A 53,795-nucleotide genomic window follows, 5' to 3' on the forward strand; every position below is an offset into this window, starting at 1 on the left:
TAATAGCATAGCTAAAAAGATAAATTCTTATCCCCTAGGATAGCATGCATGCGGAGCAGTGTTTTCACTCCACTTGTTACAATTCATTAGCAAAATATAATTCAGAATTAAACCACTGATACGACATATATAGTAATAATAATCAATTTGGCTTATCTCAAAACTAACCATTAGGTCGGCATGTCCCTACCATTTTGTCGCACATTAAGAACCACGACTCGGTATTATGTTGAGGTTCGGAAACTTAATCGGATATTATGCGCACATTTTTATCAATCAAGATAGGTGTCTAGATGCGTTAAGTTGTTTTAAAATTGCCTTTGTCTTTTTCTTCTTTTCCACACTCTTACTTTTTATCTTCAACTAGGTTTATGTTTTGTACTGAAGTGGCTTTTGATTTGATTCTTCAATTAACGAGTTATTATACATAAAGTTGTAAGTTTCTAACGAAATTCTTTTTCAATTTATATTTGTGTTGGTTTTTAACCTCCACGACATTTATGATGATTTAAAATCATGACAAATGTGTATTCAGAAGAGTGTTGATAAGCAAAAATGATATGTCCGCCCAACATTTTTGTGAATTAATGCATAAAGTTGGTTGATGGATGATGTTGGATAAGAGATAACAAACCCTTTCTTTTCGTTTCCTTTTCCCTTTATATTGGCTTCGGCTTTGGTTTATTATTGTCAACAACTATTTTATAACCGAAACAGTTGGAGATGTGACAAAATGGGCCCTCTCCTACTAAGGTCCAGGTCGGAATGATGGACTTCCACATTATAAAAATACCCATCACTTCAGCTTTGTCTTCAACTGATCACTGTGCCGTGGACCCAAAATAACAGTATCACTGTGCATAATGCCCAAAAAAAAAGTGATTAATGTGGAGAAGCTACTCCTAATAACTTTTGTGGAAATACTTAAATAGAATTTTGATTCAGCTGGAAGATTTGATATGATAATTCAAACATGCTCTAATATCTATTATGGTAGATTCGAAAAATTACCTTATTTTCACTTTTTGCTCAGCTGTGAATAAAATTAAAATAAAATGTAGGGATAAAAACTAAATATTACTTGATAAAACATATTTAAGCTTATTTACATTTTACAAACATACATTGCTTTTTGCTCCAGGTATCTCATAGAGTTAGAAAGATCACTAGTACTCACTAGTACAATACTGACAAAGCTTGGAGTTATGAGTAGTATATGTAGAAAAAATGAAAAATCTGTGTTTAGGTAAATAAGTTTCCCTTTCGTTAGTGGGAGAATTATGTGAAGAGTGATACAACCTTTTTTTTTTGGATAAAAGTGGTACAAATTTTTATCTCAGCATTCCCAAATTATAATTAACTGTTTTTTACAAGAGGGTTTATTTTTCCTGCTTTTATTTTGGGGAAGGGTTTTTTTTGGCGAGGGGAAGGGTATTTTTTGTATCTTTTCCTTTTGCGTGGGCCTCCGTGAGATGAACAAAGATGGGCTTCAAACCATGGTTATTGGGCTGGTCTAACTAATCTGTCGTGTTTGGACCATAACATGATTGCAAACCTTCAACCAAAAATAAGAGAGACTGCGAACCCCTTACACCCAATAATCCTCTTTTCTTAGGGTGTTACTGTTACCATTCCCACCACTTCTACTACCCACTCACTACTTATGTAAGTGATTTTTTTTTCAGTTGCTTAATGTGTGAGCAAGCTTGAATTTGAAGTGTGTTTTTCTTGTGCTCAATTGGAATACCTTTGTTTGTAAATGTCGTTTGGTTTGGACTCAACCCTTAAGTCATTAAATATTAGGAATGAGACAGCCTATTAAAGGTTCAGCACTCCCACACCTGCATGCCTCAAGTCATTATAAATACAGGCTCGATCACTATATTAGTCAAGCAATATTCAATTATCATCCATTATTGCTCACATTTAATTCTCCACTCTTAAATAATTTGTTTTAAGTGTTTTTACTAACTTGAGCAGCGAAGTGACATTCGCAAAAGATACCTCTACCATCGTTGTAAATACTCACTGTTTCACCTCTTTCGCCATTGTATATTGCTATACATTGGCATGAGTTACAACTGTTGTACTTTATGAAAGAACAATTTGTTCAATTTGTTTTGTTAGCTATGAACGTAAGTGTTGATTTGATTTTTAATCTCATCCACACCACCATATAGCTTAGTAGCTAGCTAGTCTTAGTTGATTTGATCTAGTGGTAGTTTGCAACCGTTGGTGTTAGTTGCTGAAGTTGTTTTAGTTAGTTTACTGTTAATTAGTTAAGACCCTCTGTAGCTAACTATTCCCATGTGCTACCCATCACATGTAGCCCATACAAGATTGCAATATTGCATCGCTTTTGTTTATTGAAGTATACAAATAATGATCATCTTTTTCTTAATTTACCATAGAATAATGTTAACATTAGAATCTTTTATACATTCCTTTTACTGTATTCTTTTATTATGAAGAATTTTTCACGCGTTTCCGACTAAATAACAAGAATTCAGTCTTTATTCGATGAGACTTTTCAAATAAGAAGAAAAAGAGAAAGGCTCGCTCGAAAATTGAAACCAGAAATGTTCATGGCTAATTTGCTAGCATGAGACTGAGGAAAAAGTAAGATTCTTAACTTCAGTTAATTATATATGTCAGCATTGCAAGGACGCATGCAGTGATGCAGAGCCACATCGTTAAAGGCTGTAAAGACTAATAAAGAGTGAACAAGCTACTAGGACTATAAGCTAACTTTATCCCCCTCTTCATGGAAGGAATCCTTTAAAAATTTCAATTGATTACCAAGTTGAAGAATGAAGATGCAATGCAAACTTGTGATCTCGTTCACATTCCTTTTGGCTAGGACACCATTCAAAAGACGGAATTTGTGGTAAAGTGATCAAGGAATTAAAAAATAAAGGAACCAATTTGAGGACAAGATAACGGTGCAGCTCAATTAGGCTCAGGATTCCTGATGCTTGTTTATATTTGTGGTCATATATATGGCCCATATTGAATTTGAGGGATATTATACTTTTGATTTTGTGGGCCTTTGTTTTCAGAAAACAACCGTTTTGGCAGTGTTAACTTTGTCTTCGCGTGGTGAGTGTGAAGAATCAGAATATGATTTGGTCATACATAGATTGATCATCTTTTGATTAATTCTTCGATCTTGTTATTCTTTTTTATTCGTTTATTGTTTGCAATTGCACCTTTTGCTTGCTTGGACAAGAGATGGCTTTCCAAATTCCTTATCTCCACCCCACGCGATGCTTGCATTGAATTCTGTTTTACTTTTTTAGCTAGGCATTTGGTTTTCCCACTTGTCATAACTAGCTGCGGACATGAATCAATTTTGATATAGAGAAGTGATATAATAAGCTGTGAACGTGGAAATTAGGTGTTCATTAAACATTAGTGCATGAAAAATTATCATGCTACTTACAAAAATATAATTTTTTTTTATTTTTGATATGAGCTCTTACCCAAACTCACTACCTAGCAGCAACCGTTTGAGAGCGTGTTAGAGTGAAAGGTATGAAGCGCTGAGAATCCGCCAAAGGGACGTTTCATTCCAACCTTTCCAAAACGAATTAGGACTATATGAAAGCCTAATCCTAACACCCCTGCCAAGGGCGAGTTAAGAGTGGTTATTCTCTACTCATTTATCCCTCAATTTCGTAAATTAACATCCCCATCAGGAGTATGCTATCCACTATTGGTATACTACGGTTGATTAGGTCGCAATATGGAATAAGCACACAGAGAAAACATCAATCACTAATGGAGATTAAATATGCAAATTAAATAAACTAGGGTTCACATCATCTATTGCACCGCAACCTCAAGGGAAGATGCTTAACTACTAATCGTAAACATTAAGTACAAGAACATCTTGATTGTAGCTAGCAACATGAAAATAAGGGAGAGGATAAACCAAATTAGCCTCATGTTGTCTTAGCTTAGGCACCTTTATGATCTTCGGTCACATAACTTCTAAGTAGAGAACTCATTTTTGTCCAGGACCTTCTCTCTTTGATCCGTATAAACTCCTTTTATTTCTTTTTAGTCTTCCTTTAAATAGAATCCCTTTAGGCTTCAAAATGAGTGGGGGTACGTAAGCCAACACACTCATGGATATTAAGTACCACAGTCGTGCTATGTGACATCCTTTAGGTTGTGATCTATCCATGTGATGGGCGTGGTTTGCATGAACTTATCAACCTCTTCACCATGCTTGGCAGTCCCCATTTCTGCGTTTTCCTCGATCGCTGCAACATTGCTACTTCGTCATCTCTTCCATCGAAAGCTTCCTTCGAAAGTCGTCAATGACCAAGTCAAGCATTGCGAGATCTAAAGTGACTTCCCCTCACGAGATATAATTGTGCTCTCTAGCGCTTACACCATTGGGTTCTCCCATGACTCCGATCATCTTTGAGACTTACAATACCTTTGTGAACATTTGAAGGGATTTGCTTCAAGGTAGTGAGAGCATGTCATGGCTAAGGTAGGGTTTCTGCTAGTTTTAATATTTTTTTTTATCTAGTTGTTGAAAAATTAATAGCACCTCTTCGAGTTATTGAATTTTTTGTTTCGGCCCATTGAGTTATTTGAACCAACACTCGTCTTAACCTTGCTAGTCCAACTCGGACTCTTTTAATCTGAAGGTTCTTCCGGACGAGAATTCTTGAAGTATGTTTAATTCAGTTTTCATCGGTTTAGTTTTTTCAAGTCCGAACTCGACCGACTCCAACCAATGTTGGTGAGCCCTACCTCTTAGGGGAGAAATAAAACTTGACAAAACATTAGACAAAAACTTTATAATTACAAATAAAGGAGAAAAACTTAGGACCAACTTTATACAAAAACTTACAAAATGCCCATATATTGTAAAGACACTTGAATTAAGGTTGAACAAGAGGTAGCCAAGAAGCTCTCATGATCATGCAAAGGATAAAAAAACACCAGCAGACCAAGAAGACCATCAAACCATAACACCTAAGACTCCGATTTAAGACCCTAAAATTTGCAAGCCGTCTCAGCAAACCATCTGCAAATGCCTAAAACTTCATTGCAGAAGCTGCTGAGGACTCCAGAACCAGAACTGAGACTAAATTACAAGAAACAGAGACATTCCAAATCCAAAACACAGAGTAAATTTAAACTCAATTCATGAATCATAAAGCTGCCCAATCAATTTCCAAAGAAGGGTACTTCTCCAACCCAAAATTCTCCACTTCATCCCACTGGTTTGAATCCGAGAAATCAAAGAAAGTGACACCGGATTCAGGGGAAGAAGAACAGGGTGAGGATTCATCAGACAGGGGAGACAACACTGGATTCTCGTTCTCCACCTTAATATCCTCAAACCCTGGATAAATTACTTCACCATTGAAGTGTTCCATATCAGATTCCATTCCTGCAAGCTCCACAGGGACACGCAACACAGGCTTCACATCTTCAACAGAGTTGAATTGCATTTTCGGGTTCCCCTGTTTTCCATCTAAGCTCTCACAAATGGCTTTCAGCTTCGAATCGACGGAGGAAGGTAGAGGCTTGTAATCACCGAACTCCCCGGAAACGTGCGCTTTCTTCAGATGAGGGAAATTGAGGCGTGCGAACTCGCCTCTCAGCTTATACGCTGCGCTATCATACGCCAATGCAGCCTCCTCTGCTTTTTCGAATGTTCCAAGCCAGAGACGGGTTCGGTTCTTGGGGAGTCTGATCTCAGCGACCCACTTGCCCCAATGCCGCTGTCTCACCCCGCGGTAGAGCTTCGTGGGCTTCGCCGCGGGTGTGCCACCAACGTGCTTCATCGGAACGGGCTTCGGGGTAAGATAGGCTGGAACTTGCAAATGGGTTTGTTTGTGGCGGTTGAGGGAAGCTACAGCGGCGGTTTTGTGGTGCTGCTGCTGTTGCTGGATGTGGAATTGGGCTTGAATTTGAAGAATTTGTGATGGGGTGAGTTGGTTGAGCCCGATGAAGCTTGTTTGGGATTTGCTAGATTGTTGTGAGTGTAGGGAATTGGAGATGGAAGGGTAGTATGATTGTGATTGTGATTGTTCTGGTGAGAGATAGGTGGAAGAAGAATCAGTTTTCATGAAAGGTTCTAGTGCTTTCATGAGCTCTTCACTGTATGGATCTGAGAAATGATCCATTGTAATATTGCTGCTGTTGTAACTATCTATATATGTAGCCATGTTTTACAAGACTAGAAGAAGAAGAACTTAATTTTTTTTTCTGATTGGCTTCAGAGTTGGTAAGATGAGAGAAATTGGAGTGGGGTATTGAAGAAAGAAAGTGGAGGAGGGTATCAAAACGAGGAAGATCAGAAAGGAAAGAAGATTGAGGAAGCTTTGTTTTTTGTTTTTTTGAGTGGCTTCACTTTCTTTCACTCTTGCATTCTCTAGGTGACCAATTTCTGTTTATATATACATGCTCATGTTGTGGTCGAAGTTGCTTGCTATGGTGACGTTGTTCCTTCTTTTGATGAATCACTTGCCGCGTCAAAGTCTACAATATACATTATACATTTATTCCATGGTGGCTAACCTATTAAGAAATGCCATTTATGCAGGGCTAGGGCCAGATTGGTTTTTCCCCTTGAATATGTTGAAGTCACACAGCGGAATACTAGATTCTTCACAATTTTACGGGGATGGTAAACTCTCAACCCCTCATGACCAGTAAAACTGTGAAGAGTCTAATGTTTCACTGCGTCACTCCAACAGAATATTGTGACTTTGACACCTTCCTGCTCCCCACTTCTATTTGGTTGAGAGGGTAAAGAAATGAAGAAATAGAATCGAAAGATGTGATAAGTGATGCGATAGTAAAAAAAATTGAGAAAGGAAATAAGTGAAAATGAGCTAAGAGATAAAATTGAGTTTGAATAAATGATACATTTTTACCCCTAAATGGAAACTAAATGATAAGTAGAGATACACATTTTATCAAACACTACAAATTTTGGAAATGATAAGTGAATATATGAATTTTACATAACCACCGCTAACGTTGTGAAAAACTGCAACTAAAGTGTATGATTGTCCGATGTTGAGCGAAAATCAAATCTCTATACATCATTTGTGAAACGGAAATTAAAAACACATATTTACATTTATCGCACTTGATTACACTGAACTCAAATGTAGCCTGCTTAATTAAGACTAGATGATCATGTTTTTAGCATGTATTTATATCATAATCACCTAGATTAAATATTAACTATTCGATATAAACTGATCAATGGCTCAATTTACCTCTAATATCTAAACAAATCGGGTGGTTTTCAAACATTTTCCTTTACATCTCATGATCATGATAAGGCTTCAGTTCGATGTTATCAGTTGCACGTTGCATGACGAATGACTTTTGGAAAGGGAGATGTTATTCTCCCTTGGGGTTCGCGAAAGGTCACTCTGGACTCATCCACAGCCCATAAAAGCCAAGTGCAAGTTTCTTTGGATTTGGACCTTAAACAAACACTATGTTTTTTTAGGATGGAATTAGGAGAGAGGGAAAGAGGGAGGAAAGAGTTAGAAGAGAGATCCATCCTACAACCCCTTACTTTTAATGGGATTAAAGGAATAAAAAAGGAAAAGTGAAGCTCAAGGCTGTCGTTATACGTGTTCTGATGGGAAGAAATGGATTAGCTCCATTGTATGAAAAGAAAAGAAAAACTTGTTTATATAAACCAATCAGCTCAAACCATATTGTTAAAGAAGTTCAAAAAAAACCATATTGTTAAAGAAAAAAACATATATTTGAAGCACTAATTAATAAAACTAAATTTTAACATAAGAGTAACATTGGTTTAACCCAATGAGTTCTTATCACAATAGTTAAAAGTGGTTTCTTAAATTCTTGAAATATTTTGACAGAAAAAAAAAATCATGAAATCCAAAGTTTGATCCTTAAAAAACTCACTCTTTGAGAGACATTTGACATTTATTACACTTAGTTAAATAAGATTTGTCTCAATATGATACCTATGATTAAATAAATAAATAAACACTGGTTTATATTTTGTATTTATTAAAAAATTTGTCCATTGAATGTGGGACCTTATTTGATGCACTCACACGTCGATTCCTACGTGGATATCACTTGGAAGGAACGCAAACCAACTCTCTCCCACCACCAACTATCTTAAAATTATTTCTGTTGGGTTGTTCGTTCTTTCTTCATCTCCCATTTTTCAGTAGTTCATAGAACCTTTTTCATCATCATCATGTGCGTCCTCTACCACAACTTCACAGTGCTGACCATCATATATTCTTTTTTTAAGCCACTTTGACATGAGTGCCAGATATATATATATAATATAATATCCCAGCCCAATGAATTGTATAATTGTATTAGCAAGTTCATAACCACACAACTTGAAAGAAGTACTAGTGACCTAAATCATTTATCTAAAAAATAAAAATTGAGTTTAATTTCTTAAACTATACATGTCGCTTTCCTAAAGGGAATAAAGTAGAAAAACTATACATGTCAACATGAATCACCTTTGTGAATTCGTAGTTGTTGATCTTCTAAATTGTCAACCACTTAATTGATCAATGTTACGCAGTATGAGTAATCAATCTCCATTAAGGACTAATAATGAGCATTTTTTACAAATATATTTCCAGGTCCACGCAAATAATCCTAAGCTCTACTTGGAGCAAACGTAAGGTATGAAAAAGAGTGACTCGTAGAAAAGTCAACTGATAAAATAAATAGATGTCAATATATGATTTTTTTTTTTTGACAAACAATATATGATTTGGGTATTTAACAAGTTTGAGTAAAATTAAGCCCTTTTCTTCCTTAACTAGTTAACCCTCCCATATGCGAAATAAAAGTTTTATATCAAACATTTCTTGCAATTCAATTCAACTTTTAATTATAAATGTCCCCAATAAGACAAAGTCTTCTCTACCTAAACAAGTCAGAAATAAACTAACATTGCCATTTGTTAATATGTTCATTTTTTTTTCTATATTTTCTTGACGTTGGTTAGTTCAATTATGAGGCATAATTCTAATGCATGTGAGGGCATGCGGGGTTTTAAAAAATATTTGAATATAGTCATTTGGATTTTGGATAGTGTTCTTATTAATTTACTATTCCCATTAAACACTAGTAGGCTAGTAGCAAAAGTTTTAGATAAGTTATATATAAATAATTATAAATGAATGAATACACTTCACAAATGATCTTCTTTCATCAAAGGAACTTGCATTGAAAAGACCCCACAGCAGCCTAACACTTACATCTAAGGGCAATTCAAAGGACATAAAAACAATACAATTAAGCAAGTAACAGATAAAATGTTTCTTCTATGCTTGCTCTGATCTAATCTATATTTATCATAATTAATTCCTATATCACCACAGGCCAATCCCTAAACAATGTTTCTTCATATGGCAGCAAGTTTCTTTTTCCAGACGAAAGTTGAAGAGTACTACCTGAAAACCAATGCTAAAGGCCTGAAAGCACAAATGGAGAAGCGTCTTTGAGCTGGTATTTTTGTGTGGTATCAAGTTAACAAAAATCCTTGTTTTTGAACCGGGTCCGAATCAACAGAAAAAAATGAAATTATGCCAAGAAAAAAAGAGTAATCGTGACAACTTTCTTCAGGGGCCTTATAGCTTATGGCCACATTTTCAACCAAGGGGACTGAGTTCATTTATTTATACAACCAGATTGCTCGTGATTTCTAACTATAATAAACCATATATTTATATAAGGTTCTCTGAAATGAACAACAAGTATTTAGGACATGAACTTAACTAGACTGATTATTAGTTAACAAATAATTGTATCTTCAGACCTAATTTATCAATTAACAGACACCTACAGAGAATGGTAGAATCAGGATCAGAGAGAAGGTAAAGATGTATGAAACAGTGAATTTACTCCCATTATTGATGAACACTGTACTGATTACAAACTCTACAAACTCTACAAACTCCCTAACATTCGAGAGGCTGGGATTCTCCCACTCAACTGATTCTATTTTCCAGAATGACCCTTCTTTTACAATTCTCCCTACTTATAGGAAAGTCACTAAACTGCTACAAACTAATCCAGTTGTAACAAATTGACAGATGGCTCTCTAACTAATAACAAACTAGCCTAAGGAATAGAAACTAACCTAAAGGGATGCAAGTAGTCAAGTACCTATCAGAGTATCACAGACTTTCGTTTAAAAAAATTACAATCAACACACTCCAAATTGGATTAGGATTCTCTCATGTCACATGATAATCTCAAATGAGACATTGTGTCTCTCTCTCTCTTCGAAAGATTCCACCTAATTAATACTTGTAAAGAGAGAGATAGACATAAAATCTCAACATAAGAGGATCCTGATCCATCTAAATTTGAGTAGTTGAGCTAGTTAAAAAGTGCAGCACACCTGAATTTAGTAAGTCACTTATAAAATTGTAGTACTCACCAATTATAGCCAACCATGTTCCTATTCCTCAACTGTAACCGGTGATCATTCTCTATCAAGTTGGAACGACGCATACACGTCCAATGAAGTAATTTAACCTGTATTGTTCAGTTCAACATAAAACGTATAAAATGGAAAATACAAATGAACCGTATGAAAAGAAATAAAGAAAAAATGCAATAGCTTGGTGAGTTGGACAGCAGCAACCTTGGAATCTAATGGGTCACACTAGAAATTTCACTCGTCATTCTATCATTACGGCCTACAAACTATCATTTCGGTCTACAAACATAGGTATCACATGATTACATAAGTCTCAACAAATGAAGGATACAATACAATCAAGTGCAGGTCATACATTTAGGATCCACTCCCAAAAAAATTTCCCGGGGTAACCGATCTTTAGGTCATAAAATGGGAAGTCTACTTATCTTCAACGGATGAGTGCTCCATATGTGCTAACATAATATCTTCTGGTAGAAATTTAGAAATTGTTCAACAATCAATGAATTCCATGCACTTTAAAGCTTAAGAAGATGATGTTCAAGACAGTTTAACATACTCAACGAAGTTCCTGTTGAAGCTATTGAATCATTTAAGGAAGTGCTAGAATTGTTGTTGCTTCAATTCATCGAAACCAATCTTGGGAGTGAACCAAGTAGAATCATAAAAGGCATTTGAACTAATGATTGTCAAAATGAGTGTTGTCAGTTGAGTCCAGATCATTCTTGCAGTTGTCTCTCAAATCTTTTAGAGTTTCAAAGCTTGATTCCTAAAAGCAGAATGAAATTATTCAAAACATTAGGGTACCAGCCACAGGTAACTAAAAGTATATTCAAGGCTTTCTAGTAGCGAAGTCAAAGTGAACTCCAGAGGAGCATGCACTCGCCAGAACGGTAAATGGAAATGGATGTCAACACATGCAACACAATAGAAATTTGAAATATCAAGCACAGATGATAGATAGCATTTGAAACTCACAAGCTGTCTACTTTCTTCAGCAAATGTATTTTCCATAAAATCAAAGAGAGATTTCCACTGATGCATAAGGGCCAATTCCAACTTGGATGACTCGGAGCTACTTTGTTGGTCAGGCATTACAGAATCCTTAATTTCAGAAAGTTTCTGGACCGCGTTGCTTGCATCTTTCTGACTCTTCTTCAAAGCTAGCAAAAAGAAAAGGCGATAAACTTCAATCAAAAATTGAGGCTGAATTAAATTGACAGTAGAAAATGATTAAGGTAATGCAAAGTGCACCCAATTACAAAGATTTCAAGAGCAACTTACCACTTAATCTACCCTTGACATCTTGGTAATGAAGATCCGACCAGATATGAGCAGCTAAAGATCATCATAAGTAACAACCATTTTATTAAGACAAAGAACGAAACAAATCTCCATAAAAAAACACTTCAACACTTAAAAGAACACAAAAGCATGCATAGAAATTGTAACCACCTTTGGAGCAAAAGGAACAAGTACAGCTTTTCAGAAGGTCAGCAGCAGCAGCAGCCGAAGTTGGACCGGCATTGCCCTGGAGAACCGAACACCGCTCCAGTCCCGGAAATCTCGAATCACAGGAATCAGACATCGTCGGAAGTTCCACCGCCCTACCTCCGCATTTGGGTGACCCCAAATTGTCAACAGCACGAACGTCCCTCTGACCACTTTCAATTCCTCGATCAATGAACCCTTCATTCAAGGGTCTTCCCTGACCAATCTCTCCCAACACAGCAACAGGAACTTCAGTTGGCCCAGAAACAACAGCTCCCCCCAACAGATTCTTCTCCTCTAGACCACCACTCGGCAACTGCAAGTTCGATTCCTGAGACGAGACGTTTCCCAGAGAATCATCGCCGCAAAATGGCAACTCCAAACAAGGGTTTTGCCCCTTTTGTTGTGACACCACCACTTTGTCCTTGTTGCTGCGGCCTTGCTGCGCCTGGACGCCGAGCTTTGACTGGACTTTCTTCTTGGTGAACCGCGAGTCCCCGTCGTCGGCGGAAATCGAAGAAAATGGCCTCTTCGCCCGGAGATTGGTGACGTCTGACAGAACGGGACGGGGTTGTGGTTTCACAACCCCGTCACTGAAATTATCCTCGCTGCTCATGAATCGGTGAAGTGATGAAAATTGAAATTGAAACGAAACCCTAATGCAACCACAGGAAGAAACCCTATAAGAAATTGAAAATGAGAATGAGAATGAACCGATTGATTATTAAAGAAGAGTAAGAGAAAATTGGAAGTGAGAAAAAACCAAATAGAAACAAACAAACAAACAAACACGAACCACAATCAGATGAAGATGAAGAAGAGAGAGTAACTGACCTGGGAAAATGGAGGGGATTGAAAATTTGGTGTGGGTTTGAGGGTGGTTAGAGGAAGATGAGCACGGTGTTTGGTGTGGTGAGAAGAGAATGGTGGCGGTGGAAGGAGAGTGTGAGAGCGAGTGAATGAAAATGTAGATCCACCGGTGGAAGCAGAGGCGGGTAAAAGCGGGTCTCAGCCGCGTTTTCAACTTTGAATTCGAGCGTTTCGAAATGTGCGGCGCGGTATTTTCAATTTAGAGCTAAAACCGTCGCCCCAATGGACCCGGCCCGCTAACAAATCTGAACAGGAAGACGGCCCAATATTATTGTGGAGCCCATGAGGGATGCTATAAACTTTTTTTTTACCAAAATTCTTAACAGGAAGACGGCCCAAACTGTTTTTTTTTTACACTAAAAAAACGAAAGACAAATAAAACAATTAGGCTAACAAATCTAAACATAGGACAAATAACAAAGGACGACGGAAACTTTCAGATACACATATGAGACTTCTTCCACGAAGCTTGTCAATGACTCACGTGAAAGCGTAGGAAAGTGACATTTCAATTCGAGCTCAGCATATCCTTGATCATCGCAAAATCATTCTTCAACAAATGATTACTAAGATAAACATTGTTGTTAAAAAATCCACAACATGATTAGTCGCATGTGACATATTTGTGCAGTAATTTGAAAACATGGAGAAGATTTCTCTTTACCGCTAGAAACTACTTTGATAAATGTCGTTTGGAAAACTTTTTTTTTTTGTTTTTAATGTATCTCGCGACAAACAACTATGAGACTAATCATCCGAGGTTATTATATCAAATTAAGTGGGTAGGCTTCTACCAACAAATATTTTTTCATGCGCATTGTCTAGATTTTTTTTTGCTCCGTGTTTTTACACTGACTTAGGGATCCTATATCTAGCGTTTTGTGTCGTTGTAAAGTATATAAAGAGAAAACATGTGTTATTGAATGAAGGATTAGCCTTATATAGTGGGATTAAACCCTAACTCAAAGTCTACTACAAAATGGGTCTTATTATAGCCTAATGGGCCACGCGTCGAGTCTGTCACATACTGTGACACCTCACTCTGAGTCCTGGGGGTGCCTTGAGACCTATAAACGGGCTTCATTATGGCTCATACTGTGTCGTCTCAACCTAAGTCTTAGGACCGGGGTGCCTTGAGACCTAGAAACCCTTTTTTCGAGGGTAGGGGTGCTAGCTTCGAAACATGGCGCCCCGGTCAGTCCACATGCTCGCAGACGCCATGTCCGAGGCTCGATGATGAAGTGTGTCTTTGAACCAACCCACCATGCCTTCCTTTCGCTGCATCTGTACCGAGAGCATGACCCTCGGTTAGTCCATTAAGACATAGGCACAATCAGTGGCGGAGCCACCGCCCGGCGACCCTGGGCTCTTGCCCGGGCTCGTTGGCTGGCTCCGTCTTTTTCAAGACCTTTTTACAGAGAGAAGAAACCAAAAAATTGAAGAATTCTTGGGCAATTTTGAGAAGCTGAGTGAATGAAAAGGTCAAAAGTTCAAGTTTTTATAAATGGACACTTGCAGAATGTGAGTGATAGTGGAGAGAAAGCTGGTGGGAGGGAAGAAATGGAACCATGAAGGAAAACCGATGAGGCGATGAACATTGTTTATGTCTCTGTGCATGTTGTTTTCTTTTTTGGGTCAAAGTGTGAAATGATTTGTTTATGTCAGTGATCAGTCTTTGCTATTGGGCCACCTCACTAGAAATCCCAGTTAGATAGACTTATAGATAAATTCGAGTAAAATTCATAAACTATTTTACTATTCTAGCTTCTTCTAGTTTTTTCCGATTGTTTTTTATCTCTAGTTTACATTTGTGGATTATTTCTAGCGAACTGATGAGTTTGGGCCTGTTAGCTCACTTCTTTGCTACTAGGACAACATAATTGTGATTTTGCCCCTCGTGGGCCTTAGTAATGTCATCTGACTCTCTTCAACAAAAAACAAACCATGCATTAAAGGAAACAATGCATTAATTAGATTAAAAGCTTTAGTGTTTAAATCTTAATGTTTGGGTAAGGTGTTTAATTGAGTATGAAACATATTTTTCATTGCAACAAGCTATTTTCGCTGCAATAGCCGTAATGTTCGCAGCCGCAGTACTTGCAACCGTGACCACAATTATAATTTAAAACCCTGGATCAGACCTCAGGTATGAACAATTAGGCTTAGGCTTAACTTTGCCCGGGCTCTAGAAAAATTCTGGCTCCGCCACTGGGCACAATCGAGAACCATGAGTTTGACACCGTCGAGAATCAAAGATCACTATAAGTAGTTGACTTTTATTTGAAGAAATAATTCTCTTTATGAACCGCTCGAAATTATCATCTTTTGATTTTTTTAAATACTATCTCACAATCAACAATTAATAGATTAATCTCATCCAGACTCGAAGCTCTCCAAACAAACCCTCCTTCATACGCACCGCTGAGTGATCGGGCCTAAACTAAATCTTTAAGGAACGTAGTTATTTACTAATTGTGCTAAACATGGCTGGCGGAAAGATGTTTTAATAAAAAAAAATGCTTTGCTAATTTTTGGTATGATTATTCATAAATATAATTGATGTATAGATGATTCCTTTTTGTTTCTCTGACGTGGCGTGGTGTAGATTGATTGTGCAAACTAGGAACATATGACCTCAAATTATAACTAGTTGGTAGATAGAAGATGCCGTATGGGACTATGGATAGAATGAAATCATCAGTATTTTATCTCGAAAAAGATACATATAATAAAAAATGAAATCTGTCCAGTCTAGAAGAAGAACACATAAAATGCAACTCTACTGAACAAACCATTATACTTATCAATATTAATTAATATCTTGTTTTATTCTACAGAATCACGGTTGTAATGAGTAATGAATAGTCAAATAAAAACTCGTTGAAAAGCGCGCTGAGACAGTTAAGTTAAATAGCAATCGCTTATCCTATCGCTTCACCGCCACGTTATCATTGTAAATCATCATCAATGCCGTAACCGAAATTCATCAACACCAAACTTGATATCATATACCCACCACCATTTCAACATTCAATTTCAATCGCAAAACCTCAAACCAGAACGATGATGATGAATCCAAAATCCAAATCCAAATCCGATTTGTGGGAAGCAGAGAATCGAATCCAGAGGCTATCCCATCACCTAAACCCCATCATCCCTCGCGGTCGCGTTTACGACGACGAATCGAACCACTTGGAGATGGTAGCGTGCGCTCGTGTGAAGAAACTGAGCGTGGATGCGGATTCTCTGTCAAATTACATGAGGGGGAAACACAGAGACATTCAGGAGAAGGTTTTTGATTACTTCAATGCCAATCCGAACCTCCAAACCCCCATTGAAATCTCCAAGGATCAACATCGCCAACTCTGCATGAAACAGCTCGTGGGGCTTGTTAGAGAAGCTGGGGTGAGACCCCTCCGTTACGTTACCGATGATCCGGAGAAGTACTTCGCCATTGTGGAAGCTGTTGGTAGCGTCGACATGTCACTCGGGATCAAGATGGGTGTGCAATACAGGTAGGTTTGGCAATTTTTTTTTTTTTTTATTTTTTTTTTCATTTATTCTGATTTTAATGATTGTTTTACTCTCTTTTGTTTTGTGTGTAGTCTGTGGGGTGGTTCTGTTCTCAATTTGGGAACCCAGAAGCATAGAGATAAGTACTTTGATGGTATTGATAACTTGGACTACCCGGGTTGTTTTGCTATGACAGAGCTTCACCATGGTAATTGCATTTATCTACCTCTTTCTTTTTCCACTGCTATATTTGTTGATTATTGTGAACTTTGTTTTATAGTGTTTAGTTTAATTGATAGGATAAATATACCAATAGGAGTTATATTATTGTTCATAAAAATCTTTTTACACTATGTTTTCTCTCTATTTAAATCTCTTTATCATATCAACCATCTTGTTCTGTGCTTCAATCTCATTGTTATACAGACAATTGTACAAAAATATTGTAATATACCAATATTATTTGGACACTTATAGAGTAAAATATGCTATATTCATTTGTAGTGTTAAAGTTGTAAGGTGGTAAATATAAGAATGATGCAAAGGTAATCATTATTCCTTGTGTTAAAGTTCCTTCAGGTTGAGGGTGAGGGGTATTTTTCGTTTATAGTTGTTTTTTTATCTTGATCATGCTACCACTTAGCACTTCCCCAAGTACACATTTCTAAACTGCTTTTTTTTTTTTTTGTGCTTAAAAGGTTCAAATGTGCAGGGCCTTCAAACGGTTGCCACTTTTGATCCAATCACAGATGAATTTGTCATTGATACACCAAATGATGGTGCCATCAAATGGTGGATTGGCAATGCCGCGGTGCATGGCAAGTTTGCCACTGTTTTCGCTAGGTTGAGGTTACCCAATTATGATGCAAAAGGAGTTTCTGATATGGGTGTCCATGCTTTCATAGTTCCAATCAGGGATATGAAGACCCATAAACCACTTCCTGGAATTGAGATACATGATTGTGGACATAAAGTTGGCCTCAATGGCGTGGATAATGGAGCTTTGAGATTCCGCTCTGTGAGAATTCCTCGAGACAATCTTCTGAACCGTTTTGGAGATGTCTCTCGTGATGGAAAGTACACAAGTAGTCTTCCTACGGTGAATAAGCGGTTTGCTGCAACTCTAGGGGAACTTGTTGGTGGTAGGGTAGGCCTTGCATATTCTTCAGTTAGTGTCCTAAAGGTTGCTTCTACAATTGCCATCCGATATTCTCTACTACGTCAGCAATTTGGACCTCCAAACCAACCTGAAGTCAGTATCCTTGACTACCAGTCTCAACAGCATAAGCTTATGCCAATGCTGGCTTCAACTTATGCATTTCATTTTGCCACTTCAAGTTTAGTGGAGAAATACTCTCAATCGAAGAAGTCTCATGAGGAAGAGTTAGTTGCAGATGTCCATGCTCTCTCGGCAGGTCTGAAGGCTTATGTAACATCGTATACTGCAAAGTCACTCAGCATCTGTAGGGAAGCCTGTGGAGGACATGGTTATGCTGCTGTAAATCGGTTTGGTACCTTGAGGAATGATCATGACATCTTTCAGACATTTGAAGGAGACAACACGGTTCTTCTTCAACAGGTTATTGACTAAATACCACTATATCCTTGGTCTATCGGCTATCATTTGCATTCTTCTAACATTAATTATTACTAAAGCTTCTGTGGAGCTTTTGTTAGTCTCCGAATGAATTTCCACTATTCTAATAAAATATTTCATTAAATGATTTCATTGCTGGTGCACAGAACATTTGCATCATCACCTTGATATTTAACCATGTGCGTTCATAGGAAACCATACCTTTCCTTTGTTTGATGGCATCTGTAATCTTACAGCTTTTGCTGGGCATGATTTTTTTTTGGTTCTTGTATTCTTGTATTGGAAGCTGGGTAAGTAATAAGTTTGGATTTGTCCTTTGTAAATGAAGGTTGCAGGTGATCTTTTGAAACAATACACGAGAAAGTTCAAAGGAGGGACTTTTACAGTGACATGGAACTACTTGAGTGAATCCATGAATACTTATCTGTCACAGCCAAATCCAGTTACTGCTAGGTGGGAAGGCGAAAACCACTTACGAGATCCTAAATTTCAATTGGATGCTTTCAGAGTGAGTTTTATCTTGACTTGATTCAACGGCTAGGGACTAAATATAGTATATGCTTACAAATAAATCAACTATTTATATCGATTTTCGCTTTTGCAGTACCGAACATCTAAGTTACTTCAAAGTGTTGCTGTACGACTGCAAAAGCACTCAAAATCGCTTGGGCAATTTGGTGCATGGAATAGATGCTTAAATCACCTATTAACGCTTGCAGAGTCACATATTGAGTCGGTCATCCTTGCTAAATTCATTGAAGCTGTGCAAAAGTGCTTTCTAATTCCTACTATTTTATGAAATGTGTATCTTTTAACTCCTTTATTTGCATAATTTTGACTTGGCCCCTACCTGCATCAGTTGTCCTGATCCAAGCGCTCAAGCTGCTCTGAAGCTCGTATGTGATCTTTATGCTCTGGATCGAATATGGAATGACATTGGAACCTACCGTAATGTTGACTATGTGGCTCCCAACAAAGCCAAGGTATTGAAGACATTCTTCTTTCAAATAAAATTGATATAATCTTAAAGAAAAAGGTAATGCACGAGTGATTACTAAAAATTAATGAGCTGTTCTTTAGTTTTCCTGACAGCTCATAAAAACCCTTAAATTACTAATGAGCTACTATGAGGGACCATTCTAAAGACTAGGAACACTGGAATAACAAGTAAAAGTGGACTGACAATGGGTCTGCCGGGGATAATTATGATGGCTTTCTGGAAAAAAAAATTAATATACTCAATGTATGTTTGAACATTCTCTTACAATTAATTTTAAAGCTGAAGTTAATTATATGGAAAAGCTTCTGTGACTAACTTTTGAATGGCAGAATTGATTATGAGTAAAGAGAAGTTGATTCGAACATGCTGTTAGATTCTGCTACGAATGTCACTTTCACACCCCTTATTTATCTATGTACCTTCCAGCCTCCCACTAGAAGAAATATAGTAAAAATCACTTCTTTTTTAACTTCTTTCTTACCATAAAGAAGGAAACATGATTTATGATCATTTCACATTCATACACTATTTTTTCTCTCAAAAATGCATATTGATTATGAGCTTGAGTTGGGTTGTGAAAGTCCTGGTTTTGACAATCACTTTTTAACCTTAAGAAAACGGCAACAGAAGTACGGGTTAATCTGAGATGAGGTTGTAGACCATGCTCTTTTTATCATTTTAATCCTAATATTGTTGAAAATTGAAGTTTTTCTTGTTTTTTCTATTTCACAGGCAATACACAAGCTCACAGATTATCTGAGTTTCCAAGTGAGAAATATTGCAAGGGAACTTGTTGATGCATTCGATCTTCCCGATCATGTTACTCGGGCTCCTATTGCCATGCAGACAGAAGCTTACACGCAGTACACACAACATGTGGGATTCTAATAAAAGAAAACCTAATAGAAGATTGATATTCATTTGGCCTATGGAGGAATTAACACCGAAATTGTTTTAGCTTTATTGTTGAAGTTGGACTATGCCTGTGGTTGCAGCTGACAGAAGAACTCAGAGCTCTGAATGACACAATTCACTGCCAAAGCTGCTTCTTTAACCACAAATGAATCATGATGCTTCAGTCGTTTAGTCAAAGATTATTGGTTGCAAATGTAAAATAGAAAATTTCAGGATACGTACTAAGTTTGTCTATTACGGCTTTCTTTAAGAAGCCATGAAGAAGCATCCATATTGCAATAATGATTTTAATTTTCATGGTGATGACAATTATTTTTCTTATTATGTGAAAACTGGCAGGCAGAGCTTTTTAAGTTCCTATTAAGTGATATCTTAATAATATATAAAGCCCATCCACCAAAGTGGGCCGTACTGTTATTTAATTTCCACATGTCACAGCTCCATTGGTTGGTTTCACCTATTTTCCACATGTCGTTAGCTGATTGGTCCAAATCCTTGCATTTTGATTGGTCGAAATCATTGAATCATTAATTAGAAATGTCAATAGCACACGGTTTTGTCTTTATTCATACATGGTTTTGTCAATATTAATGGAAAATAAGTTTGAAATTATTGTTATATTCCTTAATTTCATTAAGAAACCAGCTGTTTTTACTTTTTTATTTTTCCACACGGTTAATTTTCATTCCAAATCTGTGGCCATATTGCTCCTTAATTAACCCCAAATCTGATTCATATTTTCGAAATCACTTAATTCGTGATGAATCAACTTTAAATCGTGATTTCATCCCTAAGCTCTCAATCTCTTTTAATTCGTGTTTCTTACGGCCTCTTCAGATGTTGGTCCTGTCAACCCCCCCTTTCTTCCTGTTTCATCTTCTCCAATTTGTTTACGAGCAGTTCGTGATTCGGTTTCTCGCGGCCTCATCGACTCAGGTAAATTCATCTCTGATGCAAATTATACACGTAATTTTGTGAGAGAAATCAGATCTGGCCTAAACCCCAATCTGTCGACGCTGACGATGGCCAATTTCAGACTCAGAACGATGCTCCACCAATAAGATCGTGAGATCGCAGTGCAGAACGGAGGAGGTTGAATCTGGAAAGTTCATAAGGAAATATGAGAAAACCGTAGAGCTTATCCGCAACTGCGTCGGAAGGTTAGGATTTGTAATACCCTTCTTCTATTTCATTCATTTTCACCCTGCAAACTCTCAATTTGTATGTCCTTTGATTGATTTAGGGTTTACCATACCAATTAGTGTTACCCTTCAAGAATTACGGCAGAGACTTGAGGTATAGATTTTGAATGAAAAGTTTGTTCAAACACTAATTTTTCTTTTTCTTTCTATAATTACTGTGAATTTGGAAAAACATAGAGCTACGTATGAAAATGGATGGCATATCCTTTTCTTAGGCATAACCTTATAACTGCAACAATCAAGCATTTCACTTTCAGGCTAACGTTTTAGCCACTGTTTATGCCTTTTATTAACTTTTAGAAGAATCGGTTAAATTTATGTTTAAGATGAAATCAAATCACTAAATTATATATTTGATCCCAATATAATATATAGATGATTTAAACTGATTGATTATTTCTATTGTCTTAGGACTTAGGAGCAAAGCTCCAACTGTGGAAGTGATGCTCAAGAATTTGACTATTGAGGTTGATTCCTATGTTGTCAGCACTCAGCAGAGCTTTGCCAAACCTACCAAGCTCTGCATTGAACATTGTAGAAATACTTCTTGGTGCCTGTGGGATTAGTACTGCTACGAGAACAAAGCTCATACTTCCAAGTACGAGCATCTCTTGCTCTTTCATTTTTTTCAGTAATCTTTACACACTAGATTCAGCTAATTACTGATGCTCCTTCTCTCTTGAGTTCATTTGCTCGCTGAGATAAGAAGGAAATGCTTTAGTGATGAAATCCAAACCCTTTGTCAACTAGATTTCAGTTTCATTGACATGTTGAACTTACATGACATTGTTTATGCTTATTTTCTAATTAGTTTTTCTTTTCGTTTGTGGTTCAGATTTTTCTTCATTGTTACGAGATATATAGGCTTCATTGCACAGGTACTTTATCTTTTCTCTGCTCTCTATGTGGTTACATGATTGGAATTTTTTATTTTATTCTGTTCATATTTTTCCTCTTTTCTCTCTTATGTGGTTATGGGTACTGCGATGGTTATCCGTAGCGACTTGATGCTCACTCACCTAGCAACAACTGATTCATGTTTCAGGTACTCTTCACTCCTAAGTTGTTGGTTTATATTTTTAGTGATCTGATTTATTTACTTTCATGTGGTTTTTGGACTTAACTGAATTTGTTCTTTTTTCTTTGACCAATATCACCGTTTTCTCTATTTAACTCATGCTTTGGATATTGGTTCTTTTGTTTGTATTTAGTTTGAAACCAGTAAATTGTGGTTTTTCATAAAGAAATTGATTACTTTATATTTCTTTAAATAAGCTTTTGTTTGTCTTGCTCAAATTTGGGTTGGGATTTGTGTGTTCCCTTAAACTTTTTTTAAGGTTTCTATCACCGATTTGTCTGCAGTAGAAAACTTAGAATTCATGGTTATGAGATATGAAAGCTTATCAATTCAAAGAGTCAAGCAAACTTAGAGTGATTATATTCTAACAACTATTATTGAAGTTGAGGTTTTCTCCCTGGAAAGATAAGGTTGGAAAGAGTGGAAATGTTGAATCAGCTCCAATCCTCAAAACTCAAGTTTCAGCTTTTTTAATTATTATTACTATGTCCCTTTTACCATTCCATGATTTCCAACCTTGAAAAATTTCAATCTTTGCAGTTTACTGAATTTCTTATGTTCATTATTGAGTGCTACTCGATCGGTGATTCATCCTCCCGAGAAATTGAGTATCATAGTGCCACTGTAAGGGACTGTTTTATCTCTTTCTCCCTTTTGCACATGTTGTAAACTATTGCTTATTTGCTATTTGTTTCTCCTAAGGCTTTTACGAAAGGGATGATTGAAATATCGTATGTTTGTGAGTGAGTGGAATGGTGAAAATTTAATTAATTAGAGTGTCTTTTGTTTATGAACAACACACCTATTAGCAAACTTTGCAATACTACAAGTCTTATTAATTATCATATCTTCAGTTTCTCTTTAAATGCTTTTGTGAATCTGTTTTATTATTTATAAATTTAAATTCTCCTTAATCCAAAAGGATTGAGATCATCAACAGTTCTGACACACAATAGCACCATTTTCCACCTTAGATTCCATTGCATTCTTACCTTCAGCCTTCATATAAGATGCCAGCTAGCAGCATCCTTTTCCTTGAACTGATAACACTAGCTCTCATCAAATTACATGGTATAATAAACCTCAATGGAAATTGGGTATTTGTGATCTTTATCTATGGATTGCGATTTTAGGCAGAATAAGAAATTAAACCCAGGGGCAGAATTTAAGAACATTTCAGACATGATTGGAGCTAAATGGAAGATGATTATATCGTAAGAGAAAAATTCTTAACATAATATGAAACCTTCTTTTCTTGCATGTTACAAGTGACTGAAAATATCATTATTGTGTTTGGGTGAATGAATTTGTAAATGGAGTGATGATTTTGTAGTTTTGAGGATTTTTCATTGTAGAATCCAAAGAAGACATCGTGGGTTGGAAATGGAGAGAAGAGTAAAGGCAGAATGAGAAAGGAGTAAAGGTAAAGCCCGCAACATAAGCCAAGTTTATTATAATTTATTTTTCACTTTGGTAAGTTAGTTAAACTTATTAAACCGAGTTGGAAGGCTTAGACAAACTTCTTCCATTCAGATGTTTCTTAACATGTTTTGTTGTATCTCCATATGGATTCATTGGAATGGATCCTAAATCTCACTCTCCCAAAGAGATGAATCTAATAATGAAACTATAGGATTATTAATTTCACTCTGAAGAAATGTTTCTTTTTCACATTTAACCATCAGCTGACAAATGTAGGATTCCATTTCCATATATTATATGGAGTCACTTCACAAATTAAAGAGTTAATGTGTTATCAGTTCTGTAGAGTTTTATTAACAAAATTAGCTTATAGACTCCCTGTTGAAATACCTTTTTTGCGTTATAGTTCCATTAAACAATACTGATTTTGTTGTTTTTTATTCGACCAGGATTGCCTTCCACCAAGGGTAATAACCAACCAACAAGGTGCCTGAACATATTGCAAGATTTTGAAAAGTGACAACTCGGATAAAATGGCAGTGTCTAAGCTCATGTCTATGTTTTAATATATTCATTAAGTTAGTCTTATTGATGGTTGTATGTTGTGCCATCCTTACTAAGGTCTTTTTGCTTAGTGAAGTTCAAGCTTTTTATTCATATTTGTTTTCTTTAGATCTTTTAGTTGTCTCTGGTATTAGAACAAGATCTTTTCATGGAACTATCGAGTAATGATTGTGAGAGATTTCTAGGTTCTAACAATTTTTTTTTATATCTATTAGCATTAATATTCCCTCATAATTAAGTTTTTGAAAGAGCGCAATAACGTAATGTGATTCATATAACTGCCCTCCTTCCTCATTTAGTGGGATAAAGCTTTTATTGTTATTGTTGTCTTAGTTATTAACATGAAATTGACTTATAACAAGGTTGTAGTATTAGATAGTGCTTCATCTGCAATTACAGTTGTGATTCTTTAGTCTCCCAATATTCTTCAACTTTATGATTAAGAATTTCCATATTAGTCAATATATGTCAAACAGACACACTGAAGTTGACAATTTATATCATATCATGGATTCTCAAGGTATTGTCTCTCATCCTTGCTAAGAGTAAAAATGAAGGGTCTTGTGATAAAAAAGGACAAAACATAATTAGAAGAGCAATTGGGCAAGAAGTGCCTCACACAAGTAATAGTTGCCAATCAGTTTTTTGTTACCTATTTACCATGCATTGATACCTCGTGCCTCTTGGTAAAGATTTTAAATTTTAATTATTTTGAAATTAAGCATTAAAATACTTCACTTTAGAGTAATAAATATTTGGCTAAAATTTATTTTTCTTATTTATAAAAAAAATGAGTAATAATCATTTCTTTACCAAAAAACAGTAATACATATTTTGCTTATTTTTTATATTTTTTTTAGGTAACATGGAGGGGCAAGCCCTACATATTTTGCTTATTATTTAAGAGTTTAATGGATATATACAATCAGTATAAATAGTTTATACTAAATTATTAACATCCAATCAATATATGTTGTAGTTAATTTTTTAAAATGTTTCTATTCTAAATAAATGTTATCAAATATAACTTTTGTTTTAAAAATATATATATAACTTTCTCACAAAACTTTATTATTATATTATTTCTATATTGATCAGCTATTTTACTCTTTCATCTGTTATATCATTTAGGTTTTCATTTTAGAAAATATATTTATCTTAGGAATATTTTTGCCTATAAAAAAAACTTAGTTTTAACATAAATATTATTAAAAAATCAAATATATATTTTACTCAAAAACCTCGTGTATTGCACGGGCTACTGAATCTATTTCTTCTCTAAACCTACCTTTTGTTACAATGTTTAAGCAATTTACTCTTTTATCTGAAATGAAGCCTGTGAAGGTGGACTGGAGAGTCAGAGCCAGAGTCATCAGGAAGTGGAACGATTTAGATATCAATGACCACACCAAATTTACAACCATTGTGATGATACTACTTGATGAGAAGGTATCTTTCGTTAAGTTTATACAATTTATATGCGTCACTTAAAGATCTAGAGGACTAATTGTGCTTAATGTTGCTTCTCGTGGCATAGCATCATTACTCTTGCCTGGAGGTAGAACCACTCATTCTAAATTTTGCATTCCATTAGATGCTACAAAGACCTCAACATGTAATATAAAGCAGGAAGTCTACGAGCAAAGCTTCTGCTTGAAACAAACCTTATTATATGGGATGAAGCTCCAATGTTGAAAAAGTTTTGTTCCAAAGCTCTAGACGTTACACTCCGAGATTTAATGAGGTTGAAAAATGAAGACAACGTATATAAACCTTTTGGAGGAGAAGTAGTAATACTTGGAGGTGATTTTAGACAAATACTACCTGTAATAACTAGATGAAGCTACTCTAAACTATTCGTCATTGTGGAAGCATTGCAAAATTATGAAATTGTCTAAGAACATGTGCCTAACGACAGCTAAGACGATTGATGAAGAAAAATAAATCAAAGAGTTTGCAGATTGGATTCTTAAAATCAAAGAGTTATAAATGGTGATCATCCTAATTCCGTAGCAAGAGAGTATAACTTTCAAATCCCGCCAGATCTGCACATCCCAATTAGTCCTGACCCATGAATGAAATTGATTAAATATACATATCCTGACCTTCCGCACATAATGAAAGACCTGCAATTCTAAGGGCCGGTAAAATGTAGTAACATACCAGTATAGATTGGCTTAAAGAAGTAACAATAAAATGAGGGCTCATTTGAGTGGTTGAGAAGCGGAAATGTTGATTGTCAGCGTTTAGTTTGTGTTTTTCGCTGTGGAATTCATATATGTAACTTTTATACAAAGAGTCATGGTGATAGCAATTTTTCAGGTTTCATATGCAACTGTAGAATACCATGTGAATTGGAGCCGGCTAGATGTGAAGTTGTGCAGATGAAGGAAATGGTAGAGAAAAAGCGTGGTTTTCAAGAAATCCATGATATATGGGGGCTTTCATCTTCTGGAACTATGATATCCATAGCCATCTCTTTCTCTCTTCTTTCTTTACCAGGTAAATCTCCTTCTTTTCTTCTACATGAGATATATTTGTTATATTTTAATCTAACTTCTTGGACATGTCTTGAAAGTAGAAAATTAGAATGCTTTATATCATTCACTATCTTATTCCCTATTTAAATGATTTTTTTCTGCAGGATAAGCATGTCCACCTTCAGTAGGAGTTGCTCCTGATGGTGATTTTGGGGCATGGACCTAGAAGCATTTCAGTTCCATGTTTGCTCTAAAAGGGATTTGTTATGAATTATTTCTCAGTTCCAAGTTTCAAATATATTTGGGATTAAACCTATATAAAATATGAAAAATTTATGCTGGGGATTATAATATATATATATATATTAATATTAGTCTATGTTTATTTTATGATTAAATTACAAAGTAAAGAGCTCAAAAGGGGAGGAACATAAGACAAATAGTGAAAGTACAATACTTTCGTGAAAACATTGATATATATATATGTATATATATATATATAATTTTAATTATTTGTTTAAATTATAAATTTAAAAACTCACATAGAGGAATATTTTACATGAAAATAATACAATGTTAAAAGTAATTTAGAAATAATTTTTAATATTTTTTAAAAATTAAATTATTATATATACATATATATATATATATATATATATATATATATATATATATATATACATGAACATATGTCGTGCGAAGAGAAGATTCTTCAGCATTCATGCATATACATAATCTATATTTATTTATGTTTAAATTATAGTGTTAAAAACTCCCATGAAAAAAAATATTGTGCATAAAAACACTTTCATGTAAATTCTAATAGAGAAATAAGTATTAATCACTACTTTTGTTTTTGAAAGAAAAGATGAATATATTATTAATGAGAAAAAAAACATAACATGAGAAATATAAAATTATAATCTACTTTCATTTGTTACAAATTACAGGGTAAAAACTTTCACGGGGAAAAATATTTTTCCATGGAAATACTTTCTGGTATATTTCTCATAAGACGCATATCATTTTCGATTGCAGTATGCTTTGTGAGGACCGTAAACAAAAATCAAGCATAAACACTATCTCAGATTGGGCTCTTCCTTCCGAGACCCGTCTTCACTCATGGTCAGATATATGTAGCTCTCTCTAGAGTACGCTCAAGAAATCGTCTTAAACTTTGTATACTGGATGAGTCGGACAAACAACATATCAGTACTTTAAATGTAGCGTTTAAGGAATTTTGGAAATGTTTGATGTATACAACACAATTTCATTTATTTTTTTCATTTTTTCTCTTCATATATTATTACACGATCGACTCATACACGATTGACTTATTTATAATTTAAAAATTACAAATTACAAATATATATATGAACACTAATTTATTTATTAAAAAATTTTAAAATAAAATTCCGTGCAACGCACGGGTTATTGCACTAGTAACCTTAATACATATAACATAAGAATTGATCATTTAACCTTTGATGCCTCAAGCCAATGGACTCTGGCCCAAACAACCATTCTAGTCTAGTGCATAGTCGGAAACCTGTCTACAATTAATTTTGAATCCAGAATTAATTATGGGAGAAACTTCTTTGAGTAACTTCTGCATTTCAAAATTGATTTTAATTAAAATAAAAGTTAATCCAAACATGCTCTAGTTCTACCACAAACACGATACTTCTTTCCAAGTCATTATAATATGGAGCTGACAATCATTTACAAATTTCTTTTACCAACATTGAAGAGGACAATATGTTAATAGTTTGTTTTTGGCGTTTTTCATTCAAGGCATGAAAAGGCAGAAAGCCGGAATTCTGAGAATTAATGTTTTTCAGCCCTTCTGAAATTATGATATGCAGTTCTAGCTGCTTCACTTTTTTGCCTGATATCTTCATACATCTTCAATGATGCTTCAGAAAATTTGGTCAGTCGATCAAGAACCTTGGTTAAACTTGCATGTATGCAGGACAAGTTCGCAGACTCATCTTCATTGTCTTCTTTAGTATTGCTCTCGGCTTCTGCTGTGCTTGCTTGAGCTGAATTCTGTTTCTTAAGAAGCTCATCGTTTTGCTGCTCCATCAGATGGTGAAGATCAGACAAAAAGTTTCTGATTGCCTGACTCAGTTCCTCAGAGGGTAAGGCCTTGATCCCAGCAGACCAATCACGACAGAGAACAAATATAGGCGGCGCCACAGCTCGGCGAGGGGAGAATGGTCTTCTGCTCTTGGTACGCTCCCTTGGCAGCAATATACAGTTTTGCAGCCACCCATTGAGAGCTTCCACATATGAGGTGTGGCTGTTAATCCAGTTCGCGAAACTCAGACCAAAGAACTCAATTTCTTCTAGCAGCAGAGACATTGTTTCTCGGCGCACATCTCCTTTCAAGGTTCCTGTTGAGCTCCTTGAATGATATGCCAAGGAGATGGTGATGTACTGTGCATGATGACATTCAAGCATAGCCTTCCACATCCTGACCAATCTGCATAGCAAGTAGATTCTTAAGTCCACTGTAGTTATAGCTTTTATCACTAGATTGGCAAGGAATATAGTTGTTTAATGATAGAAAACACAAATACAAGTTTAAAATCCAGAACCCTCACTTACTTACCCCTCTGTAAATTCAAAAAGTTGTGGGTACAACTCTTCATCCCTCATTCTCTCAATTCTTTTAGATATTGAATCAACTGAATAAATAGCCACCCTTATTCGCGAATGCAGATCCTTCACAGTTGACCTGGTCTTATCAATCACTTTAGTGCCTTGATCTTTTGCAAATTGATGCCTGAGCTGGTGGCATTTTCGATCATAGTCCTTCCTGATGGAGTCACTAGCCTACAGACATCCCAATAGGAGGTCAAAGAGGACCAAGGATTGAAAACAGAGATTTTAGTGAACAAAGTTTAGAGGTGTAATACACTTATAAAAAAGAAATCTACACAATGATAGTCAAATAGACAAATCCTGAGAAGCAAAATGGATAAATGCATACTATAGCTAGATATTGCCACTTCTGTTTTCTATATTCTTATTTTCCCTAAGTAATAGTTATTTATGTGTTTAAGGGTTCAAATATGAGGTACCACTAACTTTTATCATTGACAGATTGCATCAACTAATCCCAGAGTTTGAATAGAAGTAGAGAGGAATTAGAGGCAAGGATTGCTAAAGATTTAATGAAGTGTGCAGCAATTTGCTTTTACAAATCAAATGAAAAGTTTAACAAATTTCTCTTCATTTTCTATACCTGACTCCTAATTCTTCACAATTTTCTCCCAAGTGAAATTTTGTATGAAGCTGTGAGAAATATGAATAAGCGTTGCAAATGAACACAAAGTTGGTTTGTTATTTTCAATAACGATCAGGGGGCATTAGGTACTAGAGAATCCTCTAAAGAATCATAATTTAGGTAGCATTTGTTACAAGTAAATCAGTAGTCTACTCTGTTCTGCTCTCTTCTATTTGGTTCCATAAAATGAGCAATCAAAATGAAACGTACCACTTCCCCTACCTTCTGTTCTGTTTTACTTTAAATATGCACCTAAATGGTCAGTTCTATCCTGATTTAACCAATCTACTAAACACTACCGTGGAACTTTCATGCACCTATAAGCATAAATGTGTCTAAGGAACTTAAATTGACTGATTCTGAAGATATTAGATATACATTGCTTATTATGTAAATTAGCATGTTAAGATATCATGCAATGATTATTAGCGATGATATTCTCTAGACGCTACACTGAATAGCTTCTTCCCAAACATGATATAAACCCTTTTTTTTGTTCACTTTCATGCAAATGATAATACCTTTACTTCATCATAGAGCTTTCGCTCCCATGCATACAGTCTATCAAGGGTGGATGAATGGCTTCCAGCAATCATGCAGAAGTCTTCAACAAAATCACTTCCACTCTCACTAATATCGTCCTTTGGTTTTGCAGCCAAAGCGTTCCTAGATGAGGATGATCGAGAAGATGTTGTTCTTTTCCAACTAATAATTTTTTGTGGAGGTTCTACACAAAAGGGTGATGAATTAGTCCATACTTAATATCCATCTATTTAAAATCAAAGCTACAGCATGCAGATAAAACAGTGACATGATAGTTAAAGCTTAGAATGAAACTATAAAAACTAGCAAAAAATAAGTTTGACAATTATTGAAACCTTGTTGCTCATGCTAACGAATAAGAACCTACATGTGATCTGAATTTTTCAAACAGAACAACACTAGATACCTCTATTTCAACTCATTACAAGGTAAAACCTTCTCTCAATATAGCTTAGCTTTACCATATAACTAACCATTGTTATTTATTAACCAAATGAAAATTCAAACCATATAAGCTAAAGGAGACAATCCAGGTAGTCCTACATGTCCCAGGCAATAAATTACCTTAATTCAAATGGTAATCATTCATAATTATTGCCAGACTTAACATTCAGCAAACATTGGATCAAATAGAAATCAGTTATATTTATTAGCAATAGCAGCTTTAATTTTGAGCTTTTGTTCCTTCCAGTGCAGTTTCATTTCATTTGTCAAGAAATGGCAAATCTAACGATTTGATGAATTATCTATAGACTGCCTAGAGAGTAACAAACCTAATTTAGAGAAAAATGGCAAATCCAAATTCCAAACAATCAAGGAAGTAACTTTTAAGGTTAAACCTGAAATAAGTTATCAAGGTCTATTTACACAACTAAGATACAACTTACCCTGAAATACGGGTGAAGGCTTTCTACCACAGCAAACAACAGGCTGGAAAGCCGTGAACAAATCCATGGCAGATAACTTACCTGTCAGAACAAGTTTGAAGAAGATTAGTAATTGGCCTTAAAAATAACACACTAACATGCTATTACAAAAAAAGATTAATAATCATAAGAAGTTATCATATGCTGATGACAAACAGATACCTTTTGCCTCAGAATATCCAACCTTGATTTTATTTGCCTCCAACAGCCTCGAGACTTCCTTACCAGATTCCGAAGCACGAATGAACCGATGCTCTATATCCTTTATGCTGGAGAGAAAATCTTTAGCTCTGTGGGTGATGAACTCTGAAGGATCTTCTCTTTCTGCACACACATTTTTCCCAGCCATGTTCTCCCCCCTCTTTGAACTAGATCTTCCAACACCACCCTTGTCACCAACATTCTGGTTCATGTCACCTGCAAGTGACTCTTGCCGCCTCGCACCTCCACCAACCAATTGTCTGAAACCTTCACCTCCTCTTGAAACAATTGAATGATCAATACCATGTACATTATTAGAACCGCGATGCTCATTTCCTATTGCAGCACTGCTGAAGATTCCATTGAACTTTTCATCTGAGCCATTCGGTAACCATTGATTCCGTGTTGCTTCCGCCCCAGTTGAACCGGCATTTTCTTCATCTCTGCACTCTCTGAAGTCACTACCATGCACTGCAAACCTGAAACTCTCACTATCCTCCCCAGGCTCAAAGAAATCCCAAGATGCACCTGAATCAGGAGGAGGTGGTGGTGGTGGAGACATAGGGAGCACAGTGGACTCAGCATCTAAATAGTTCTCATTGTCACCACAAACATCAATCTTAACAGTGACAGGAACACTCCCTCCTGATCTCATGTAGTTAACAGTAGCCACAGGAGGTGATATAGGACTCTCAAAATGCAAAGGTGACTCCAAAACCTCAACCTCAGCAACATGTAAAGGTGATGAAGGAGAAGGGTAGCTAGTTTGAGAAGGGGTTTTGTCAGAAATTGACAAAGAAGACTCTACCACCACCTCACCCTCCGCATACCTTCTGAGAGCAACACCAACATTCCGAAGAGACTGAATGTAAGAAACATGTGCAGCAGCTAAATCATATCTAGAATCAACAGCCACCTTGATAAACCGCTTTCTCTCCCTACAAAGCCTCAAAGCTTCATTCTTTTCAGCTCTGGAGTTCGCAGCACCCATTTCTCACAAACCATTCACAGAAAAGACTCTATTTTTATAACAACATTGAGAAAACCAAAAGACCCAGTTGAAGAAATTCAAACAAAACAAACCCAAGTTGAATGCTGGAGAAAAAAGCAAGGCCTAGTTAGTCAAAATGTGAGCTTTATGTGTCAGAGAGAGTAACATTGAGGGTGATGCAGGAAATGTGAAAATGAAAGAGCATAGTTACCTGGGAAAGGTTGTTGTTAGGAAAGGGACAAGACCCTTGTTAGAGGCAATGAGGGTAGGTAGGAGTCATCAAATCGAAGCCATCAAGGGAAACCTGAAAGTTTTGAGTAAGTGTTGTTGCAGAGAGGTTGCAGGGACAGTGAGGACAGTGAGCAATGAGCAATGAACAAGGATGGGGAAAAGGTAGCAGCAGAAGAAACAAAAAAACGTGAACGGCTCCGAGTCATAAAAAAAAGTCTGCAACAGTGAGCTTATGCTCAGTGAACCTCGTTATGTGTGTATTTGTCTGTGGAGATTTATCAAAATAAAACATTTTTTATGATAATTTATAGAAAAAGAATGTTTTTCTAAAGTGGATGGTGTATAAACTAAAGTAAGATTGCTAAGTTCATTTATTACAACTTCCCATTTCCCAAGTGGGATTATTGTTTTGTTGACAATGTGAAAATTTTGTTTGGTCAACCATTTTCATGACATGTTTTTTAGTTTTACCACTTGCACAAAAATTAGTATACATTTACATAGAAATTAAGTACTACTACAAGTTTTGAAATTCTACAATTGACTACGGAAATTCTAAAATCAGAATTCTAAGTTTCAAAATTGATAACTCAGTTTGATTCTTATTATAAGAATGGAAAATAACTACAAAAAAAGTAATAATATAATTGGTAGATAGTGAACTTTTTAAGCATTTAGACAATAATTTAACTCTCAAAATGATGGGTATGAAGAATAATTTATTAAGAAAAACTTAAGTACTTAACACAATTTCTGACAAGAAAATAATTATCTCATACCCTTAAAGTGTTATGTTATGTTTGGTATATGTTACTTTGTGAAGAGAGATGTGTAGATGTTGACAACCTTGTTTGGTTAGAACATGGAGAGGAGAGAAAATAGTGAGTATCACACCTTTTCGGATTTACTCATTTCATTCGTTTTTATAATAATCAAATTACTATTTCACGACATTTAAGAAATATAGTTAAAGTAGTTAGTAGTATTAAATTCGTTCCAAATTTATATTTCTATAAACTTTCCAAAATTATCACAACTCATTTTTTTTAATTCACATTCATCACCAATGGGTTGTATAGTGAAAAAAAATCAATTAAATGAGGGATTAACTTTATTTCATCCTTTTTTTTTTGTTACAAATGGAAATAAAACATAAAACAACAACTATACAACTACATCCTGACACAGCAGGGGAACTATGGTAAATGGAAGGAGCGTCCAAACTCTCCAATCCCAGCCTTCATGAAGGGCACGCTTTGTCATTGCATCTGCTACCATGTTCTGCTTCTGAGGGATATGAACCACTAAAACTTTCCATTTCTCTTCTCCTTCTATTACACTATATTACACTATGAAACAACCTATCAAATTTATTAAATTTTTTCACATTTTTCTTTGTACTTATATTCTCTATTTCTCTAATCTCTCATAAACTAAACATGGTGTTAATGTAGTTGGTAGTATCAACTTTATTCTCAATTTAGATCAATTTTAACTTAAATTATGACTGGTCATGACTCTTTCAGCGTAAAGAGAAATCAATAAAGAAAAAGTGTAAAATGCATCGTAAACTTACAAGGATAAGATGCCTTGTATTTTACTCTCTTCTCTTGAGCTGCAATCCTTTTCACACCATTAAAGGAATGAGAACCCAGCAAAGCTACCATCACCTTGTTGTGCATCATCATTGCCAAGCCGGAAATTGAAAGCACTATATGATATATTATATATAAAAAATATATAAAAAAATACTCCCATGTCTTCAACCCTTTAAATCGTCCATGTGTGCGAGTAGAAAATGCTTTGCGGCATTCTGAGATGGAGTACTAAACTGAGAAAGAAAATTTCCTTTTGTGTCTCAAAATTTAACAAACCACAATGCTACCTTTGATGTTGTGTCTCAAAAGTTATGTCTCTCCCCATGGGACAACAAAATTTATAGTGGGCGCTTATCGCGTTGGTTAAAAACAGTTGTTAAAATTTTTAGATAAAAAGTTTGATTAATAGGAGTTGCATACTTGATGAGACATTTAACTTTTACTACACCGGCTAAGTCAAAATTATGATAACAATTTATACATACACTTTTAATGTTAATGGAAGTTTTTAATTGAATTATCTATATGATTCAAAATACTCTATTATTGAAGTATTAGAGGCCGAAGAAATATTTATTAAAGAAGTCATATTTCCCTTTTGGTTGCCTTAGCCCTCAAGCTACTACGTTGACTTGAATTTTAAGATAAAAAAAGCAACAGTGTGTTTATTTATCTTGTTAGGGAAGAAATAACCGGATGCAGTACCTAAAAGTAGGGGGTGCACATGGGTTGGTTTGGATGAATTTTGGTTAAAATAAAATTTAAATAGATCAAAATTGTCTGGGTTGGGTTGGGTTGGATTTAACGAATTTCTTCTTCGGACCTGATCCGAACCAACCCGACGAAGTTCGGATTGGGTTGGATGGATTGATTTGGTCGCTATATTAAAATAATAATATATATGAAATATTAAAAAATCTTGCAAAAATTATTATAAATTCAAAAAAAGTTATAAAAAAAATACTAAATATGTTATTATACTAAATAACATGAAAAAGACACAAAAAGTCATATCAAATAGCATGAAATGATACCACATAAATGACATATATCCAAATATCATGAAAACTTAAAACTTCATTACCAAATGACATGAAACAATCTAACATAAATAGTACCTAAAAAGTGAAAAACAATACTAAATGTCATGGCATGACACTTAGAACTTAGATGTCTCCAACATGCCAAATAATTATATATAAACATGTAATAAATAACTACGAACAAATACTCTAAGTTCAAATATGACAAATAACTACAAATACTTAAGTCTCAAAGTTTCAAAAGTCATCACTTCGACACTAGCACTCCAAGTATGAGTAAAATTATAAAAATTATTATTATATGTATGGATTATGGGTTGGGTTGGATGGATCTGAACTGAATCCGAAATCCGATCCGAACTTGGTTGGGTTGTAGTAGAATCCATCTGATTAACCCGATTGCCCGATCCAACCCGCATTTTTTCTATTTGATCGGATTGGGTTGGACGGGTTCATTGGATCTACCCGACCATGTTCACCCCTATGTACAAGGTTTCTTCAGATTGAAGACTGAGGATAGTCTTTCAAAAAAAAAATTGAGGATATGATATGTCTGATTAATAGAACATACGGGAAGAGGAAATAAAAATGAGTTGGGTTGGATGGATTTGAACTGAATCCGAAATCTGATCCGAACTTGGTTGGGTTGTAGTAGAATTCATCCGATTAACCCGATTGTCCGATCCAACCCGCATTTTTTCTATTTGATCAGATTGGGTTGGACGGGGTCATTGGATCTACCCGGCCATGTTCACCCCTATGTACAAGGTTTCTTCGGATTGAAGACTGAGGATAGTCTTTCAAAAAAAAATTGAGGATAGGATATGTCTGATTAATAGAACATACGGGAAGAGGAAATAAAAATGGGTTGGGTTGGATGAATTTGAACTGAATCCGAAATCCGATTCGAACTTGGTTGAGTTGTAGTAGAATCCATCCGATTAACCCGATTGTCCGATCCAACCCGCATTTTTTCTATTTGATCAGATTGGGTTGGACGGGGTCATTGGATCTACCCGGCCATGTTCACCCCTATGTACAAGGTTTCTTCAGATTGAAGACCGAGGATAGTCTTTCAAAAAAAAATTGAGGATAGGATATGTCTGATCAATAGAACATACGGGAAGAGGAAATAAAATAATTTTTGCAATTTGATTCTCTATCATCCTACTTCCTTAATTAATTGTTTTTGGATAATGGCATAATGCTCATTGGTGTGAGTGTGAGGTAATTCATAATTTTTGCTTTTGTTTGTTTCTTCCCTTCTCGTAAACAGCTAGCATTGTCTATCTTTTCCTCTCCCTCTCAACAAGCATGCAAATTTTCCATATGCAATTACGCACACCCTCATGAGTCATGACTTATGCTATGTTTGTTTCAATTCCCAATTTTCTTTTATCTATTTTCTCATATATCCCAATGAAAACTTGAATCATTGAAATTTAACAAACATCAAAACAAAGTTTTTTTAAAAGCCAACAAAACAATGTTATTAAAAATGAGTACAAAATGTATCTTGAACTCAATAAATACATAAGTACTATATGCTCTACCTCGAAGTAAAAAAGTTCTGATGCAAAAATATTTACATAATTTGTTTAGTACAAGCATATATCCTCTACAGAAGATAATTATATTCGAGTGAACCTCCACCTACCCTAAATCCTAAAGTTTTCATAGCAATCAGCATGATCCTATAGACCTGCAAAAATAATTACTTATCTCACATTCAACACACGCGTCACTCACTGCATCATTTTCTTATGTAATTGCCCATAATGCAACACTTACAACCTTCGGTAATGCCTATCTTGTCTTCATCCCTTCACATATTTATTGTTTGAAATTCCTAAGCATAATCAATTTTCTGATAAGATCAAATCATAGTACTCTTCTAACCACCGCCATTCAAGTACTTTCATGCACGTATAAATATTACTCCCTCCGGTTCTATTTATAAGCAACAAAAAAAAATTCACATAGTTTAAGAAATGTAGTTAAACTAGATAAAATGCATTAAATTTGTCTTGAATCAAAATAAACTTCCAAAATTACCCTTTGTTATTAGTGTTGGAAAGTGAGAAAGAGAGAGAATAATTAATGAGACACATTTTACAAGTTAGAATTAATAATGACATCATTGGAAAAAAATAATTAATATAGCTCAAACTTTAATTTGGTTCTTATAAAAAGGACCAAGATTTTTCTTCTCTTTCATGCTTATAAATAGGACCGGAGGGAGTACACACATTCACAAACATTGTTGTAGGCACAAAAATCATGGTGAAGATCATTGAAGAAATGGACCTCTTTGATGAACAAGTAACTGGGTTCACTGAAGATGATGAGCAAATCGACTATGATAAGCTGAAGGAACGCATGTGGAGGGATAGGATTCTTCTGCAGAAGCTGAAGGAGAAAGGAGAAGAACCAGAGCTTGAAGCAAAACAAGAGGCATCAAGGAGGAAGAAGATGTCAAGAGCACAAGACTCAATCCTCAAGCACATGATGAAGATCATGGAAGTTTGCAACGCTCAAGGCTTTGTCTATGGAATCATCCCAGAAAAGGGAAAACCAGTCACTGGTTCCTCAGAAAGCTTGAGACAATGGTGGAAAGAAGATGTCAAATTCACAAAAAATGCTCCCTCTGCATTAACCAAGTTCTTTCCCCTCCTTGAAAACCAAGAGTTTGATCCAAATTCATATATTCATCTATTGAATGACTTGCAAGATACAACATTGGGTTCTCTGCTTTCTGCTCTGATGCAACACTGTGTTCCTCCACAGAGAAGATTCCCACTTGAGAGAGGCCTGGCACCACCATGGTGGCCCAAGGGGACAGAGCAATGGTGGGGTGAACAGGGCTTTCTGGCTCAAGAACAAGGGCCACCTCCTTATAGAAAGCCTCATGACTTGAAAAAGGCTTGGAAAGTTTCTGTGTTGGCTGCTGTTATCAAGAACATGTCTCCTAATTTGGATAGAGTGAGAAGGTTTGTGACTCAGTCCAAGACTTTGCAAGGCAAGATGACAGCCAAAGATATTTCAACTTGGTCCAAAGTTATGAACCAAGAGGAAGCCTTGCTGAAAATACCTCCATCAGATCACAAAGATGGAAATTGCCAACAAGGTACTAAAGTTGAGTTTGATAATGATGATGATGATGACTACTCCATTTATGTGAGAAGAGGAAGAACATGTTTGATTTATATGATGCTGCTGCTGTTGTTGCTGATGATAAGGTGTATTCTTGTCAATATGCTGAGTGTCCTCAGAGTGATTTGTGTGTGGGATTTCCTGATAAAAGTTCAAGGATGAATCATGAATCTCTCTGTGCTTACCGCAATGACCAAAGCCATGATTCTTTACATGATTACCTGTCAAATGACACTAGAAAGGTAAGTGTTGATGATTGGATTAGTATGGAGCTAGAAAGGGCTCATCAGAATCAGAATGATCTTGTTGGGAATGTGAATGAGACAGAAGATTTTAGTGGCTGTTGGCTAAATGGCATTCAAGATCTTGGCTTGCAATTGGAACAAGTGATGCCACAAGGTCAAGAAGATACCCCAATTTGGGACTTTGGATACAATTAAGTGCATATTTGAAAATTCCTCAACAATTGATAGCATGTTTGGATTCACATTCTGATTTTTGAAAATCAATTTTGCTAAGCTAGTGGAAATTGCTTCTTCCATAATCAGTTTTTCTTCAAACGTGGACTTCTACCGTGTATTCACTGATTGTGCGGCCAGAATCAATTATAGGAAAAGCTTCTGAATTCCAGAATTGATTTTAAAGAAAGAGAAGTTGATCCAAACATGCTATACATTCCTCGTCTCATTCCCTGCTTTGTTTATACTAAAATAATTCGAGATGATCCACTGTCTCCCTCCTGATGTAACTCATGAGCAGGGCCGTGTAAAGCTTTAAAATAATTAGGCAATTGCCTAAGATCCCAAAATTGCTAAAGGCCCCAATTTTCTTTATTACTTATATACTATATAGTATAATCTATTGAGATTTAAAAGAGGTAATGGGACAATAGAAAATCATGTTATTTTAATTTAAATGTGGGCAATGAAATGTGGAAACTCGAAAGTGAAATGTGGGAAATGCAACTTTAAAAGGTATTAGTAGTAGTGTTTTAAATTATCAAATTTAGATATTCCAAAAAACTAATAAATAAAATACCCGTTATTTTTACATTTTTAAAATTAAAAAATTAATTGTGTTTACTCGTAATGGTTAGTTTTTTTACTTATATATTTGTAGTTTCACCCATTGTTTTTTCTCTAAAAAAAAATCCATTGTTTCTACATTGTTTCTACCTTGAAGTGAATTATCAAATAAGATATTTGATATTATAGTGTTGTAAAATCTCTTACTGTTTCATGTCTTACGTTTCAAGTTCTATTAAAACTTTAGATTCTTTTCTAAATGTATATATTGTCTATCGAGTTTTACTGGCAATCCTTGTAACGATTTCTACAGCTAGAAGAAGTTTTTCAAAATTAAAATTGGTTAAATCAACATCATTGAAATAAGATAGATTGAATATTAACTATCTTATTTATTGAAGCGAAATATTATAAATATTTTATTATAGAACTCTAATAAATGATTTCTCAGCTCTGAAAACCTAAAAGATTAATATAAAAATTACTCCCTCCGGTCCTATTTATAAGCATGAAAGAGAAGAAAAATCTTGGTCCTTTTTATAAGAACCAAATGAAAGTTTGAGCTATATTAATTAATTTTTTCCAATGATGCCCTTATTAATTCTAACTTGTAAAATGTGTCTCATTAATTATTCTCTTTCTTTTTCACTTTCCAACACTAATAACAAAGAGTAATTTTAGAAGTTCATTTTAATTTAAGACAAATTTAATGCATTTTATCTAGTTTAACTACATTTCTTAAACTATGAGAATTTTTTTTTTGTTGCTTATAAATAGGACCGGAGGAAGTAATAATTTATATGATACATTAAATCTCATCAAAATTCTTGTCAAAATAAAATAACTTTAACATTTTCGCCTAAGGCCTCAAATTGTCTATACACGGCCCTGCTCATGAGAACCTTTAGCTTGTACAAATACTATAAGGTTTTTCTCATAATTTCATTTTTGGGTGTCAATAAATAGTTCAAATCTATTTACATCAATCTCTACCTGTATCAATAGTGCCTCTAGATAACAACGTTTGGACTTTGCAGTCACCCTTTAGTCACTTGCGTGAATCATTTGCTCTTATATTGTTCGGACTCTAGTTACTAGCTAGTAGCTATGGACATCTGGTGAGTGGGGGAACAAAATAGAAAGGAAAATAAAGAAATAATTCTTCTATAGAGCCTAAGGAAATTTACAAGCTTGATTTGAGGTTTGACTTAATAATCATAGAAACTATGCCTTTGAGGGATTAAGTCTTCATATTCAAGTCTTGAACTTGTGTAGGAATAGCCTTTCCTGAACCTGGTGTTTCTGCTTCTTACTTCCACACCCACAGAGAAGACAGAACAAACAGGTCTGTGGTCAGAAAATCTTGATTCTCCTCGTATGTATGATAATTGCTCAATGTTGCTGCCACGCCATAGTATCCTATCACACCTGAAAAATTTTCAATTGCAGAAGAGTATTCAGTTATTTTGGTTTATCTTGATGAAAAAACAAGCTAGCTAGCAATTTTTTTTCAGTTATTTGATCATACCATGCGGGTGTTCTGCGTTTCTTCTTTGACTTAACAGTCTCACCAGCATAAGAGTCTGAATTATGTGAATACTTGTAAGTGGGGGCAAAGAAGATCCTTCCCTCTTTGAAACCACTGAAAACTCTTCCTGCTTCTCTTTCTATGTTTAACTGCATAGAGTGAAAACTAGTCAATAAATATACTTATAGCATGTTTTGATCATCTTCTATTTCCTCAAAATCAATTATAGCATCTAGAAGCTACTAGCAAGTTTAGATTCACATTCAAATCTTTCATAATCAAATCTACTCCCGCAAAAGCTACTAGGAGTAGTTTCTACCTAAATCAATTCTCCTTCAAACTTGAAAATCTACCCTGTAGTCCACAAAAGCTACTGTGTTTGGAAACTCTTCTATAATTGATTATGAAGGCAGAACTAATTCTGGAGAGAAACTTCTCTGAGTAGCTTTTCGGTTCCATAATTTATTCCGATGAATAGAAGCTGATCTTTGGCTTTAGAATCGATTATAGAAATATTTCCAAAACATTTATATGTAGTGTTATTGAACTTATAAGTATATATGTGAATGGGAATGGAAGGACAAACCTGATCTTTCTCCAACAAAGTGTCCCAGTCATTATCCTCCAATAGAACTCTTGTTTCTTCATAACTCAAAGCCATCCTATAATTCAAATCTCCAAGCCATATAATTCGACTGCAGAACAAAGTAAGATTATTAGAATTCAGAAGGTGCATTCAACATAAATTCTGTGTTGTTATATAAAAGAGGGTGGAAAAAAGAAGAAGAAGAATGCAAGTGCAATTAGCTGATATTCAAGCAAATGTGATAACTTACTCATGGTCAAATATCTTTTCTGGCGCTCTACGGCAAGGAGTTTTACAAATCCTAGGGAATTGTATCCCTTTGAGGATCTCAGCTACATCAGAATTCCTCTTCAGTTCATCACCTTCTTTCTCCCCAGAAGCCAAGTGACTACAGACGAAACAAAAGCTTGTTTGATGTATTGACATGCTCACTGATATACAACCCTGCAAACAGTTATTGATTCCATAGATATCATTAATCTTCTCAATTCATGACACAAAAAATCAGAACAAAATCATCATTATAGTTCATGATCACTATGTTTGTATATCCATTAGTGCCACTGCAAATGGACGTTAACATCTACTTCAAGATATAAGGTGAACTAAACTCTTTTTATCAATTGTGATGAAAGTGCATTCATGTTGCACTCAACTAGTATCCAAGCACACACTAATCAGTTACTAAAAGGAACCTTAGCACAAACCCTTAGGCAGTGTGTGTGGACTGTGGATATTATTCAAATTTCGATGCCAAGGCTAGAATCACTTCAAAACTAAGTTACAAAAATGGTTTGTATGGATTGGCGGTGTGCAAACAATCCAAAACACAGTGAACCTAAAAGCTACACTTTGCAGCTTCTACTAAAAGTTATTATGGAGATCCTTATTGCAAAACTAAACACGCTATAAGTAGATTTTGCACTTAATGTGCTTTGGATATCGGTTGAGTGTGACGTGAATGGACTTTCATCTCAATTTATTAAAAAAAATTCGTTCTCTTTTTATCTCAAAGTGGATGGTAACTTGCTTTTGCACTAGTGCTCACAGAAAAGTTTCACTCACTTTTTTTCATGAAGTGAATGCTAATACTTGTAAATGAAAGATAAGGCTAGTTGTTATGTAATACATGGTGAGTGACATGTTTTATTTGTTCACAAAATATACAGCTTACCTTGTTTCCTAGGCAACCCATGATTCCTCTCCCCACAGAGTCTACTCTAAGATGGCCAATGTGAGGGACTAAATCCTTCTTTGACCATATGGTGAGAAAAATCCCAACCATCTGCTTACTTGATATGAGGTTGTATTTGGTTTGGCTTAGAGAAGAGGGTATCTCTGCAATTGAAAGCAACTCCTCCACGGGGCTACCTCCGCGAATCTCAGAATCTAACTTATTTATGGGGTCACTGTACTTCCTTATCCTCCTTCTCTCTCTGGATGGAGATTCCATGGGGCAATTGCAAGCCTTGAGGAGGCTGCTACCTTCTGCCCTGAAACTCTTACTAATAACTTTAAGAGAAGGCTTCTGAAAGAAGTTAAGGCTTGCTGGGGACTTTGATTCCTTGGAACTGTTCTGGTTTTTGGAGCCTGAATCAGAGGAATCACTGTACTCATTTTTGGGTCTGTTCAGAGCTTGGCTTATCAATGCTAGCCACTTTACAGCAGGTTCATTGTCTTCAATCACTAAGACATTGCCAGCACTTAGAGGGACAATTTCCTGAAACCTGAACATACAACAAGTACTTATTGTCAGGTAACATGAGCTTGTAATGATTTGAAAAGAAATGAATGGAGAGAAACAAATGCACACAAAGGACGTCATTAATTTTCAAGAACAACAACTTTTTTTTATCTCAAATGCAATTAGTAGAAGTTCATGTAGTATGTTTGGAAATATTTCTACAATTGATTCTGAAGATAAACTTTCTACTAGGAGAAGCTTGATAATTGGTAGCTTCAAAATAATAACCATATTAGATTTTTTTGTTGCAGCCATTATGTAAACTTAAGGTATGATGAAATGTTCTGAGTCTGTTCATACCCCAAGACATATATATCTGCTGACCCTTCCACCAGCAAGAAATCTTGAAGGTTGAGGTCATAGCTTGGTGATTTTCCTCCCACGTTCCACGTTGCAACAAAGATCCTGCATAATGAAATGGAATAGCCAGAATATGGTAGTGTCTGAGTCTGACTATAATATGTAACTACTTTTTATTTTTCTTTTGGCTTGAAGCATTGAACAGATTATGAAATCTCATACCTAAAACTCTGGATTTCAGTTTCCGGAGCCAAAGGCCGTTCAAAATTGGACAAATTTAGGCTTTCAATCCCAGGGCTAGTCTCTCTTCCTGTGAGCAGATAAGAAATTGAAATCAATCATGCTTTGTTTACTCTATCACATTTTCATATAGTGACAAATCTTTAATTGCAAGGGATGTACGATACTACGTGTGTGTTTGGATTTCCGTTGAACTCAACGTGAAAAAATCTTAGCTTCTTCGATCCATGTTGAACTCAACATGACAAATTCTAGTTTTTTGCGTGTGCACCAACGCCAATACAAATATACATCAGATGAGACAAGGGGAGTTTAAGGTCAATATCAAACAAGAAAAATTTGATTTCTTCCTTTTATACTCTTCCCCTTAATCATAAAATTCCAACTAATAACCAAAACTTCACTGTTTTAGGTAAGCTACCAAAATAATATAGGAAGACTTAGGGAAGATTTCATCTTGATTGATAGGTACCACTAGGATCCAGAAAATAGAGATGACTCAGCAGTTTCTCAATGTGAACTAAATCCTCAAAATTGGATATATTGATTGACATTATATAATGAATAAATTTGTCATGAAAAAATATTTTTTGTATTTGTGACATTATACACTGCTAGCAACAATCATACCTGAGAAACTTCTTCTCATGACAGGAGATGTTTCCAGGAAAGCTTTTCTTCTGGATTCAATTTTCTTCTCCAAATCTTTCCATACAAAAAATTCACAAATGAAATTTTTTGAGGCCAATCCTTACAAACATGGAAATGAAGAGATTATAGAGAAAGAACAAATGTAATGAATACCAAGAGAAACAGAAACACCATCTCCTTCTGCATTTGGCTTGAGTGCATCTTCATCTGATGAGCCTCTCCCATTTTTCTTTGATCCGAAAATCTTTGGCAAAATAGACTTCACCAAAGAAAAAACAGTCAATAAGAAAACAATCCAATGTAGGGATCAAAATCAAATAATGAGGAAAAAAAATGCAGCACCTTTTTTTTCTTCTCATTCTTGGTACTAGTATCAGATGAATTGGCTGTGTTGATGGGGCTGAGTCCAATGTCGTTAGCTTTGGTCATATCAAAAGTAGCATTTGATTTGTAACGTGAAGGCGTAGACGAAGACATTCATTCATTCATTAATTTATTTATTTGTTGTGTTCATTCATATTTGGAATTGGTACATGCCATTTAATCAGATCTTCAGTTCATGGCATCAACAGGGGTTACATTAGGTTCTGATTGAAAAACAAGTCTGCACAATTTTTTATTTTTTTCTATTTTCAATGTGTGTTTGGATTGGATTTTTGCTTTGATGATAATTGGATGAAATTGACTAATGATGTTGTTTTGTTTTCTGTTTTGGAAGGAGGAGAATTTGGCGGCAAGGGTTTCGGAGCACTTAAGGTTGAGGGACGATAGGGAGGCAAAAGAGGCATAAAACGGTTGAGTAACAGCACACACACACACAACACAACACAATAAGCCAAAAATTGCACATGTTAAACATGTAGATGCAGTACTAGTAGCCCTAGATTCATATCCACCCCTATCCGTACCCATTTGTAGGGCAGTTTGGCTACTCTGGGAGGAATATTTATTTCACTAATCTTATATACTTATAGAGCACATTAGAGATTAAATTAATAATTGTAAAGTTTCTGATGTTAATCAAGGTATTCCTACAATTAAAACATGTATTTCTACGACCGATAGTCGTGAGACTAATTCTTCACTCTAATGTTAGCACACTAATCAATAAAAGATTGGTCGAAGAATTTTTTTTCATCCGCAATAATAATTGTAATGGTGAATAAACAACTTAATAAAGTCAGACACTGTTATTATAAGTGCAAAAAGATAGACAACTTTTTTTTTGATAGGAATAGACAACTTTTTTTTTTATAGGGATAGACAAAATTGTGATTTTCAGTTTATTTTTAGATGGACCAACATAACAACTCATCCTTTTGATGGGTCAGCCCATTGATATTCACATCCTTTTAATGGGTCAACTCATCCTATTTTGATTTTTTGTGTTCTGTTGTTTTTTTAGCGGGTCAACCCCCATAAACCCTTCCGCTTTTTTAATGGGTTAAAATACAATACTTAACCATCCAACTCCATTTTTTTTAATTTGACCCAAAAAATAAAACTATTTTTTTATGGGCTCATGGAAGGTCGAGGGGCTTAACCAATTTGCAAACCCTAGACATGATACTTAGATATTAAGTTTAAAATTTTATTTTATCGGTATAATAAATTCCATAATCGTAGTTTCATTATTTTTTAGTTGTTTATATTGTCGGGGCTTAACCAATTTGCAAACCCTAGACATGATACTTAGATATTAAGTTTAAAATTTTATTTTATCGGTATAATAAATTCCATAATCGTAGTTTCATTATTTTTTAGTTGTTTATATTGTCTTATTATTCCTATCGATTTTTTATCTTTAGAACTTGCAAAAATAAAATAAAATACCCAATGTTTGAGGGGGTATTTTTCAGAGAATGAGTACATGTAGTGGCTTATCTCGTGATGAAGAACCTCCATCAGAAAAACCTTCAGTCGAATGTTCGTGATTTGTCAACTCTCTTTCATAGACCAACTTATAGATGGGCAAGTGGACAATCCTTTTGGTAAATTATAAATGACAGAACACATAAGAGTAAAAAATATGAAAATTCGTTTATACTATTTTGAATCTAACCATAAATCCATTTCCCTATTAGTTCTAAAACATGGAAGCTTTACCAATAATGTGAGTTCACTCCCATTGAGAAATAATCAAATTCTAAACATACATTACCAAACTTGTTTTTTACAATTTCTCTCTAACCAAAATTGTTTTCGGTGCTAAACTGCATTTCTACTGTGCAGAAAATATCAGGACTCCCATGTTTTACCACCACAGATTTCACTGTCAAGTGTCAAGGATTGATCAATTCCCTTCGGATAATTTTGTAGCATGCAATTTTGATCTTTCACATTGGATCTAAAACTTCAATGTGACTTTTCTTCCAACTGTTGTCTGTAAACAGCTAAGCTCTGCAGATATAAATGGCAGCATAAAGCATGGGTATTATCAGATAGGATTAATAAGAGGAATATAACAAAACAAAAACAGACATAATCTGATAGTATCAAATTAGAAGAGATAATGAATTCAGGAAAAGGACGAGAATATCTCCCTTAATTATATCCTCTGAACCTCAAAAATCAACTATCATTAGATGTTACTTGGACAATAACCAAACACCCCAAAATTTAAAAAATAAAAAGAAGAGAGAAAAAGTCTCCCTGAGGCCTGAACCACCTTGGAAACGGATTATAATTTATAGGTCTTCCATTAGGCTATAATGTTTTCTTAATTATTGACAAGCAAGGTCCTATTTAAGAGGAACTGTACATTACTTAACCAAGAGTAATGGAAAACATTATTGCCCTTCATATGTATATTCAATTATTTAATTAAAACTTCACACATATAGATGAAACTATAATCTTATCGTAAATCGTGTCTATAACAAACTGTTTAAATCTAAATCTTTCTTAATGATTTTACCTACAGTTTTTATTGACCTCCTACTTCCAACTATAGAACTATCCTTCATCTAATCTACAATCTCTAATGGGGATTCAACATGTCTTCACCAAATATGCCCCTACCACCTAAAGCAGGATTCTTCTATCTTTCCACAATAGATGCTATCCCTACTTTCTCTTGAATGCATTAATTCATAATCATATCTTGTGTTGTGTCATCATGTGTCCAGACCACTGATCCATCATAAGGTTCCAATCTTTGAAAGATTAAGCTTAATTTCTAGGTGGACTTGTTTCCCCTAAATTCAGAATTTCAGATCCATAAAACTTTGCATGTATTATAGTTGTGTAGTAAATGTGTTCTTAAGCCCGAGCAGTACATTTTTATCATGAATAAATCCTGATCTCAACTCCGCTGAATTCCTATGGTTTACAACTCCTTCTATATAAATGGTATGGTATTGTCAGTTTGTCACTAATTTTCATCTCTAAAATAGATTTAGGGTGCTTCCTACTAAACTTACAATTCATATATTCCATTTATGACTTGAACAAGAAACTGCTCATTTGAACTCTACAGTTATGAATCTCGGTTCTCAAACAAAAAACTACTAAATTATGATTTCTGTACAAGCACATAGGTTGTGGATGAGCTGGTAGAGGATTCAACATCCAAATGGTCCAACACCATCATCACAACCAAATCTCGAAGGCTAGGCCGATAACAGATGATAGGCAGAATTCCAATAATTTTAGAAGCATTCTATGTCAATTCCAGTACTCAGACACCAGTAAATACCAGGCAACGGGATCATACCTGAGTATATGCATAGACACCAGCTTCTGTAGGCCCCACAGGACTTCCTCTACTAATAAACTCCCCCTCTTTATATATGTAAAGCAATGGTATGCCAGTTGATAATTCTAAATTAGTGACCTGTTGGTCGATAAAAAGTAAAGATCAATCCCTGTCCTTTTTTTATTTGAAACAAAATAAAAATCAATCATAAGAACTGCAGGATGCTACCTCTTGTGAGGTTAGTCTCTCAAGATACATTATAATAGACCTCAATGAGTTCCCATGAGCAGCAACCATCACGTGCTTTCCTGATTTTAGTTGGGGTTCAATCTACAATGCATGCTTCTTAGTATCAAAACTCTTATAGTAATTTAATATGTTTCAACCCACAGCAATATATCAAAGTCAAAGAAATCAAATATGAAACTTTGACATTGCACAGTAAGAAAATTAACACTCTTACAAAATCTTTAAAATAGGCAACAGCTCTCTGTGAACACATTTCCAGGCTCTCACCCTTGGGAGGTGGAATATCATAACTTCGACGCCACTCATGCACTTTTTCCTGTCCGTATCTTTCTGCAGTTTCCTGCTTATTAAGACCCTGTAACTCCCCATACCTGTAGATGTAAAATAAAAAGAATACAGTCTCCTTCTAAAACTTATTGAACATATACTGTGAAAAAGAACAGTGGCAAAGATTAATAGCCACATACATTCTTTCATTCAATTGCCAAGATGTTATAACTGGAATTGACTGCTTAGTGGTTTTTTCACTGTAAACTTGAGTCCAAGTTGTTGCCTGTTCACTCTCATTATGGATAATAATAGGAACCTGCAAAGTAAACATTTGGTTAAGAAACCCAAGTTCTAAGAGTATTACAGCCATACAAAATGTCAGTATTTTCTCTTCACAATTCAGGAAAAGAAGTATCATTAGACGCTTATAATATGTAGGGAAGATAATGGTTTTATTAATAAGCATGCCACAAGCAGTGGTTCTTTAACTTATTGAATATATAGATGTTGATTAAACCTAAAAAAAACATTTTAATCATAGAAAACAAAATATGTTTGTTTTTCACCTTTGCTTATAGGAAAGACTCATAAACAAACTACAAATGAAACCATCACATGACTTAAGCCACCATACGTAACTTTTGGCTCACAGCATAGGTATATGTTCAGTAAAAAAGAATGTAAGCTTAAACAGGCAAAGCCCTTTCTTGTAGGCATTATTCATTATAGCAATTTCTTGCACCAGTACTACCTTCTTTCGGCGGTGCTGAGTCATCGCGAGCATGGCTGTCATCTGTGCTCGAATCAACGCAGATGTAAAAATGACATCGATCGGTATACAACTAATCCTTTTACCAGCTTCAATGGCTTCCTCCACTCCTCTCTTGGTCAAAGGCACATCACAACATCCAGTGAACAAATTCTTCTCATTCCACAAAGACTCGCCATGCCGAATCAATATCAAAGTACTCTCAGTCCCAGACTCATCAGACCCAGCTATAAAAACAAGTTCACAACCCACTAGTTAGAATAGTTGTTTACAGTTTATAAATCACATTTTTGAGTGTGGTTAGCATTAGTTACTTACATGATAAGTGGTGATGAATGGAGTGTGATGTGGGATCAACAACAGCGGCATGAGAAGTGGATGCAAGAAGGGGATGATGCAGTTTAAGGTGGCCAGCATTGCAGGCAAAGCGCATTGAGAGGAACCTTGTGAACATTCTAGAAGATGCAGATGTAGGGGAATCAATTTGCGAACCATGAAGACCCGCAGGTTGGTAACAAAACGAAGCAGCCATCGTCCTGATGAATATACAGAGTTCAAATCGATTGATGCAGAATGGAAAAACAAAAACAAAAACCTCAACCTCGGAAATCGAGGAGAACTTGAATCGCATAAATGAAGATCCCTATTGTTTTGCAAAATTAACGTAAATGAGAAACGAATGCAGAGAAAGATACTGACCAGGGTGGTGTATGAATTTGAAGTGAGTCAAAGTTGAGAATGGTGTTGTTGTTGAGGAAGAAGAAGACAAGGAACCGTGTGCGTGTGGGGTTCGAAAGATATGTGCAGTACAGACAGGCCACAGGGAGGCTTTTACGACGCCGTTTCACGTTTTGCAAAACAATTTGCATATTGATATCATTGATTCTCATAGGCTTAATTGCACAAATAATCCCCCATCAACAATCATTTTTTTTTTACATCACAAAGATAAATTACACCCGTTAGAGATCGATCCTTGAACCTCCCCTTACCCAACCCATATGTCCCTCCATCATTGATATCATTGATCCTGATATTCATGTTTTGCAAAAGTGTTCAAATCCAACTGAGTTATTTTCAATTTTGTTTTTCCTCTCATGTTGCAATGGTTCGCCTAGCCAATTCAACCGTCTAATTCCTACCGATCCAACTTGAGTTTGACCGGTTGATTCTGAATCTAATCGGTTTAATGACACAATTGATTGAAACTTGCGACCAGACCAGCCTGAGGTTGGAATCCTGAGTGAACCAGTTGGACCGATCGATCCGACTCTTAAAATTGTGCCCCCAAGTGTTATGGTCATGAGAGTTAGTCCACCATGTTTTATAACAAGCATTTTGGGCCACTCAAACTTAATTGATGTTGCAATTTTGGTATTTCTCTCACTTATATGTCCAAAATCTAATATTTCTACTCATGTGTCACAATGTCAGTATGTGGTGTAGCAGTACATAGATTACATGTTGGATAATAATGTCTATGTCGATCATACATGTATTATAACTCTTTTTAGGAACTAGGGTTTTCATATTGTTTCCAAATTGAAACCTTACGGAATTAAAAAGTAAAAACACTCAACCCTAGTAAGAACTATGCGGTTTTCATGATGGAGAAGGAGCTTTCAAGGCTAATGTTGAAGGTCCACACGAGAAGAGACCGCAAAGAGAGAAATCAAAGGCAATGAGAACCCATAAATTTGATGGACCTAGATAAAAGCATGGGGAAGACGATACTTTTCTCGAGTGAATCACTTCCTGCAAACTTTATTTCAAGGTACAATTTTCACCTTCTTTATGTCTTTTTGGTTGTCTTAGTGTGTAGGTTATTGAATTAAATGAATGTTGAGGTTTTTTTTTATGTCTAATAATTCTTAATTGTTTGTTTGAAAGTGTCTAATCCTTAATAATCCTTAAAATAGAAGGATTATCACTTATCACTATCTCTCTATTATTTATCGGATGAATCATGAATGTGAATTTGAGTAACGAATTAATTATTTTCCTAAACCAAACATTTGGATCTAAAATGTGCAACTTAAAAGCCTGCTAAAATATTTTCAAAACAATATCATAGAGTCATTCTTTATTTAAGAACTCTAATTTCTATCTAAGCTAAAATAATAATAAAAAGGACAAGTTTCATTGATTTTCTTATTAGTCTATTCATCAACAACAAGTCAACAACAACTTACAATTTAATATTATATTCATTATATCACGAGTGAAAGAAGTTAACCTTAAGACTAAACAGAATCATATTAAGTGACATTTTCTCACTGCACAAAATATACTAAAATATGGATCTAATATTCTGGAAATAAAACTAGCTTTTTTTTTTTGGTCAATGAAATAAAACTAGCTAGAAAATTAATAAATAAGTACAACTGGGCCAGTATTTTTTTTTTATGATTGGGCCAATAGCTTGAGTAGCACTACTAGAAAAAAGACTTTTCACATCAGGTTTTCACATCGGTTAATCAATTACCTGATGTAAAAGATAACGCGGTGGCAATATTGAAATTTTAGTGAACTTTTATGATAGTTTTCACATCGGTTGGGAATATGTCTGATGTGAAAAGTAATTAGTAAACATTATTTACAACGGTTGTTAGAATAAGCGATGTGAAAGCTAAATGCGGTGGCATTTTTGAAATTTTAATGAAGTACTTTTCACATCGGTTATATTACAACCGTTGGGAAAAGTCCATCTTTCTTTAGTTTTCACATCGGTTATATTACAACGGTTGGGAAAAGTCTCTCTTTTCTTTAGTTTTTACACAAACACTGAAAAGTTTCTTCCTCAGTCATTCACGAAAAAACAAGAAGCTTTCTTCCTCGGTCTTTTCTTCCTCGATCAGTCCCTCTTTCCGCTGTGCGTTTGGTTCTTCCATTGGTGGTGGCGCCGTTGGTTTTGGCCATCTTGGCGGCGGAGTCCCCTTCCTCTTCCTCTCTGTACCCATCAAACCCCTAATCTTAAACCTCTTCGACTCTTCCGTTGGTGGTGGCGTCGTTGGTTCTTCCGTTCGCTCGCACCAGGTTCCTGCTTAAACTCACCTGCGTTTTGTGTCCTGGTTCGACACTCAATTCCTCTCTGTACCCATCACTCACTTCAGATTTCTAAAGCGGGACATCAATTCCTCCTATGTGGTGGCGCCGTTGGTTCTTCCGTTCGCTCGCACCAGGTTCCTACTTCTTCTCCTCCTCTGTTATCTTGTTTCCTCCGTTGGTTTTGTGTTATTCACGATTTTCAATTTTCATGCTCTGGTTTTCTCATTTCGATCAATTAGGGTTTTTTCTCAAATTGTTCTAAATTTATGGGGAATGTAAAAGTTAAGCTGATCAATATCATGAGCTAGGAATCAAATCGTAGTTGTGGTTGTATTCTAGGGTTATGGAGTAGTCTCACAGAGACAATGAGCTTTGTGCTGAATTATTAAAGTTTGAAATATCTTATGATCTATGCTTTAAGTTAGTGCTGAATTACATATCCTGTACTTATCTGCTTGACTTGGGAAAATTGTGTCTGTTTTGTATCTCAAGTATACACTGTTATACATAATTTCATAATTAAGGGACCAAATGGTCTTGAAAGTAACTTGTTACAATTTCTGATAACAAATAGTTTTTTCTCAGAAACTGAATCAATTTCTAGCTCGCTCACATGTACGCTTGATTTGCATTTGCAGGAAGTGACAAGGTAATCAATTTGTGTTTCGTTCCTGCTCTTGTTCAGTTTCCGTTCCTGCTTTGAATCGACTCTGCTCCTGCTGTGACTCGTCGCCGCTCCTGCTTCGACACTATCAAGGTAATCAATGTTGTTGCCTTCATGAACATTCCATCAAAGACTGAAGGCACGTTTAGAATAATCACTGATATTGCTCTAATTTTTAATTCAATTGTCCTGAGTTACTCTAATGTCGAATAATCGAGATGTTACAAAGTTTATGCTTGTTTGTTGTGTTGTTCTGTTCACCTAAGTTTATGCTTGTCTACAAATCACTCTAGTTCTGTTCACTGATAAACACCCTATTTTTCTCTTTTTTCACTCATGTTTGTGGTCTCTTAACAGAGCGGATATCCTCAAATCATTAATCTAACTGAAAAAGTACTGGTGTTGCTTGAGTTAATGAGTATTAATGGTGCCAAACAAGCTTAAGTGTATCTTAAGATCAGTGC

General features: G+C 35.4%; 7 protein-coding genes and 2 long non-coding RNA genes across 12 annotated transcripts; 4 read left to right on the forward strand and 5 right to left on the reverse strand.

Annotated features, from left to right (window-relative positions):
* Window positions 1–4,833: 4,833 nt before the first annotated feature.
* Window positions 4,834–6,412, reverse strand: LOC130714128 (ethylene-responsive transcription factor ERF060). Its single transcript, XM_057564021.1, has one exon. It carries the CDS (start codon window positions 6,195–6,197, stop codon window positions 5,175–5,177), a length of 1,023 nt encoding a protein of 340 aa, XP_057420004.1. The 5' UTR covers window positions 6,198–6,412; the 3' UTR covers window positions 4,834–5,174.
* A 2,782-nt stretch (window positions 6,413–9,194) lies between these two features.
* LOC130715383 (uncharacterized) lies at window positions 9,195–13,059 on the reverse strand. Of its 4 annotated transcripts, XR_009011636.1 has the most exons (7): window positions 12,776–13,059; window positions 11,906–12,621; window positions 11,735–11,788; window positions 11,429–11,613; window positions 11,010–11,219; window positions 10,448–10,545; window positions 9,205–9,476 (listed from the first exon to the last, which is right to left on the reverse strand). XR_009011636.1 is itself a non-coding variant. In XM_057565478.1 (5 exons), exons 2-5 carry the CDS (start codon window positions 12,555–12,557, stop codon window positions 11,130–11,132), a joined length of 981 nt encoding a protein of 326 aa, XP_057421461.1. In that variant the 5' UTR covers window positions 12,558–12,597; window positions 12,776–13,059; the 3' UTR covers window positions 10,667–11,129. The 4 variants fall into 4 exon arrangements, 2 of the variants coding, with proteins under 2 accessions (XP_057421461.1, XP_057421460.1); XR_009011635.1 differs by having other exon boundaries at window positions 9,195–10,545; XM_057565478.1 differs by lacking the exons at window positions 9,205–9,476; window positions 10,448–10,545 and having other exon boundaries at window positions 10,667–11,219; window positions 11,906–12,597.
* A 2,651-nt stretch (window positions 13,060–15,710) lies between these two features.
* Window positions 15,711–20,266, forward strand: LOC130711870 (acyl-coenzyme A oxidase 2, peroxisomal). Its single transcript, XM_057561645.1, has 7 exons — window positions 15,711–16,326; window positions 16,417–16,532; window positions 17,023–17,903; window positions 18,250–18,429; window positions 18,526–18,692; window positions 18,781–18,904; window positions 19,654–20,266. Exons 1-7 carry the CDS (start codon window positions 15,875–15,877, stop codon window positions 19,807–19,809), a joined length of 2,076 nt encoding a protein of 691 aa, XP_057417628.1. The 5' UTR covers window positions 15,711–15,874; the 3' UTR covers window positions 19,810–20,266.
* A 289-nt stretch (window positions 20,267–20,555) lies between these two features.
* Window positions 20,556–22,078, forward strand: LOC130713946 (uncharacterized). Its single transcript, XR_009011080.1, has 5 exons — window positions 20,556–20,996; window positions 21,080–21,132; window positions 21,450–21,636; window positions 21,874–21,916; window positions 22,039–22,078. It is a non-coding gene; the product is annotated as an uncharacterized LOC130713946 (long non-coding RNA).
* Window positions 22,079–22,753: 675 nt separating this feature from the next.
* Window positions 22,754–24,195, forward strand: LOC130713945 (uncharacterized). The gene is made up of 2 exons (XR_009011079.1): window positions 22,754–23,539; window positions 23,988–24,195. It is a non-coding gene; the product is annotated as an uncharacterized LOC130713945 (long non-coding RNA).
* A 3,898-nt stretch (window positions 24,196–28,093) lies between these two features.
* On the reverse strand, window positions 28,094–32,990 carry LOC130715375 (protein ALTERED PHOSPHATE STARVATION RESPONSE 1). The gene is made up of 6 exons (XM_057565468.1): window positions 32,747–32,990; window positions 31,506–32,639; window positions 31,305–31,385; window positions 30,396–30,601; window positions 29,197–29,420; window positions 28,094–29,067 (listed from the first exon to the last, which is right to left on the reverse strand). Exons 2-6 carry the CDS (start codon window positions 32,533–32,535, stop codon window positions 28,410–28,412), a joined length of 2,199 nt encoding a protein of 732 aa, XP_057421451.1. The 5' UTR covers window positions 32,536–32,639; window positions 32,747–32,990; the 3' UTR covers window positions 28,094–28,409.
* Window positions 32,991–37,645: 4,655 nt separating this feature from the next.
* Window positions 37,646–39,394, forward strand: LOC130714430 (putative ETHYLENE INSENSITIVE 3-like 4 protein). Its single transcript, XM_057564326.1, is given in 2 exon segments — window positions 37,646–38,576; window positions 38,579–39,394. Coding segments are annotated over 2 exon segments (1,311 nt in total). The 5' UTR covers window positions 37,646–37,687; the 3' UTR covers window positions 39,001–39,394.
* Window positions 39,395–40,494: 1,100 nt separating this feature from the next.
* LOC130715952 (type I inositol polyphosphate 5-phosphatase 5) lies at window positions 40,495–45,323 on the reverse strand. Its single transcript, XM_057566115.1, has 10 exons — window positions 44,977–45,323; window positions 44,788–44,893; window positions 44,614–44,688; window positions 43,966–44,053; window positions 43,744–43,848; window positions 42,874–43,426; window positions 41,950–42,143; window positions 41,700–41,808; window positions 41,114–41,262; window positions 40,495–41,013 (listed from the first exon to the last, which is right to left on the reverse strand). The coding sequence occupies exons 1-10, from the start codon at window positions 45,109–45,111 to the stop codon at window positions 40,794–40,796; spliced, it is 1,734 nt and encodes a 577-aa protein (XP_057422098.1). The 5' UTR covers window positions 45,112–45,323; the 3' UTR covers window positions 40,495–40,793.
* Window positions 45,324–46,654: 1,331 nt separating this feature from the next.
* Window positions 46,655–50,524, reverse strand: LOC130715526 (2,3-bisphosphoglycerate-dependent phosphoglycerate mutase 1-like). Its single transcript, XM_057565636.1, has 8 exons — window positions 50,319–50,524; window positions 49,938–50,155; window positions 49,602–49,846; window positions 49,048–49,166; window positions 48,795–48,951; window positions 48,560–48,661; window positions 48,350–48,469; window positions 46,655–47,034 (listed from the first exon to the last, which is right to left on the reverse strand). The coding sequence occupies exons 1-8, from the start codon at window positions 50,507–50,509 to the stop codon at window positions 46,990–46,992; spliced, it is 1,197 nt and encodes a 398-aa protein (XP_057421619.1). The 5' UTR covers window positions 50,510–50,524; the 3' UTR covers window positions 46,655–46,989.
* Between the last annotated feature and the right edge of the window lie 3,271 nt (window positions 50,525–53,795).

This window comes from Lotus japonicus, chromosome 4, assembly GCF_012489685.1.
Source record: "Lotus japonicus ecotype B-129 chromosome 4, LjGifu_v1.2".
NCBI classification, from domain to species: Eukaryota; Viridiplantae; Streptophyta; class Magnoliopsida; order Fabales; family Fabaceae; genus Lotus; species Lotus japonicus.

Bases quoted from the DNA above. Each gene is read 5' to 3' on its own strand.
- LOC130715375 (XM_057565468.1), bottom strand. From the start codon at position 32,535: ATGGGTGCTGCGAACTCCAGAGCTGAAAAGAATGAAGCTTTGAGGCTT. The intron at 29,421-30,395 runs GTATTATCATTT...GGATGTCTGTAG, and splicing joins AGCTCTATGATGAAGTAAAG to GCTAGTGACTCCATCAGGAA. The intron at 29,068-29,196 runs GTAAGTAAGTGA...CTTGCTATGCAG, and splicing joins CTTTTTGAATTTACAGAGGG to ATTGGTCAGGATGTGGAAGG.
- LOC130715952 (XM_057566115.1), bottom strand. From the start codon at position 45,111: ATGTCTTCGTCTACGCCTTCACGTTACAAATCAAATGCTACTTTTGAT. The intron at 43,849-43,965 runs GTATGAGATTTC...TTCATTATGCAG, and splicing joins ACTGAAATCCAGAGTTTTAG to GATCTTTGTTGCAACGTGGA. The intron at 42,144-42,873 runs GTAAGCTGTATA...AACTGTTTGCAG, and splicing joins TGGGTTGCCTAGGAAACAAG to GGTTGTATATCAGTGAGCAT.
- LOC130711870 (XM_057561645.1), top strand. From the start codon at position 15,875: ATGATGATGAATCCAAAATCCAAATCCAAATCCGATTTGTGGGAAGCA. The intron at 18,430-18,525 runs GTGAGTTTTATC...TCGCTTTTGCAG, and splicing joins TTCAATTGGATGCTTTCAGA to TACCGAACATCTAAGTTACT. The intron at 18,693-18,780 runs GTGCTTTCTAAT...TACCTGCATCAG, and splicing joins TTCATTGAAGCTGTGCAAAA to TTGTCCTGATCCAAGCGCTC.
- LOC130715383 (XM_057565478.1), bottom strand. From the start codon at position 12,557: ATGAGCAGCGAGGATAATTTCAGTGACGGGGTTGTGAAACCACAACCC. The intron at 11,789-11,905 runs GTGGTTACAATT...GATGATCTTTAG, and splicing joins TTGTTCCTTTTGCTCCAAAG to CTGCTCATATCTGGTCGGAT. The intron at 11,614-11,734 runs GTAAGTTGCTCT...TCTTTTTGCTAG, and splicing joins TGTCAAGGGTAGATTAAGTG to CTTTGAAGAAGAGTCAGAAA.
- LOC130714128 (XM_057564021.1), bottom strand. From the start codon at position 6,197: ATGGCTACATATATAGATAGTTACAACAGCAGCAATATTACAATGGAT.
- LOC130715526 (XM_057565636.1), bottom strand. From the start codon at position 50,509: ATGAGAATCAATGATATCAATATGCAAATTGTTTTGCAAAACGTGAAA. The intron at 49,167-49,601 runs GTAGTACTGGTG...TTTACTTTGCAG, and splicing joins CTCAGCACCGCCGAAAGAAG to GTTCCTATTATTATCCATAA. The intron at 48,470-48,559 runs GTAGCATCCTGC...ATCGACCAACAG, and splicing joins AGAGACTAACCTCACAAGAG to GTCACTAATTTAGAATTATC.